The sequence below is a fragment of the Sus scrofa genome, chromosome 8 (genome assembly GCF_054392235.1).
Source record: "Sus scrofa isolate SSC_HxYL_T2T_F1_AM1 chromosome 8, Sscrofa_HxYL_maternal_Yorkshire_Landrace_v2.0, whole genome shotgun sequence".
In the NCBI taxonomy this organism is placed as follows: Eukaryota; Metazoa; Chordata; class Mammalia; order Artiodactyla; family Suidae; genus Sus; species Sus scrofa.
Window position 1 is genome coordinate 6,453,171 of NC_139390.1, and position 67,549 is coordinate 6,520,719.

The following is a 67,549-nucleotide window of genomic DNA, read 5'->3' on the forward strand; positions in this document are numbered from 1 at the left end:
TAAGCATATTAGCCCTCTTTTCACCTCCTCACTTTCTCATCATAGGATTTCCTTACGCAGGACATGAGCCACTTGAAAGGCCATGTGACTTTTCTGTGATACTACGCGATGTGTTTAAACATGGGCAACTTGGCCGTCTTCGTGTCTCACTTGTATAGATCAGAACTGTCTCTTAGGTGGATGCAAATGCTGACTGATCTCCAAAATGCACATCCCTGCACTAGTTACAAGGGAAACAAAAATGAAGACTAGAAAACCTCCAAGGTGCTCGCAAGCCTCGAATATGATTTTTTTCATACAGGGAACCCTTTCTTTCCATTATTTGAAGGTGTACATACATACCTACAGACCTCACAAGGTACTGACTATGCATGGTGTTATAGTTGTAGTCAAAATAGATTAAAGTAAAATCCAGAATAAAAATGTTAAGAAGGACAACTTTTATACTGGGAAAGTCTAATTCTGGATAAGATTCCTTACATCCTACCTGCTGCGACCGTCTTCTGCAGAGCGAGTGAGTGAAGGAACAGTCTGCCTTCCTACAGGCGTCCCAGGAGAGATGCTGGGTGGGGTCAGAGTCCTCTCCACAGGGAGTCCTGCTTTGGAGGGTTGTGGGGCAGGTGGGCAGGGGGTGTGGGATGAGCAGCCGTGTCTGGTGAGCCGCAAACCAGTCGGCAGCCAGGAGCATCCCCAGCTTCCTAAGGGACAGCCCTGGTGAAATTACCAACCTCCCATTGGGGATTTTATGCTGTCAAGGTCAACTCACTTTGGTTGATGGAAACCTAGGCATAGGAAGCAAGCCGGCCCCACAGCCAGGACCCTCCCAGTTGGAGAGTCTCAGGCCAGAGTTTGAAGTGCGTGTGCTCAGATACAGACTCCCTCCCTCCCGGCTTACCCTGAAGGAGCCTCAGTATCTCAGGCACACTTCACATGGGCCTCGATGCCATGCGACTTCTCTACCTGGTCTATTCCCTGCCAAAGTTACAATTTCATTGTTTTAAAGTACAGATGTTATCCTCTTTCTGCAGGTGGGATATGTCACAAAGCATGTGTGGGTGAAATGCCTGTCTCTTAAAATGGGGGTTCTGATGCTGTCTCAGCACCAACCACGTGCTTGAGAGGAAACGCCTCCCACCTTAGAAACTGCGGGTAAGCACGCGGTGTGGGATTCGGTACCAGGAGGCCGTCTGACCCCATTACCAATGGGTTCTTGGATGATAGTTCTCAAGGTGCTAGCGAGCTGTCCCAGGGGCCAGGAAAGAGCCTTCTCTGTGGGAAGAGGTGTGCGGTGTGGCTAAAGGGCGCTCAGCGATCGAGAAGGCAGAACGTTTCGTGTGGCTTCTGCCATCTTCCCAGCAGACTGTGGCTGGCGGGCGCCAGGGTTCGCTCCGCATTGGACTTGCTGAACCTGGACGCTCCAGGTCAGACTCCCCTTCAGCGGACCCTCCCCCTTTTCTCATTCCCTCAAAAAAACGCCCGCCCCCCCAGTCTCTGGCGGGGCCTCTCACAGGACCCAAGGTCAGCCATCAAGTACATCATGGTATGTGGGCACTGATTTGGCAAATGCATATTTTCCCTTATTAGAAGAATACATCCTAATGCCCACAAAGTGGACGATGTCGGGGGCTGGCAAGCTTTCTGCAAAGGTCCAGAGAGGGACTGCTAGGTTTTTCAGCTGTGCAGTCTGTCACAACTACTTAGCCACAGTCATTTTTACAAAGGTATTATCCACAGCGGCTTTTGCGTTGCCAGGTGGTTGTGCTTCAGTAAAACTTCACTAAAACACAAGCCAAGCCAGATTTGGCCTGTCGGCTGTACTGTACCAACACTCGAGCACCAGGATGTGTTTAGTTTCCATCTCAAGGGCTCTCCAATCCTCTGCTGGAATTGGAAGCGATCTGGACCAACTGGATGCCCCTCAGAGCGTCGCACTGACCTGTGAGCCGCAAGTGGCCAGTGCCTTGGTGGCCTTGAGAAAGTCTGCAGAGGTTCTCCACGTCAGTCACCCTAAAAAAGATCTGGCGGTCATGCTGTAATACTTCAGCTGGGCCATGTGTGTCCTCTGAGAAGCAACCACCAAAACAGTCTATAAGCACAAGAGAGGTATTGGGAGAAATGCCTGCGAAAGACGGGGTGTGGTGGCGAGGGAGGCAAGGAGCCTGTTCAGTCCTCTTGCGGGTATGACACCTGTGAGGGGAGGAGGGCGGATGGGGTGGGAAGAGCTCAGACTGCAGGCCAGCCCCATGGGGGATCCCCAAGCAGGCGTGTCCCAGGTGGGAGCTCCCCTGGTGGGCAGGAATGGGCTGGCATTAGGATCTCACTGAGCTGTCACTGGCTGGGAGCCGCTGGAGGAAAGTGTGGCCTCAGCAGGAAAGTGGTACCTGGGGCTGTCAGTCATGTTTCCTGCAGCAGCTCCTCTTCTGTGGCCACCACATCATCTAAAATAAACTGTTAGCTGCTTCACATCCATCACAAGGAAGTGCAATGACCTGTTGATCTCTTGGGCACTGGGGAGAGCTTATTACAAGTCTGGGACTACTGTCCCTACACAGATACTGGGTGAAATGAAAAGTTGCTTTCTGAGTGGAGCCCAGAGCAGGAACGGGCTCTGTAGCAGATCCAGGCTACGGTCCAAGCAGCTCCTCCTCAGGCTATATCCCATTGGTTCACTTAGCCGTTTGCTTTGCGAAGAAGTGGTCTGAGAATATATACAGCTTCCTGAGCCATGGCAGGTGGCCCAGAGAGAGAGATTAGAAGGTCAGGGACAAGCAAGTCTGCAGTGGACATAACAGGAGTTTTGACTCCACTGTTGGTGATGGGTGCTTTCTGGAGTTTGAACATAAAGTAGAAAAGAAAATTGAGGTCTCCTGTGGCATTGGCCAGTCCAGGGCAGGTAAGATGAGCACCGAACAAAGTGGCCCCAGTGACAGAGGTGGACTCTTTGAATGGATTCAACAACACAGGCTTCCACTGCCCAAGGCTGGTCTAGCAGCTGCTGCCACTGACTGTCCAACCTGCCAACGGGGGGGAATGACGCCGATCCCCCAACACGGCACCATTTCTCAAGGAAACCGATGCAGCGGTGGTAAGCTTACTGCACCGGTCCTTCATCCTAGAAGGTATGTATTCGCAGTGATGGGTGCCTAATTCTAAGTGGGGCTTTGCCTTTTTTGTCCCCCTCTGTGAGAGCCCCAGCAGCATCCCTAGTTTATGACATGCTGGTCCAAGGGCTTCTGGTATGTTGGACCTACAGAGACCAGACTGCACATGGCCTCGTGCATTCCATGAGACCAACCTCCAGCAAATGAGACGCAGGAGAGGATCCACTGATCAAGTCAGCAGTGTTGGGCTCACACTGCTTTTCTAATCTGTCAGATCAGATCCTTGATGAGCTTCTAGTGCCTGGGTCTTTGGCAAAATCCTCAGGGCAAAAGAGGATGTTTTCCGAGAATTTTTCTGAGGCCTCCCTGGACTTGTTAGGACCTGATGGGGGTCACCTTTTCTTCTTCCCTTCTTGGGGTGCTGGTACCAGAGAGAGGGGCAGCGGATACTGTTTTTTCCCAGTCTGTGTGTTTAGGTTGAGCTGATTCCGTTCAAGAATCCAGTCCTGGTCAATCAGGCCATCTTGGCTCCTGCTCATACCAATGGGCTTGGAGACGTGTGAGTGGGAAGGAAACGGTTCTGAGCAGCATGTCTGGAGCCTGGTATCTTCATTTCCTGGGCAGCACCTCTGCAGAAAAGGACGGGGATCTGCTCAAATCTTTGTAAACCTCCTCATGAGAGACTTCCTGGCGAGCCACCATTTTTTTTTTTTCTAGGTGATTCCCTACTGGTGGACTCTGTCTAGAATTGCTTATTCTAAATGAACTGGTAACTGTGGGGTATGGAGCATAAACATGTCATGGAGGCTGCATAAATATTGGAATATAGAAAAGACGTTTCGTGGTGAACAGCCCTCGCGCTGTAAGTTAGGGGGAGTGTCGTTTGAAGACCTTGCCTGTTCAATCTTGGCCGCAGAAGATCCTAACGTGGCAAGAGGGGACACTGGAGCGCTGACTCTCTGCCTGCGTCCTGCTTGGCTGGTGTCTCACGATTACTCTTATCCTCAAAATTGTTTGTTTTCGCTGTGTCTGCTGCGTGTGGAAGTGCCTGGGCCAGGGCTTGAACTTGAGCTACAGCAGTGACAATGCCAAGTCTTTAACCACTAGGCCACCAGGGAACTCCTATTATCCTTGAAATTGTTAATGCAGCTTGGTCTGGGGTAAGAGCTTCAATTCTCCCCCCACCCCCGGTCTTTTTAGGGCTGCACCCATGGCATATGGAGGTTCCCAGGCTAGGGGTTGAATCAGAGCTACAGCTGCCGGCCTCCACCACAGCCACAGCAACTCGGGATCTGAGCCCCATCTGCGACCTACACCACAGCTCATGGTAACGCCGGATCCTTAACCCACTGAGCGAGGGCAGGGATCACACCTGCATCCTCGTGGGTACTAGTCAGATTTGTTTCCACTGTGCCACGACAGGAACCCCAGAGCTTTGATTCTGAGACTGGATAGTCCCATCTTCTGAGATCCCAGTCACCGAAAGCCACAAAACTCGGGTCTTGCCAGACTTCTGGGCAGGGTGACTCTCAGTCGCCTGGGAATGAAGGGAGATTAAGACATAAGCCTGATCCTGCTGAAAGCCGCCTGGATGCCATTGAATGATTCTAGCTGACAGAGCAGCCGCTGAAAAAGGAGGCACAATACAGGGCGGCCAGTAGGGATTCCCTCTGATACCGTGGGTGTGGTCTGGCTTAAATAAGAAAATCATTAAGTCTTTCCCTTAAGTTAGATTTTCCTTCCCCGTCATCTACAAGCCCCCGAAGGAAGGTGCTCACTTTTCCAGCATTGTTGGAAGACAGATTTTCCCATGCAAGTACTGTGCATTCATATGGATTGTAATGAGGTATAAAATATAAAAATATACACCTAATAAGGTGAAACCACATGCTTTGTGAAACCAACTTATCTCACAATATGAAAGTGGTCAAGTCAGCCTCCTGCAGAAATACTTAGTAGAGTTGGAGCTGTGCATTGAGTTTTTGTAGGATAAGCAACTGGGAGGTGCCCTGTGATGAGGTGAAGGAGGAAGCACACACACAGCACTGTCTTCCAAGTAGTCTTACTGGAGATAGAGCCTGATCTGGGTCAAGCCTCTAGATTTAAGTACCTTTGACCAGAAGATAGAGACACGTTGGTGTCTTTCCTAGATCACATATACCTGCTTGCTGCTGGCGCCTTGGGTGATGAATGTTCGCTACAGCCCCTTTCCTCCAGAAAATTGCCTTTGGGCAAAAGCAACCTTGCCTTAAGGGGTTACTATGCCCACCTACTCGGGGAACCTTAGCCAGTTATTTTTTTTTAAATTGAAGTAGAGGTGATTTACAATATTATTTTCCAGGTGTACAGCCAAGTAATTCAGATATATATATACACTTCAAAAATTTTTTTTTCATTTTAAGTTATAAGGTATTGCATCTATGGTCCCTGTGCTACACAGTAAATCCTTGTTGTTCGTCTATTTTATGTATGGTAGTTTGTTAATCCTATACTCCTAATTTGTCCCTCCCTCCCTCTCCCTTTTGGTAACCATCAATTTCCTTTCTTTGTCTGCGAGTGCTTCTGTTTTGTATATAGGTTTATTTGTATTATTTTTAGATTGATTCTACATATAGGTGACATTTTTATAGTATTTGTCTTTCTCTCTGACTTACTTCACTAGGAATAATGTTCTCAAGGTCCATTCATGATGGTGCAAATGGCACTATTTCATTCTTCTCTATGGCTGAGTGATTTTGTATATATATACCCTGTCTTAAGGCAGTTATCTGTTGATGGGCATTTGGTTTGCTTCTGTGTTTTAGCTATTGTAAATAATGCTGCTATGAACATTGGGGTGAAGTATCTTTTCAAGTTAGTTTTTTCGAGACATATATCCAGGAGTGGAATTGCTGGATCATGTGGTAGTCCTATTTTTAGTTTTTTTGAGGCACCTCCATACTGTCTTCCACAGTGGCTGCACCAATTTACATTCCTACCAGCGCTGTCCAAGAGTTCTCTCTCCTCCACATCCTCTCTAACACTGATTTGTAGACTTTCTGAAGGTAGCCGTTCTGATCAATATGAGGTGGTGCTTCGCTGTAGTCTGGATTTGTTTCTCTAGCAACTATCAATGCTGGACACCTGTATGTCGTCTTTGGAGAAATGTCTGTTTAGGTCGTCTTCTGCCCATTTTTTGATTGGGTTGTTTTTTTTGATAGTTGTATGAGCCATCATTGGTTGCATCCTCTCAGTCCATAGGTTGTCTTTTCATTTTATTCATGGTTTCCTTTGTTGTGCAAAAGCTTTTAAGTTTGATGCTGCTCTCCAGGGAGAGAGTTTGATTTGTAGTGTTGGCCAATTGCCGTGGTATAAATGCTCCCACCTGGCTGATTTCAAGCTCCCAGGATGGCAGCACTGGATGCTGAGCTAGAGAGATGCACTTGATTGGCCATGGGCAGCCACAGCCAGCTCCACCGCAGTCCTTGTTAGAATAACATTTTTTTAAAAACTTTTTTCCCTATACCAGCAATTGATTAGATATTGCTTGAGTTCATAAAATCATATTCTGGGCATTTGCTACAAGCTCCTCTAGCAGGTCGAACAAGTAGTATCTATCCTACTATCATTTTTTTCCTGAGTTTTTTTTTTTTTTTCTTTCTTGTCTTTTTGCTATTTCTTGGGCCGATCCTGAAGCATATGGAGGTTCCCAGGCTAGGGGTCGAATCGGAGCTGCAGCCACCGGCCTACGCCAGAGCCACAGCAACGCAGGATCTGAGCCGCGTCTGCAACCTACACCATAGCTCACGGCAACACCGGATCATCAACCCACCGAACAAGGGCAGGGATCGATCAAACCCTCAACCTCATGGTTCCCAGTGGGATTCGTTAGCCACTGCGCCACGACGGGAACTCCTTTCCTGAGATTTGACAGCTTCAGCTACCTCCCCCTCCAACCAGCTCTCCCGGGTCCTCCTTTGCTTTGGTCACACAGCTCTGTGTGGATTCTGCGCTGAGCTTCCCACGCCTTGGGGAGCATCCGTTTCCATCGCGCACGCTTTCCCAGCTTTGGTGGCAGGTGTCGCTCCTTCTCAACGCCTCCTCTGCTCCTTTCAGGAATGGGTCCCTCAAGTGTGTTAACATCTTCACTCCATTCCTCTCCTCCTCCAGTGTGTGTGTGCCCAGAATGGCTGGCTGGAGCTGAGCCCAGTGCTTTATTGCTTTGGGACCGACCTAAAAGAAAAGAGTATGTGAGAGAGGAACACAATGCCTACGGCATCCACTGTTCAATTGCAAATCCCAGGGAAACATATTTCTCCAACTTCATTCCTTTTCTGATTTACTCGCCCTCTCTGCTCCACTGGACATGAGCGTTTTTTCCTTAGTTGCTAATTTAAGTGTGCCATGATAGAGACATAAATACACACATGCACACACATAGTCATAAGTCGTGTTTATAACACACTAACTTAATTTTCCTGAGTGCTTTGAATGCATCAAAACACACTTGGAAATAGTGCGATGGCTATGAAATGTTATTTCCTTTCTCTGAATTACTTCTTCAGAAATCTCCAGAAAATTAACTGATACTTCCTCTATTTTAGTAGTCTTGAGTTACCAAGGTCAACTAGGTATTTTAGGAAATAAATGTGAAGAACAATATAATCTCTGATGATAAGAATTTATCAGAAGTATAATGCGCTATCCTAGTTAAGTTTTAAGGTAAATGGAATAATTCTCAGAGCTACACAATTTGCAATATAGTATGAGTTTCCAAACGGTTTTTATTTCACGAACAAAACTTTACTAAATACTTTACACATATAAGCTTAAAGGTTAATGTAAGTAATACTAATCTAACCCACGAGGTAAGTTTTAAAAATAAATGTAGCAATTCATTGTTTACAAAAAAAGTCTTGCATGAAATCTAAAACTGTTTCCATTTTCTCTTCACACTGTGATAGAATCAAGGAGAAAACATTTAATTATGTTTTAAACTCAAATTCACAGAGCAGATTCTGCTATTCTGTGAAGTTGAATTAAAATGTAATTATTTTGATTCCTTTCACCTAGAAATGTTAAAGCCTTCTAAATCCGGGGTAGAATTCCTTAGAAACTTTTCAGGATCCTGAATACTGGGCCTGATGGTCATTTGCATATCTGTATCCTTCATCCAATAGCTCTGCGGGATGCTAAGGGGGTGAAGCTAAGTTAGGTCCTTCCTTTTCTCACACAGAAAGGAGAGTTAGAGAGTTTCAAAGCAATACCATTCACTGGCACCAAGAGGGGAGAAAGATATTTGAAATAATATTGTCACCAAGTGGAACACAGATCACACAAGTTGTATAGTTAAAATAGTGTTTAATTCTGGCCAGAGAGGGGCAAGAGTTAGAAATATAAAAATATATCTTCTATCAGATAGCGAAATGATTGTTAAATATGAATAAGTACACAGTCCATCGCATTCATTTCTTCTACTTTTCCTGTGTGTTGAAACGATTTACAAAACTAAGTTTGTAAGCACCAAGTTTTCCCACACATGGATGGACTCCTAAGTCTCTGGAAGTCATCTCATCTTAGCTGAAAAAGGAAATGGTTGTAACAGCCCCTCAGGAAACTGAGGGACAGAGGTACCTGGGAACCTTTTTTGTTTGTTTTGTTTGTAGGGCTGCGCCTGGGACATACAGAAGTTCCCAGGCTAGGGGTGGAATCGGAGCTGCAGCTACTGGCCTACACCACGGCCACAGCTAACGTAGGGAAGCCTCTTGCATCTGGAGGCCCTGTAATTCCTCCATGAAATTTGTAGGCTCTAATTAGGGCTGAGGGAGTACACACATGCCCACGCTGGAGAGGGATCATCTCCAGTGCCCCTGGGTGATTTTTGCGTCAATGTGACTGGGCTAAGCAGTGCCCCCATATCTGGTGAAGCGTGTTGTGAGGGTGTTTGTGGATGAGTTGAGCATTTGAATCAGACTGAGTTTAAAAAACCACCCTCATCAATATAGGCAGATGTCATTCAATCCGTGGAGGGCTTGAGTAGAAAAACACAGAGGCAGAGCCTGGGCAAGTTTGCTTTATGCTTGACCTGGCATCCATCCATCCGTTCCTGCCCTCAGATACCAGCATTGCTAGTCCTCAGGCCTTTGGACGGCTAGACTGAATTAAACCCCTGGCTTCCTTCGTTCTGTAGCTTGCAGATGTTGGGACTGCTTGGCCTCCATAATTAGGCAAGCCAGTGCCTATAATCTATATATCCACAGGTACCATTGGTTGAATTTGTTTCCCAGAGAAAAAGACCCAGCCACTCCTCTGGTCACCAGTCCAGGGAGCAGCCCAGATCCACGCTCTGAGGTCGAGAGGATCCAGTGGCTACCATGAAGTGTACACAGAACATGGATCTCCCACCTCCATCGCCAAGACTTCATGGAAGTTATATTCTACGCTTTGTCAACTGAAAAAGAACGCCCAAGCTGAGAGGTGTGAATTCTGTTTTATTTGGCGGACTTGCTGAGACCTTAAGTCTGGGAGGCAGCCTCTCAGGTGGCTCTGAGGGACTGACCCGAAGAGGAAAAGGAGGAGCCGGGATATATAGGGATTTTGCAACAAAACCCAGGTAGTCAGGACATCCATCAAAAAATTACTGTTACGGAAAAAGACATCATGTAATGAATTTAGTGCTTCTCAATGGGAAGATGCAAGAGCCCATTGAAGGTGTTCCTTTGACACGCACCTTAACTACCCAGGGCCAGTAACCCATTTTCTCCCTCCTGAGGCCCCTCAGGGTGCATGGTCTGGGTGGCCCAATGGCCACAACATCCTTTGTTTACTGATGATGGCAGATGACATTCTTTGTCTATACCATCTAAGTCTCTTTGGGAGAGTTGCAGGAAGAGGACAAACTTTATAAGAGATTTCACCTGAGTTGTCAAAGCAAAAACTGACTTAATTTAGGTAAGTCATCTGAGAGAAGCTGAGTGAGTATGCTAGGTGTTTTGTGGGTTTTTTTTTTTTTTTTTTTTTTTTTTGGCTGTTTAGGGCCACACCTGCAGCACATGGAAGTTCCCAGATGAGGGGTCGAATCAGAGCTTTTGGGCACAGCAGCGTGGGATCTAAGCCGTGTCTACGACCTACACCACACCTCATGGCAACCCTGGATTCTTAATCCCCCTGAGGCCAGGGATTGAACCTGCATCCTCGTGGATACTAGTCAGATTCATTTCTGCTGTGCCACAATGGGAACTCTCTAGCCAGATTCTTAACTCGCTGAGCCACGATGGGAACTCCTGCTAGGTTTTTTTGAATCCAGATTGCTCCCTTCTCTACGTGGTGGAGAGGGGAGCATTTGTTTTGGTTGGTTTAGTTTGGTCTTTTTCTGAGATTAGTCACTAAGGAGGTCTGTGGAAATGGCTATTGTCCACAGAATAATGAACTTGGTTCGAAGTAAAAAAAGAAAAAAAAATCCTGACCCCTTGACCCCAAGTCCATTGTAAAGCCTCCAGAGAAAAGGAAACCCCATATGAGCAGCTAGAGTGAGTAAGTGGGACTAAGAAAGAGCAATCAAAGTTTTAGAATGTGAAGAGTATTGAAGCGCCTTAGGAACTTACTTTTAGGATTACAGATACCTTTAGAGGGAGGCAATTACCTGCATGTTGGTTCCCTTGAAGTGGCCCCACAAAGACAGCAATTTGCACAGTCAACACTCTCAATTTGGGCTAAAACACTAACATGCAGGTCTAAGAAGTTCAGAAAACCCGAACTAAAATGAGAAATTGGTGACAATTTGCATCATTGTTCCCCATGTGTATTATACGTTTCTCTCTGTGTGTTTACAAAATTCTTTTTATCTGTGGGGATCAGTCGTCTAGGATATACCTAGCCATGGTTTTCATGAGTTCAAACTATAGAAAGCAAAAGATAAGGAAATAATGTCTAAATGTACTTAACTATCCACCTAGAATTCTGTATTGAGCAGAATTATTCCTCAAGGATGAACGTGAAATAAGGCATTTGTAGATGAAACTTCGTCAGCATTTTCCTACCACCACACTATAGGAAATGAATGCTAAGGCGAATTCTTTAGGTTGAAGAGAAACAAACGTGGAGGAGAATTTGACTCTTCGGGGAGGGAGGAATAAATCAAATCATCGGAAACAGTGAATATTTAAATATTTAAGGTTACTTTTTTCTAACTTTTGCTTTAAATGGGTGTATGATTTTAGAGAAACTCATTTTCTCAGGAAGTTTCTAATGCATATTTATATATGATTGATATAGAAAAGGATGGTGACAGACAAATGAACATATATATTTAGCATCAATATTGTACCACTTCACAAAATATGTAAAAACCTTGTAGAGTGTGGAAAGTCAAGGATGGATATTGTAACTCCCAGAGGAACAGTTTCAAATGCCAAAAGGGGGGGGGGCAGTTCCCATTGCGGCTCAGCAGCTTGAGAACCCAGCTGGTCTCTGTGAGGACTCAGGTTCCATCCCTGGCTTCGCTCAGTGGGTTAAGGATCCAGTGTTGCCATGAGTTGTGTAGGTCTCAGATGCACTCGGACCTGGCCTGGCAGTGGTGTAGGTTGGCAGCTGCAGCTCTGATTCAACCTCTGGCCTGGAAATTTCCATATGCCTCAGGTGCAGCTGTAAAAAAAAATTTTTAAAAATGAAAAAAAAAAAAAACCCCAAACTACTAAGACCAATAGATAGAATGGAGTCTGTTTCATAACAGGAGACCTAACACTCTCGAAAATAACTAGCATCACAGGACTTGACTTGTTTCTGGTCTTGTCTCTGGTGACAGTAGCTGGGCATCAAGAGAGGGGAAAAGCCCAGCAAAACCAGACTGCCTTCAGAACAGGTGCTTTGAGATACTTGAACAACTCAGGGTGGTGGTGGAGGAGGGGAGGGTGGGCTCATGGGCCAGACTTTCTGGTCTGAGAGGAAGACTGAAAGGAAAGGCTGTCTTTACTACTCAGTTTGTAAGCATGTGGGGATGGGGAGTCCCCAAAGAAAGACCAGGTATAACTTTCTGACATAAGTCACTTTAGGCCTAAGCCGTTTTGTCCTCTGTTACTGAGACCTGTTGGAGGCATTGTGGCCAGGCTTAAAGATCCATCTTAAGGACAATTTGGCTGTGACGATCGTTATACAAATGTAATTGTAATAAAATTCATTAAGTAATGAGATCTTAAGGGAGCAAGCAATAGCAAAGATGCTATACCACTTGTAAAGCCTCCTAGTTCTAGGAGTTCCTGCTGTGGCCTAGCAGGATGAGGACTTGACATGGTCTCCATGAGGATGCAGGTTCCCTCCCTGGCCTCACCAGTGGGTTAAAGATCTGGCAGGCATTGCTGCAACCGCAGTGTAGGTGGCAGATGTGGCTTGGATCTGGTGTTGCCTGGCTGGGGTGTAGGCCTGCAGCTGCAGCTGTGATTCTTCTTATGGCTGTACCTGCAGCATATGGAAGAAGAAAAAGAGTCCCGGTTCTGTTTTGAAGGTTAAGGTTAGCCTGAAAGCACTTTTGAGGCTGTTCTTCAGAATGTAACTCACTCCTCCCTCCTTCCACCTCGGCCCCCATGCATCCCAGCGCTCAGCCACCAGATCAGCAGAAACCTCCTGGATGATGAGGTTGACCTTTGCTGACCCTCGCGACGCCGTCGACCAAAGCTGGGACTCAGTTGATCCTTGCCCCAACTCTATGCTGAATTCTTCTCTGCTCGAGCCCTTTCATGAAGATGCATGTGCAGCTTAAAACTTTCCCAAAGTCATGGTCCCCAAGAGCAAAGTTGGGAAAGCCCCTTGGTGTTTTCCTTACTTGCTGCGAGTAGTGACCTTCCTTCCCCCGTCTTGGGCTTGGCTGGTTGTGTCTTTTGGCTGGACGCCCACCAAGAGGAGAATCCAGTTTTCCAGTTAACAACTTCAGACAAGTGAAGGTCGCAGTAGGAGCCAGAAGACCTGGGTTATGGTCTTAGGCCAGCCACTTATAGACCATGACTGCGTTTTTGTTTGTTTTTTGGTCTTTTTAGGGCCACCCTACGGCATATGGAGGTTTCCAGGCTAGGAGTCCAATCCGAGCTGTAGCCTCTGGCCTACGCCAGAGCCACAGCAACTCGGGATCCGAGCCACGTCTGTGACCTACACCACAGCTCATGTCAACGCAAGACCCTTAACCCACTGAGCGAGGCCAGGAATCAAACCTGCAACCTCATGGGTTGCAGTCGGGTTTGTTAACCGCCGAGCCACGACGAGTGCTCCTGGACCATGACTTTGCAATTGAACAGACCCTGGATGGGCCTCCTGGTCACTCCCGTGAACTTAATCCTCACTTCTGTAGCTCTCAGGGTTGCTACTACGTTCAGAATATAGTAGCGCCACTGACTGTGCCTTCAAGAAGCTCTGAAGGGCCGACCGGAGAGCGTTTAGAATTAGCTAACGCTTTTATTTTAGCAAGTCCTAGGCTAGGATTTTTCTTTTGACTAACTGAACACTGCCATCTGATGGGTGATTGCAGGAAATGGCGGAGATTGCACCCGCCCCCCCCCACCCCCAAAGGAAGGTCCTTTAAAACAGCAAAACCATTGTCTTTTAATTCTTGTCTCCTAAACCTCACTTTCCAAATGAAAGGACACAGGAAATCAAAGAAGAGGTCAAAACAGCCTTTCCTAGGCCACTAAGACGAACCTGAAAGGGTGGCCTTTGAATAGGCCTCTTGGTGAAAGGGAGGGGCCACCTGAGGGGCCAGTAGAGTCCTGGGAAGGCAGGGGATAGCTGGGGACAGAGCCTCAGGAGTCACTGAGGCTTTGTCCCTAGCTACACCTGGCCACTTCCCAGCTGGTGCCGAGGCTGGGTCCTCTCCTGAAGAAAAAATTGAGATAACAGTGGTACCGAGGCAGAGTCCTGACTCGGGTAGTCCGTGCAGGAGCGTGGGCATTCTTTGGTACCGCGATTGGTTAACGTTCGTCGTTTAAGGGCTCAGGGAGAGCGGTTCCCCACAGGCCTTGTTCACTCTGGGAAGTGGGCTTTCCCCCACATGGACCCTAATCTCTAACCCACTCCTCAACCAATAGAAAAGGAATGAGAGGAAGGGTGACTCAGTCTAAGGAAAGAGAAGGACAAATTGCAAAACTTAGGGATGGAAAGGTCCCAAAAGACCCCTACTGGGCAAGGACGCATACAGGTAACTGGGCAAGGCCCACAGGAGAAAACCACAGCTTTCTAGACCCCACATTGGTACCCTCCCCATCTTTATGGGATAAAAACCCCTACAGGACAATAGAGAAAGGGGCTCTTCTCTCCCGTCCCAGCAGCCCTGGGAGCTATTTGCTTTCCTGTGATAAAGACTTCGAACTCTGTTTGCCTGCTGCCTGTGTGTTCACGAAGTCTTTATTAAAGGAAACCCTTCTTTGCGTGAACAAGAACCTGGATTCCGGTAACATCTTTCTGCATCTGTACCAGCCTGTAATCCAACAACCTACATACTGTTAGTGCAACTCTGTCACAGAAAATACCAGCTCACATGCATGAGGTACTATTATTATTATTATTATTTTTTGCCCTTTAGGGGGTGTCTACTAAAAAACATATGCACAACCTAAAAGCAGAGAGGTCTGTTTTATTCAGTGGACAAAACTGAGGATAAAAGCCAGGAAGCAGCATCTCCAGTAACCCTGAGAAACCTGTCTGAGGCGGCCAAGAGGGAGCGAGGGTCTGTAGGAGTTTTGCAACAAAAGGCAGGGCGGCATAGGCACAAAAGATCGCTGTTAATAAAACCAGACATCTCGGTTAAGGAATTTAGCGCTTTTCTGTGTGCGGGAAGCTGCAAGAAGCTGGGCTCACGGAAGTCATTCCTTTGATATGCAACCTCAGCTGTCTGGGTCCAGTATCCTCTGTTTCCACATCCTCAGGGTGCGTGGTGGGGCAGGTGGCTGCAGTCTGATGGCTGCTAAATGGCAGGTGTTCTTGTTTCCTTCCTGAGTTCCCTCACTTGTAGGCGGCTGCCATCTCTGATGACTGTGGCATCCTTTGTTGACTGACATGGCAGGCAATATTTTCTCAGAAGTAGTTAATTAAAAATTCACCAGCACGGGGAGTTCCCATTGTGGTGCAGTGGAAACGAATCCAGCTAGGGTCCATGAGGATGTGGGTTCAATCTGTGGCCTTGCTCCGTGGGTTGGGGAGCCGGTGTTGCTGTGAGCTGCAGTGTAGGTTGCAGACACGGTTTAGATCGATCCTGAGTGGCTGTGGCTGTGGCATAGACTGCAGGTGCAAAAAAAACAACCAACCAATCAACCAAAAAAACAAACACACCAGTACCTTTGAAATCAACCTCCTGTTCACGCTATTCTCCTAAAGAGATTTGAGGCTAATGACAGGATTCCTCCAGATATGGCAGGATGGATGTAAACACAGAGAAAAGTTGTAAGAGCTACCACTTATTGAGAATTTAATATGCATGAGGTATGGATCTGTGTGTTACACATATTAACTCATTTAATCTTAAAAAAAGTACCTAGGAATTCCCGCCGTGGGGCAGTGGGTTAATGACCCGGCTGAGTCTCTGTGGCGTTGCTGGTTCGAGCCCCAGCCTGCAGCAGTGTGTTAAAGGATCCAGCGTGGCTGCAGCTGTGAGTATATCTCAACTGCGGCTGGGATTCGATCCTTCAGCCAGGAACTTCCATATGCCAGAGGTGCGGGGGGAGGGGGGGGAATCAACAATGGAGACTAGAACAAATGGATGAAAGTTTTGGGGATTATGTAAATATCCCACCAGTGTCTCCCCACAAATTGCCTATTAATTACAAAGGGGAAAATGGTAAGTTTAACGTTGAGAAATCTAACAGGTACTTCCTAACCAGTTGATCAGAACTAACATCACCAGTTTGGGGATAAAGCAACATCCTGTGTCTTCTGACGAGAGGCACCGAAAAAGACGAGACACCACTTTTTAGGGGTTCCTGCCGTGGGTAACTTGAATCAGGTCTTAGGTTTATTCTGACTTTGACAGATTCTCTACACGCACACACCCCAAAATGACCCTCACTCTTGGAAAATATCAAAGACTAAGGAGCTGTTCCACAAAAAATGAGCCCATTTAACATAGGATCCTTGTTGGATCCTGATAAACAGTACAGCAACTGAAGAACATTTAAGTGTGGGCTAAAAATTAGACAAATCCATATTACATTTTCTTACATAACCACAATTAAATTTAGGAAATGTGCCTGTCCTTAGGAAATAGCAAAATCCTTTACCCCTAAGTATGAATATGTATGTCTTCAACTTACTCTGAAACTGTAGAAAAAACATGTGTGTATCCATGAATATATCTTCTTACGCATCCACAGAAAACAAACGCAGGCGATGTAAGTAATAGGTGGATCTGGGTAAAACTCTATGGACTCCTTTGTGCTATTTTTGCAATGTTTCTGCAACTTTGAAATTATATCTACATAAGTTTTTAAAATTGCCAAAAAGGTGAGACTTTGCAAGGATGCAAGGCTATGACACAGGGTCTAGGAGCCAGCCCCTTCCCATTGCCCGCTACACGTTCCCACTGGGTCAAGTTCTGAGAGAGAGGAGAGACTGCCGTAACACAGAGGAGGAGGAGGAAACCAGAGCCAGGAGACAGTTTAAAAACTAACAGCATCAGCAACAAACTCGGTAGACCTCCCAGGGATGGACTGAGGCAATCTAACCCAATGGAGCATCAGCTCTCCTCAGCAGGAATCCTAATAGCGTCCCCCTGGGACTGCAGGGAACTTGAGGCAAGTCACAACATTTAATAGAATGATGTAGACACTGCAGAATCAACAAAAACGTGTTAGAACCACTAGGTTCAAGATGGCGGAAGACTCAATGTCCAGGGTAGCGCGAGCCTCCTTATCGGCTCAGGGTAACACATTAGCATCCAAACAACATGCCTGCAGGCATCCAATGATTAACAGGAAAGGTCAAAAAGTGGGCAGTGGCCCAATTCCTGGAAGTCTCCGCCCCTTCCCCAAAACAGCTGGAATAACCCTCCCACTTGTTAGCCTATGAAAATTACCCAGCCCATTAAAAGTAACCACACCCTATTTGGGGCATGCTCATCTTTGAGACCGCATTCTGTCTTGGGAAAGTGTACCTCTGCTTTCAATTTACATGGCTATTTTTTTTTTTCTTTTTTTTCTTTTTTTTTTTTTTTTCTTTTTAGGGCTGCTGCTGTGGTATGTGAAGGTTCCAGTCTAGGGGTTGAATCGGAGCTACAGCTGCCGGCCCACACCACAGCCACAGCAACGCAGGAACCAAGCCATGTCTGTAGCCTACACTGCAGCTCATGGCAACACTGGATCCCAGACCCACTGAGCAAGGCCAGGTTTTGAACCCACATCCTCATGGATTCTAGTCATTACTGCTGAGCCACAGTGGGAACTCCCATTAAGTCCCGAGATGAGTTGTGCAGTTCCAATTGGAAAATTGTGGGTTCGAGTCCCATCTGAGATGCAGTTTCAAAACCTCTTCCCAGAAGAGAAGCCCATTATACACACACGTAATTTTGTATTACATTCCAAGGGTTTCTAGATCCCACTGAAATCCACCCCTGGGTCCTTACAGGATGATTTCTAGTGGTCTTAGCTCTCTGTTCTGCATTTCTAGGTTTCCTCAAGTTTGTAACAGAACCACTTAATTAAGGACAGATAGCAGCAAATGTTTGAGTAAGTATAAATTCTTCTGAAGTGAGAGTGGTTGAAGCTGTTTTTAATTTTTTTTTTTTTTTTAAGAAAAGACATTGCTTACTGCCAAGAAGAAAGTGTAAAACTGGGAATATTTCACTTTTAAATGCACAAAGAGAAAACTTCTGGGAACAGCAAACATCCTTGGACCTCTGGGCCTCGGGTGGTCTTCTGTACTCTTGGTTGTGAGGCTCTAAAAGCCATTCTACCAGAAAAAGTTCCAACCCCAACTCCACAACCTGTGTTTGGCCACAGACATGACGTGACAAAGAGACGTGCTTAGCCTTACATCCTTCCTCTGTTAAAATAAAACAAATTCTACCTTCCTCATACCGTGGTAGTGGAAATTAAACAAGACAACGTTCATGCATTCCTCGGAACACGATTCTCCTCCTCTTCTGTTTTGGCTCTAGTTTGTGTTTCTCTCCCTGCCTTAAAGAGTGTTGTTCCCTGAGTTCTTTCGTCCTTGACCTAAGAGGTAGCTGCCCTCTCCTTGAGTTTGAACTCCATGTGCTGCCCAGTAAACTTCTAAGGGTTTACCTCCCACCTTGACCTCCTCTCCACATTCCTGACAATTATGCAACATGTTTTCCCATGGACTGGATCTCTGTGGCTTTGGTGTGTTCGTTGGACAAAACGCTTCTTCCTTCCAAGGGATTCTTTAACCCTGCCTCTCCCATCAGAGGGAAGGAGCCATAGTCCACTCAGCGATGACCCAGGGTTGATGGGTGGCCCAGGGGAAGGCTGCTTAGAACTCCTTTCCAAGGTGGGACGTCTTTCCAAGATGGGACATGGTTATTAAAAGATGATGGGTCGGGTCTCTTCAGCGGGGATGATGAGTGGATAGGTCAGCTTGGAGATGTCAGCCACTATCAAGACCATGGAGGAGGAGCCCAAGAGTGAAAGAACAGAACATCCATCAGAACTTATAATCTCTCTTTAGGTCTTTAACTTTGGTTGAGTCCCTGAATTCAGCTATAGAAATATAACCACGAAGCACTGCACAAACAATTCAAACTAGCCTACATAAAACAGCTTATATAATAAGCTAGGAGCCTAGACGCATGGTTTTCCAGCCATAAAGAAAACATGGTGACTCCTCCCCCTAGAAAGTTCTTTTTGTTTCTGTTGGAAACAACATCCCTTGAGTCTTTCCAGCTAAAGATCTGGAATCCACCTCAACCGCGCTGCCCCCTCATCCACTCACCCATTCGATCACCAGCCCTGCTGTTCTTGCTTCTCCAGCTGCTCCACTTCTCTCCAGCTCAGTCCCACCACTGAGCTGAAGCACTTCACCACCTTCTTCCTGGATTGTCATGAGTTTCCTGACTAGTCTCATGCTACTGAAGTGAGACCAAACAAAGACAATTTACTTAAAATGCATTTTAATTAACAGAACATGCATGGTAAATCTATGATAACAAACAATTAAATTAATTAAAAAATACATTTGACCACGGCATTTCTCTGTTTTAAAACTTTCAAGATCCTGTGATGCCAGGATAACATCCATCCAACCTCTTCACAGCTTATCTGAAATGTTTCGTGTAATATTTATTTAGCTATTCTCTGCTTCCCACGTGCCCGGAAACCGGGCCCTCTGCCTGTTCCACGGCAACGTGTTCATTTCTGTGCCGTTGCTCATCGTATTGGAAAGGGGGTTAAAATTGAAAACGAGACTTTGGAATGATGCTGGTCTGAGTTCGAATCCTGGTTCTGCTGTGTACTGACCCCTACTTGGAGAAGCTACTTACCTTCTCTGGCTTCAGTCGTCTTTTTGAAAAATAAGGATACTAAGAATAGCTGTTTCGTGAGCATGTTGCCAGGGGAATTTAAAGGTTCTGAACCCAATTCCAATATGTGTGTGTGGAAAAATCCCCTTAACACAAACAGCAATACTTGGGAGTTCCCGTCGTGGTGCATCAGAAATGAATCTGACTAGGAACCACGAGGTTGCGGGTTCAATCCGTGGCCTTGCTCAGTGGGTTAAGGATCCAATGTTGCCGTGAGCTGTGGTGTAGGTCACAGATGAGGCTCAGATCTGATGTGGTTGTGACTGTGGCGTAGGTTGGCAGCTACAGCTCCGAGTAGACCCCTAGCCTGGGAACCTCTGGCCCTAAAAAGACAAAAGCCAAAAAAAAAAAAAACAAAAAAAAAAACTGTAGGACACCCAGCCGATGCCCAGAGAATTTTTTTTTTTTTTTAAGTCAATTCTTACCCTTTTACACAGAGATGGCGTCAATTCCACAGTCCATTAAGACTGCCCCTCACCCCTAGCCACTTCAGACACCAATGCCAGGTCCAGGTTGTCCCCTGTGCTTCCTACCAACCACGCATAGGTTGAAAGTGCCAACAACCCCCCTCCTTGGGTTCTAATAATTCGCTAGAGCAGCTCACAGAACTTGGAGAAACATTTCACTTACTGGATCCCTGTTTTTTTTTGTAAAAGGATAGGACTCAGGAACAGCCAGAAAGAAGAGATGCTGAGGGCAAGGCCGAGGAGAGGGCACGGAGCTGCCATGTCCCCTCCAGGCATGCCGCCCTCCCAGCAGCGCCACATGCTCACCAGCCCAGAAGCTCTCGGAACCCCATCCTCTGGGGGGTTGATGGAGGCTTCATCCCCTAGGTACGATGGATTAAATCACTGGCCATTGAAGACTGAACTCAATCCTCAGGCCCTTGTCCTCTGCAGAGGTCAGGTAGGGGAGGGTGGGACTGAAAGTTCCAACCCTCTAATCACCTGGGTGGCCCCTCTGGCTAGCAGCCCTATCCTCAGGTGGGGTCTAAAAGTCACTTCGTTGCCATGATGGAAGACATCGCCATTGCTTTCATCACTTGGGAAACGACAAGAGTTTGAGAAGCTCTGAACCAGAAGTGAGGGTGAAGACCACGCGTGTGTTTCTTCTAATACCTCACAATGTCGCAGCATTCAGAGGTTCCATTAAAAGCAGGTAGCAGAGCACTGGAAAGTTACAAGGTTTGGCAGGTGTTAGAGATCACTTCCTCTGTCTAGAATTCTCTCCTGGAGTTTGTCTTCCTCCTCTCTTTGCTTGGCTCACACCTGCTCCACCTTTGTCTCAGTTCAGATATCATCCCTTTCAAAAGGCCCTCCGAGACCCCTCGGCTGGGAGGTGGAGCTGCTTCTGACTTGCTGGGGACCCCGCCATCCCCAGCCTGTATCATCAGAATCATCTGCTCGCCTGAACCCCTTGCGGGCTGAGATGGTGTCACTGTTTTGCGTCTCTAATCCCTAACAATTTTTGAGTTGAGTTGAATAGAAATGTTAGTCATTTTCCTCCTCAGCCTCTGACTGGGAGCATGAGAATCGAGCAACAACCATATTAATTTCCTTGGATCCTATTTCTTGCTATTTTCCGGCTGTTTCCCCAACACACACCCTTTAGAGCCACTCTACCTGTCTGTTTCCATCCTGTTAAGCGCGGCAGGTGACATATTGGGAGAGACAGGGCTTGTGAATAGGGAGGAATGGAATTAACTTGACAGACGCTCTCTTTCCTTCCAACAAAAGCCGCTCTTTTCTCCTTGTTCGTTGGCCTTGGAGTGATGGATTGTGCCCACGGAATCGGCATCGTCTTTTATTACAGCACACTTGCTAAGGCCCAGCCAAAGGTTCTAAATCTTTCTGCAAAAAAGCGAGTCTAGGGGAGTGTGAGGCTGGCTGGCAGGAGCCAGTGGTTCTCTGCCTCTGCCTCCCTCGCCGGCCCTCAGTGAATGGAGGGTCGCGCTTTTCCCAGGTAAGAACAATGTATAGGATTCCTGAGTGGGGAGTGCAATGCCCAGGGGAAAAGCCTTGTGAGCTTAACTTGTTTCATGCATCAGACCTCTGAAAGCTGCTTGGCTTTTGTAGCAAGGAAAGCGGCCAGTTTGGAAATGAGTTTGAATGCCTATCTCTTTTGTGGATGAATAAATCAGGACTTGGGCAGGTTACATAACCTTCCCATGGTCCCCCACCCAGTGAGTGTTTTTAATTTTTATTTCCCGTAAGGGCAGTTGGGAGGAGAAAGTGTATAACGTATATATAACATCAAGCAGGGGGCTGGTTCCCAGCAGCACCTGACACCTTTTTGCACACCTGGTAACTGGAAGGACTGGCCCTAAACTGTCCCTGAGCACGCCCTTTTCAGATTTTACATTTCCCCCAAAGTGGATGTCCTGTCACCTTACCCATGTCTCACATTCCCACGTGTAGAAGGAATTTTCTGCTCGCTCTATTCCCCGCAAGTGTATGAGGAGCCCTTCCGGCTCTCCCCATGACCTTCACCTTGCCCAGCGGGGGGAGAGAGGCAGTCCTGCCCTGTTTAGAGTAAGACCTGAGTGTGCTGGGTCCCCAGCTGGCTGCTGATTGACTTGCCCGCAGGACGCATGCCTTCTGCTTCCTCTTGTGGGGCGCTTACCGGGGCAGGCGGGTCGCATACAAGAAGAGCTTCATTCATCCAGTAGGTCAGGGACTGCGTGTCAGGTCCCTATATCCGGAGGCCCATTGTGACCACACATCTGAGTGCCATTCTCCAATCTAATTGTCGGTGGTGCAGTTGACGTGTGGCACACCATCCCTCTGACTTCTGTGTTGTCTTTCTGCTGGCTCCAGCTTTGGGAGGAGATCAAAGGATTTTAGGAAGGATGACTAATAACACTGAAATCTCAGTCCATTGGCAGAGACTTTGAGACACAAAATTCTGGTGGCTGGAAAGAAAATAAGAAGTGAGGTCAAAGCTTCGGGCTTGGCCAGGGGCTGGGACCTTGGATTTTCATGCAATAGCCCTTGGTGGGACCAAGAGCTTATTTCTCCACTGCTCCCAAGGGAGCTGCTGTTTTTATTTGACCAACTCTGCGCCTAGGGTTTGATCAGAGCCTGGTTCTTGAGTTGATAATGAGCATTCTTGCTAGATGGTACGCCACACGTGTGTCACAACTCATCGCTGGAGGCAATAAGCTTATCCTGTGTGACTCCACTGCGAGCAGACTCTTGGGAGCTTATGCCCTGTGTTCTCCAGAATTTGCCCCTTGGGACTGTCCCTTCTGCTGATTTTGCTTTGTATCTCTTACAGCAATACTCTTGACCGTGATTACAACTACATGCCAAACTATGTAAATATATATGTGTGTACTCTATATAGACGACTATCCGTAGATTGTTATAGATGTAGACAGAGGGACATACAGCTATGTAGACAGTTGCATGTGTGTATATAGGTACATTCACCTGTATGCCAGGGAACCTGGTGGTCAGAGACCCTGACATACAGACTTGAAACAGAACTGGGAAAGAGAAAAGGAGAATCAGGGGGAAAATGGATTTGGAAAAGCTAGGGGAAAAGAGTGTTTTAAGAAAACTGGAATGAAAAAAAAAAAAAGAAAAGAAAAGCAAAGCAAACAGGAGTTCCCGTCGTGGCTCAGCGGAAATGAATCTGACTAGGAACCTTGAAGTTGCCGATTCGATCCCTGGCCTCACTCAGTGGGTTAAGGATCCGGCGTTGCCGTGAGCTGTGGTGTAGGTCACAGACGTGGCTTGGATCCTGCATGGCTTTGGCTGTGGTGTAGGCCAGAGGCTACGGCTCCGATTAGACCCCTAGCCTGGGAACCTCCACATGCCACGGGTGCAGCCCTAAAAGACAGAAGACAAAACAAACAAACAAAAAAAAAAACAAACCCCCAAAAAACGACACTGGAATGATCAATTTTCAAATGCTCCTAAGCAACTCTAAAATTAAAATGCAGCTCTTAATGTCATTTACACAAAGCTAAAGACCACCTGGCCAGAGGGCTATAGGTCATGAACATTCCCAAATGTGGCGAACGGAGGTGAGGGGATAGTGCGTTTGTTTTAAAGCCCAGATTGCAGACTGAAATTTCAGGAAGAGATACCAGAGAAACCACACACATGCTGTGCACATGTGCACCCGGGATTGAATCGTGTCGCCCTTCAGAAGAAACGTTCCCTGAAAAGTATTTGGAAATAGGGTCTCTGCCGAGGCAATCAAGTCGAGATGCAGCCATGCTGGGTTAGGATGGGCCCCAAATCCATCTCAGCTGATGTCCTGATGAGAACGGGGACACAGAGACACAGACACAAAGGCCATGTGGAGACTGAGGCATAGTCGCTAGGCACGAATCTACGAGCCAAGGATCCGTGGAGACTGCCGGCAGCCACTAGCAGCTCCAAGGGACTGGAAGGGTTTTCCTCTGGTGCCTTTGGAGAGAGATTGGCCGACATCTGGATTCTGGATTTTTAACTTCCAGCCCCGGGAGGTGTTCAACTCAGTGAAGTCACTCGTCCTGCTTTCCTGAACTAGCGTGACTTTGTGTCCTATTGGCTGAAACCTAAACGAAGCCACTCTGTTTACGACACTTTGTTACGGCAGCCCTGAGACACTCAAGTACCTGATATGAATTTTATCTTTTTTTTTTTAATTTACTTTTTTTACTTTTTTATTTTTTTTGTCTTTTTGCCATTTCTTGGGCTGCTCCCACAGCATATAGAGGTTCCCAGGCTAGGGGTCGAATTGAAGCTGTAGCCACCGGCCTACGCCAGAGCCATGGCAATGCAGGATCTGAGCCACGTCTGCAACCTACACCACAGCTCATGGCAATGCCGGCTCCTTAACCCACTGAGCAAGGCCAGGGATCGAACCCACAACCTCATGGTTCCTAGTCGGATTCGTTAACCACTGTGCCACGACAGGAACTCCTGAATTTTATCTTTGATTTTTTTTTCTTTTTAGGGCTGCACCTGTGGCTAATGGAAGTTCCCAGGCCAGGGGCTGAATCAGAGATGCATCTGCAGCCTACACCATAGCCACAGTAATGCTGGATCTGGGCTGCATCTATGACCTATGATTATGTCGGGTTCTTAATCCACTGAGCCACAACAGGAACTCCACTTAATTTTTTTTTTTTAATGGGGCCCCGTGCACTGCATGTGGAAGTTCCCAGGCGAGGGGTTGAATTGGAGCTGCAGCCGCCAACCTATACCACAGCCACAGCAATGTGGGATCTGACCTGTGTCTGCGAGGACCTACACCACAGCTTACCGCAACACCAGATCTTTAATCCACTGAGCGAGGCCAGGGATCGAACCCACATCCTCATGGATACTAGTCCATTCATTTCTGCTTCACCGAAACGGGAACGCCTCCAATTAATTTTGTAAGTGCCCAATTTTTTTTTTCCAACTATGAAAGACTAGTAAGTCAAACAGAAGCATAAGCACTCAAAATGGGATTACAGTTTGAGCAAACTAACCATTAGGCAAAGAACTTGACTGCTGAGTGGACTAGATGGATGTAACTTATCTCTCCACTACAGCCCAAAGAGGCTGCTGGTCCCATTAGAGGGGACAGACCTGCCCCCGTTTGCAAGAGCCAAATGGAGGCTCAGGTGCACGTGTGCAGGTGCTTAAAAGTTATTTAATAATTTGTTAGCTTGATCGATGTGCTTGGCAAGTATCCCTTCGTGTTGCTGTGGCTCTGGCGTAGGCCGGTGGCTGCAGCTCCGATTGGACCCCTAGCCTGGGAACCTCCATATGCCTCGGGAGCGGCCCAAAGAAATAGCAAAAAGACAAAAACAAAACAAAACAAAACAAAAAAAACAAGGGGCTTTCAGACATGCTTAGAAGACACCTTGTTGGATATAGGCAATCTGTACATTTATTCCCGAACCCTCCATCTTCCACCTGATGCAGACTATGAACCAAGAGGCCGTAGAAAACCCAGTCTCCAGTTTGATAGTGGGCTCTTATCCACGAGAGAATGAAGTTAAAATGATGGCATTCATGTACCCAGCCCATTTTCTCAAACACCTTTTTCTCCTCCTGCTCACGAGTGTTCTGGACTCCTTGGCTCACAGGGGTACCTGAGAAGTGATGCTTGGACCACCCTAAGAGGCTAGACCACCCTACCTGAACTCCATCACCCAACGGCTTTCTCCAAGAGCAGCTTACCTATCTGGTTTGTTTTGGAACAACGAATTCTCCCCCCGTTTGCATTTCTTGGATTCATGGAGAAGAACAGGCAAGGAAAAATATCTTGGGGCTACAGGTAAAGGAAGGAGGTTTATCTTGGAATGCTGGCATCTCTCCCGTCACACTGGAGGGAAAGCGACATCTAGAGCTGGTGACCCCCGAGAAGATTCTGATTCTAATTCCTTCCTGGCAGCTGGGATGGCCATTAGCGTGAAACATACTTCAATATCAGTGTCTCTATGCATCAAGTATTTTCATCTCAAATGTTCTGACATTAAAATCTGGAAATAAGGCGTTCCCATCGTGGCTCAGCAGTAACGAACCCAACTAGTATCCAGGATTCCATACGAGTTCGATCCTGGCCCCGCTCAGTGGGTTAAGGATCCAGCATTGCTGTGAGCTGTGGTGTAGGTCATAGATGTGGCTTGGATCCTGCGTTGCTGTGGCTGGGCTGTAGGTCAGCAGCTGTAGCTCTGATTCGATCCCTAGCCTGGGAACTTCCATATGCTGTGGGTGCAGCACTAAAAAGAAAAGAAAAATCTGGAAATAAACACATGTGCTTTAAGACAGTGTTGATCCACCAAAAATGTTTATCAAAAGAATAAATCCATTCTATGGCAGCCTAGTAAGATACTGTCTCTTGGTCAAACATCTAGTCACTTTTCCACCAGTGGCCATTCTTCATCTGTTCCTTCTGTCTAGAATGTTTTCCACAATCTCTACCCTTTGTTAAAATTCATCTCAGCCTCTTGAAACATCTTCTCAATCCTTCATTCTCATTCCTGGGGAAACAGTTTCTGCATTTCTCTCCTCAAGCAGAGATGAGAAGAGGGAGGTCTCTCTTTCCCTGTGTCTTTTGATCAGGCCCCTTCCTGCAGCGACATAAATGCTGGCAAAAGCCTCAAGTTGCCTTCTTCTGAACTTGCACAGGGACATTCAAAATTTTGGTAAAAAAAAAAAAAAAAAGGAGTTCTGTCTCTAAGGACATTCAAAATTTTGTTAAAAAAAAAAAAAAAAAGGAGTTCCCATTGTGGCTCAGTGGTAACAAACCTGAATAGTATACATGAGGACTGGGGTTCCATCCCTGGCCTTACTCAGAGGGTTAAGGATCTGGCATTGTCGCGATTGCAGATGCAGCTCGGATCTGGTGTGGCTATGGCTGTGGTATAGGCCAGCAGCTGCAGCTCCGATTTATCTCCTAGCCTGAGAACTTCCATATGCCACAGGCATGACCCTAGGAAAGCAAAAAAATAAAATAAAAAAGATGACGAAGGAGTCCCCTTTGTGGAAACCTTGGATAAGTAGTGTTTGTTGAATGAATAAGTGAATCACCAACTCTCTGCCTCACAATTGTGTGGCAGCCACTGCCACTCTTTACCGAGGGCCTCTGCCTGCTGACCAACACACCTGGACCAGGTCCAAAGTACCAGGCTCAGGACTCAGCGCTTGTGCGGCCAGAGATGCACAGTGTGAGTCTGGGCCTGGATAGTGGAGAGAAGTGGACAGGAACAATGCATTTTCCTGTTGGTTGGAAAGGTCTCGTGAACTGTTAGAGGCTGCTTTTATTTAGCATTGCTCTTCCTGCGCTGCTTGAATCCCTCTGAGAATAGTAATTACTGAATACTTGAGGGCTTCCCAATCCACTTTCCCCTGCAAACTGAAAAGAGGAACAAAAACACAGCCCCAGGAGCAGACTACCCATGCGGCCACGACCTGGGTACCAAGAGCCTGGACAGATGGACCCCGAGTCACACAAGGGAACCACACGGAACATGTGAGCTGAGGGAACTACAAAGTGTGGAAATAGGCTAAAGGCGGAATGAAGCCTGGATCCGAGGATCTGGGAGACAAACTCCTCCAGCTGCCATGGTACCATGATACAGATGAAGTACCGAAGAGCAAGAACGGGGAAGGGCCTTGTCAAAGTCATCCAGCTGTTGGGATGAGAGCTGGGAAGGACACAATTGCCTCGGCTTTAGTTCCCCACGGGCACAGAGGCACTTACTAATCAGCCTCTGCAACACCAGTGACTCATCCGATTAACCCAGCCCAGAGGTTTGAAATGAAAGCCTTCAAGTGGCTGCTCAGCTAGCTGCACGGTCCGGGATGCGTGGTTAACTGCCCTGAGCGCCCGCTGTCTACTACGCTGTCGAGGGTGCCTTTACAGAACTGGGGTCTGGAGCCAGGGCCACCCTCTCAGTGAAATGTTTTCTTCTGCTCAAAAGGGAAAACCTCGCAGGTGGAAATTCCCAAGTTTCTTTTTCTTTCTTTCCTTTCTTTTTTTTTGGCTGCACCTGCAGCAGGCAGAAGTTCTCAGGGATCGAATCCGCCTGAGTCACAGCAGTGACAACCAGAACCTTAACCCGCCATGCCACCAGGGACCTCATACTCTAGCAGGTATGGGGCAATGGAAAAAAAATGTGATTCGTGAACAATACACCAAAGGATGCTCTTGGAAAGAAGAATAGAGGGTATCAGAGGCCCTCCCCGTTAGTGTATTCATTGCGCAGAGACAACTCACAGGATGCAAAGAACCAGCCTTGGGAGCCTCGCCCTTGCTGTTCCTGGGCTGGGCACGGTCTTGCTCTGGGCATCTGTGCACCTCATTTGCTTGCTCGCTTTCAGATCTCTGCCTCCGAGAGGCTTTCCCCGAACACTGTGTGTAAAAGAATTCACCCTCTTCTCCCGGATCCTCTACAAACACTGCCCTGTTCTGATTTGTCTATGAAGGATGCATTAAGTAAACAAATAAATGCAAGCATCGCCTGTATCCACCAGCAGCTGTAAGCACCACAAGGGTGTGGACTTCCCGTCTCCTCCTGCCCCTGGATCTTCAATGCCTAAAAATGCTGGGGCCTTGAGTGGGTGCTCAATAGGAGGTCTTGAATGGGAGTTCCCATGGTGGCTCAGCGGGCACGAGTCTGACCAGTATCCATGAGGACACCGGTTCGATCCCTGGCCTTGCTCTGTGGGTTAATGATCCGGCATTGCTGTGGCTGTGGCGTAGACCGGTAGCTGTAGCTCCGATTGGACTCCTAGCCTGGGAAATTCCATATGCCACGGGTGCGGCCCTAAAAAGACAAAAAAAAAAAAAAAAGTCTTGAATGAATGAATATGAATGAACACCGAAATGGTTCCTGGCATTTACAGACTTAACTGTGCCTCTCGGAGGCGTTTCTCACCTCTCCCCACGCTGGTCTCGCCTCTCGGTCCGCGACATCACTCCCTCCCGGCCTCCTTTCAAACATTGAAACAGGACGTGCTGTTTCTCAGCCTCCGTCACTGGCTCCTCTTCCTCACCCGCCTCTAATCCACGTGCCTTACAGACTTAGCCCCACTTACTATGAGATCCAAACTCCTGGAGTTCTGTAAACAGTGACCCTGCTTTCAGGTCCCTAACTAATCACCTGCAAGGGACCCGGTTGAGTTGTCTGAACGGTCTAAGCCTCAATGTCCCCAAACCATTCAGTGGCAGGCTAGGCCCAGGTTGTGACCGCTCTTGGGTCTTGGGGGGGACGAGTACCTGCCACGTTCTCACACAGGGCCGGGGTGTTGGCGCTGTGATGAGGGTGGACTCGGATTACAGCTGTCGGGCAGGGCGGGTGTCCTCAGGCCTTACCAAGCCCCTTCTAAGGGTGGGGGTGGCTAGCGATGTATTCCACCTGGTGAACTTTTCAAACGTCAGGTGTTGACCCCCCTTGGCTGAGATCTCTGTCTCTTTTACCAAGACTTTGTCTTCATCATATTCCCCGTCCTGTTGGGTGGAGTATTTTAGTTTTATTTTTATTTTCAGGACCACACATGCAGCAGAGTTTCCCAGGCGAGGGGTCAAATTGGAGCTACAGCTGCCGGCCTATGCCACAGCCAAAGCACAATGCCCGATCTAAGGCACGTCTTCAACCTGCACCTCAGCTCACGGCAATGCCGGATCCTTAGCCCACTGATGGAGGCCAGGGATCGAACCCACATCCTCATGGAGTCTAGCTGGGTTCTTAACCTGCTGAGCCCCAATAGGAACTCCCTAAAAATGTATTTTGCTCTTAAAATGTGTCCTATTAAAATATTTACTATGGTTAAGCTTTTTAAAAATAATTTGTAGCTTTCCTTCAAATCTTAGTACTAATTGGACTTGAACTTCTGGTTTTAGAGAAGACTGGTGTGAATTACCAGCAAGTATAACTGCCAACAAAGACCGTCTTTCATTTTATTTGAGAAACCTCTGAGTTCTAAATCGTAATTTCCTTTTATGGCTTCCTTAGGGAAATGTCTACCAAAATGAATAAAGACCAGAAAGCAGCACTTCCCTTTCCCTCTAAATAGAATGTTCCACGCTTTCAAAGACAGGGATTTGTATGCTCTTGAGCCTGGAAGAGTTGAAGGCACTTGTCAGGTTTTTGATTTCTCAAACAAAAGGTCAAGGTTAAATTGACTTTTTCCAAGGGTCCAATTGCTTCTGCTCCTCAAGAAACTTGAAGACAAAATGAAGAACATGCCAAGGAAGAAGGGGGCAGGGGATGATGACTCCGGTGCCTCCTGCTTGGCCTTGAAGCACCTACCAGGCTCCCTAAGCATTTTAAAAACCACGTATCATGGTTTTTTTTTCAAATGGGATCTTCAGAAGCACCCACCCACACAGTGCTGGTTCTCAGGGTCCATTATAAAGTATGATTCCAAACTCCTAGGTGAGACACAGCCCTCCTTCAAATTACCTGATTAGGAGCCTCCAGGACCCATATCCTTGCGGATGACAATGAAGGGAAGGGCTTTGGAGAGGTGACGCTCCCGAATCTTAGGAGCAGCCTTTTCTGTGTCGCTGAGAGGGTTGCCTGGGGGCCAGCTACTCCACAGTCCAATTCACTATTTGCCCTTTCGTTTTTGAGACAAAATCAAGGAACTTATGGTTGGATCTCTTCTGCTCAAAATGGTAAATTGCAGGAGTTCCCTTGTGGCGCAGCAGGCTAAAGACCCTTGTCACTGCAGCCACTCAGGTTGCTGCTGTGGTGCAGGTTTGATCCCTGCCCCGGCAACTTCTGCATGCTTGGGCCCAGCCAAAAACAAGCAAGCAAGCAAACCAACAAAACCCAGTAAACTGCAAAGGTAAGCATACAATTGCTTTCTGTATCAGTTCATAGAATAAATAAGAATGTTTGACTTGCCAGGCTCTCAAAGGCTTGACCCAACAGCTCTTGCTTGTTCTGGTTTTATAAAATAGAACTTTAAGATTTCAAATGTGGCCCCTGGAAGAGATCAGCCCCATTGGATGTACTGAATAAGATTCTGTATTTTAGGGCGATCCCTTGTGATATGTTTACACAGAAAAGCAAACTGTGGAGTTCAAATCACATGCTTACTGTGCACCAGACCCTGAGAAGTCTTGGCCCCTGTCCCAGCCACCCTGCAAACCAGCCATAAAACGACGGCACCGCAGGCAGGCGGTTGGCTTTCAAGAGCCGAGTCCAGGGAGTTCCCGTCGTGGCGCAGTGGTTAACGAATCCGACTAGGAACCATGAGGTTGCAGGTTCGGTCCCTGCCCTTGCTCAGTGGGTTAATGATCCGGCGTTGCCGTGAGCTGTGGTGTAGGTCGCAGACGCGGCTCGGATCCCGCGTTGCTGTGCCTCTGGCGTAGGCTGGCAGCTACAGCTCCGATTGGACCCCTAGCCTGGGAACCTCCATATGCCGCGGGAGCGGCCCAAAGAAATAGCAAAAAAAGACCCCCCCCAAAAAAAGAGCCGAGTTCCAGGGAAGCTCTTAACGGATTGGACCCCAGCAGCATCAGGGTGCACTTCTTTGCAACCTGGATTTCTCTCTGTGACTCAGGGCCCTGCTGGTCCAGCCTGAGGACACTCTCATTTAATTCCCCACTGTCTTCCTTCCTGCTGGCCCCTCCCTGCCCTTTGTCCCTGGTCCATATCACCATTAATTACAGCCTATGGTCCTGCATCTGCTGCTTTCTCTCTCTGATAATGCTGGACCATGAGCACCTCTCATTTTCTGAGAGCAACGGCAGTGCCATGACAATGCCTGCCTAATCCCTAACCTCGAGATGGGGGTGGGGTTGAGGAGGGAGTCAGAGCAGGTGTTCTTGAAAAAGGAAACAAAGAATTAGGCAGGTGAAAGGAGAAATGAAGGGGGAGTGTTCCAGCCCAGGGCTTCGCAAACTGTCATATGCATGAGTTGTCCAGGGACTTGCAGATGCTGATTCACGAGGTCAGGATGGTACCAGAGATTCTGTAGCTCTTACAAGTCACACGGATGCTACTGGTCCAAGAACCACAGTTTGAGTAGAAGGTTACAGGCAACATGAGAGCAAGGCTCTTGCTGTGGTATTTACTGTGATACCAGAATCACATGTGTCCATCCCAGAAAAGATGTTTATATGTTAATGAGTACATGCTCACTGAATTAAACATTTATATCTAAGACATCATGCTGGGTGCTTAAATTCTCATAACAATCCTGCAAGATATTCAATATGTTTAGTTTTGGCTGTAAAATGAGGGCTAATACTGTATGCACTGAAGCACAGAGAGGTTGAGTTCCTGGCTCAAAGCCACACAGCCACGGTGGTAAGCTGTGGCTTACCAAACATTCCATGCAATCCCCTCTGTTTTCTCATCTCCCTCGCAGTTGATCGATGCTGCTGAACTAATTCCAGCCCATGGACCACTGGGGACATGGCACGTGTCACCTGCTAGCTGATGCAATCAGGAGCCAGCCCTCTCTCCTCCTGCGCCCCTCCCATCTCTATTTTGTCCTTACTCTGCCATCTGAAACATAGGGCCCCGAGGCAAGGTCAGCAGAAATGCTGCCCAGTCCGCCGTGGACTTCACACGAGGAGACATACATCTTTGCTGAGGTTAAACTGCTACAAATTTGAGTTTGTTTTTCGATTATTCCTACTAATATGGGCCTAGTGTTGCAATCAGACACCTCTTTGTCTCATAGGCTTTTTGTCTGGGATGCTAGGTCCCCTAAGGCTGAGGAGATCCCTAATACAGTCTGGCTGGATCACACAGGACACAGTACTGCCCGTGGGCTGAGTTTGGATAATGTTAGGCAATGGGGCTGTGAAAAACGAATGACCGGCGGCCCGAGAGACATCTGGAGATGCGAAAGCTCTAAGGAGAGCAGCGCAGTGACTGTGTCCTCGACGACTTGGTGGAGGTCTGTCCCCTGACGAGCCCCACTTACTTTCTAGCTCTGTTGATTACCCGACGAAAGACATGCCTTTGAGCACGGCTGGGATGAGGAAGACCTTGCTTTTCAAGGTTTTACGTGCTCCATTCATGCACTGAATGGAATGTTGTGTTTTAGAAAAGGGCTGCACCCATGGTGTATGGAAGTTCCCAGGCCAGGAGTTATCCCAAAGCTGTAGCCGCCGGCTACACCACAGCTACAGCAATCTGGATCCTTAACCCATTGAGTGAGGCCAGGGATCCAACCCACATCCTCATGGATAGTAGTCGGGGTCGTAACCCACTGAGCCACAGTGGGAAGTCCCTGCTTTAGAACAATTAAATGCACACCTTCTCGAGTGACTGACTAGACAACCTCCATTAAATTGTCCAGTAAGCGGGGCTTGTCGTTGATGCACATGGATTTGTGTGTCCCACGCGAGGATACAGATGCGTCATTCCACTTGTGTGTGTGAACACATCAAAGGGACATGATCACGCTGTACGTGTTTTCCCGGGATGTGGAATTAAGCAGAAAGGAGTAGCATGTTGACAAGAAGATACAGAAAACCTGAGAGCGCACACAATCCTGACGGGACTCCCATCAGTCTGAGGCCGTTCCATCCTCCCCTCCCTCATCCACGGTCCCTGCTCTGCTAAAGATGCCTGTTTTTACTGCGAGGCAGCGGAACCCTTCAAGGAGGGCCAACTGATCTCTAGTCTCTGAAACAATCGGCAGCAAATGGAGAAACAGAGGAAGGGATGCAACCCATGCTATGGTGTAAAACTCTTAGATCTGTCAACCCAGCAGTATATACGGATACGTAGCACATGAGAAGTAAGATTTATCCCAGAAAGATGAGGAAGACTTAACACGAGAAAATGTTATTCACGTAATATGCTACATTAGGACTTTTAAAGAAAAAATTTAACTCCAACCTGTTCGATATATTTAGTTACGGAGAAAACCTAAGCGACTTCTGGATAGAAGGGAATTGATGGCCTTGAGCTGATAAAATGTGTCTTCCAAAATCCCACGGCAAAAATTATGCTTTAAATGGAAGGAGGAAACTCTAAGGAATTTTTGTCTCTTCCCATATTTCTTTCTTTCAAGCTCTCATCTATTGCTTACACAGAAAAGGCAAGGATGCCAATTTTTCAATTTATATAACATTGGGTAGGACTTTTCTTAGACTGCTGCTAGAAGAGGTGAGAACAGAATTCCCATCAGAGCCACTTCCATTGCTGACGTATAGGAATTTGATTGATTTTTAAGACATTCAATGTGCACTTGGCAATTTTGCTAACTGCAAAATTCCCCTTCTTTCTTCCCCCATTATGGTTTTATATAATTATGCAAACTATAGTCCCTATTGATACTGCAAATGAGATCTTTTCCCACAAGTGGAATAAATTATAAAACATTACTGTCTGGCATAACTTTTTTCTATTACATTTTCTTTTTCTTTTCTTTTTGTCTTTTTAGGGCCGTACCCACGGCATATGGAGGTTCCCAGGTTAGGGGTCCAATGGGAGCTGTAGCCACTGGCCGACAGCACTGCCACAGCAGCACCAGACCCGAGCCACGTCTGCCACCTACACCATGGCTCACAGCAACGCCAGATCCTTAACCCACTGAGCGAGGCCAGGGATTATTGATCCTTTGTCCTCATGGACGCTGGTCAGATTCCTTTCTGCTGAGCCATGATGGGAACTCCACTTAGATAACTTTTCTAATCCTTCTGCTCAGAAAGCAGGAATGGAATAGACAGGAACTCCCCTGTTACATTTTCAAATCAATAATCGGAATAAATGGGAGTCACCTGTTACCCACTGATGCCAGTTTTCCTCAAATGCATCTGTAAGTTCCAGGCTTTCCAATCAAAATTGCAGCAGGGACCAATGGGCTGATTTTAAGATGCATAGAAACAGCAAAGGGTAAAGAATAGCTAAGACCATTCCTGGAGCGTTAGAACACCTGCTGGGAAGAGCCTTCTCATTTGCATGTACTCCTCTCAACGGTAAACGTCTCATGAGAATTAACCTTGTGTCTTACACGGTTTATCATGGTTCCTCTTCGGAGACCCAGCCATAGAGCCGAACAGGGTGGACCCTGCATGTACGGAGTGTTACCTCAGGGGACCAGTGTAGACTCCTCAATAACAGATGTTAGGATAACTGAGTAATTCCCTTGGGACTGACTCTTCGGAGGCTCTGAATCTCAATGTGATTTAGGTATTGTTTCCTATTTAAAAAATGGACCCAGATCCTTTGGAAGAAGGTTTTTACAAAGCCGCTAATGGGCAGCTTGCGTTTATTATGTCCACTATTGTCGGGGAGTTTATTTTTAATATTAAATTTAGTGTGTAAGATTACCTTTTTGACCTCAAGGGAGGGGAGAACTTCTAAAATAAAGCACGAGAAGCACCAACCTCGAGGGAAGCGACTTTTCTTTAAGGATGTTTAAAGAAAAGTCTCTTCTTTTAAAAGTTTAAAATAAGTAGTTCAAAGGCACAGAGTACCAGCCTTTTATGCATGGAAAATTAAAATGTAAAAGTATACTATCTTACTAGGAGCTGGGGGAAACAGAATACATTGCTTCTTCAAGTTCTGATGTCGTCGAACAGAATGCGGGGTTCCTCTTTCTCCACCTCTTCCCTGACTCTGAGCCTCTCTCAGCAGCACGAGGGCAGGCTGCTTTCCACCGAGGCAGCTGCCATTCACGTGCCTCCAGCACTCACCCTGCGAGCAGCATCAGTAGCTAATGGACTCTTCTGCGCACACCGTGGAGCTACACAGCCCCTTTGGAAGGTTTGTGTGACCCCCTTCTGGGCAATGGGTTGTGAGTGGAAGGGCTGGGTGTTGTTCCCCACCCGCGCAAGACCCTCTCGCCCTGCTCTCGCTCTGCCACCGTGATGGAAAAGCCAGCCAAGTGGTTCACGGGTGCAGCTGAGAGAGGACCCACCAGCCGCCTAGGTTCCTGACAGACTGTGGACACAGCATGAATGAGAAACCAACATTTGTTTGGCTGACCAACTGAAGCTGCAAAACGAGTGACAAATCACCTCAAAAAGGCATGTGTGCAACCATTTCTTTAAAGGGTAGACAAACCTAGAACTAGAACAGCTTGATGGGCATCAATACAGAGCCTGGCACACAAGTGGCATTCCCTAAAGGTGAGTGAAACCGAGCCAGGGCTCCTCCGGTTTTAGAGTTACGCAGATAAATGAAATCCGCTCCTTCCCATCAAGAAGCCCAGACCAGTAAGCTAATGCCCACAATACGGTACTTTTTCCCTTGTCCTGTTCAATACACACTAGGCACATATGGGTCATGAACATGAAATATGACCAGGGTGACTGCAGAACTAAATTTTTAATTTAATCTTAAAAAAACAAAACAAAACAAAACAAAAAAAAAACAGAAGCAGGGGAAAGCCTTTCCACTGAACCCAACTTCCCAACTTGAGTGTTTTGGTAGGACTACATCTCATTTAACTGAAAATTTAGCATCAAAGTTGAAACATGCTTCAAGTTTAAAACAGCCACATTTCTGAACTCTTTAAAAAGGCCACATACTTCATCTAACATACACACACTGTTTATACACAGATGATATCTCAATAGATGTGATGCGGACTGAAAAATGCTTTAATATAGAATTCTAGAATATATTGGGTCAGATAAAGCACTTGATCTCGGCTGCTTGCGCTCTTCTGCATGTGGCTACTCGGGAGTGAAGGTTCACAGACCACTAGTTCCGGACGGCTCTGCTCTAGAGCAGTCCGTGTGGCTCTCCTCCCACTGACAGCCGACACAGGAGGCAGTTCATGCTGGGTGTGACCCACGACAACAGACGGCTCCACGTACGGTAAAGCAAAAAGCCTTACTGACGCAAGGGGCCTATCCATTATTTCATTTGCCACGCAAACCTAGTGAACCGGGCTATCCATCTTTATAAGCTAAAGTTTTCTTAATGATAAAAGGCAGATTAGACTGCCATCTTTTTTTTGGCTTTTTAGGGCCATACCTGCGGCACATGGATGCTCCCAGGCTAGGGGCTGAATCAATCAGAGCTGCAGCTACCAGCCTACGCCACAGGCACATTAGATCCAAGCCACATCTGTGACCCACACGGAAGCACATGGCAACGCTGGATCCTTAACCGATAGAGCAAGGCCAGGGATCGAACCCATGTCCTCATGGATGCTAGTCGGGTTCTTAGCCTTCTGAGCCACCATGGGAATTCCGCATCTCCGCACGTTTCGGCCATCAAGTTTCTGCCCCAGTTCCCTATTCCAGCCAGACTATGGCCACCCCTGATACAAAAGTCTTTAGGCTCCTGCTACCTTATCTCATCTCTACTCCCCTAAAAACAAAACCGTGCCAACTTATCAGACTAGAACGCTCGGATTACAGGGTGACTCAACTCAGATAATAAGCCAAATTGGTGAACTTCAGCAACTCACAGCTCTTCATTTTTTCCTGAGGGTTTGCCAGTATTCAACTCAGGTCTACTTCTCTTCTTTCTGACCCCCTGGGTGCTGGGATGAAATAAGGGAATGAGTTCCTTCTGCAAACATCCTCACAATCCTTCTTCCTAAATAGGTGTGGTGTTGGATGTCTATGACCCACTGTATTTGGACGGATGGCCCAGCAGGCTTGTGGGCTACCAGGGAACTCTCCCACCCAAGCCCCAGCCCTAGAGAGCCTACACATGGCGGGCAGGTCGTTTTCTGATGAGGACACTGACCACAGTACGAAAACTGCCACTGCTGCCCAAACCAGCATCTCTTGTGAACTTAAGCCAAAGCAAAACAGAACAGTAACTGGCCTCACTTCAGGGCACGCTTGGTTTACCAGCAGTGCACCCAATTCAATTTACACCCTCATGGAATTCAAAGCACCAGGGCTGTGCAGAAAGATGCCTTTATGTGGTTCAGAAATGCATCACCCAAGACAGGTGGTAGGATTCATAACCAACGTGCTTAACATGTGAAATGAAAGGACAGAGAAAATTTTATAGTTGCTTTATTTAACAAAATTTACGCCAACGTCTCTATCTATATACATACGTGTTTCAGAATCAGAGCAGCAGACACACAAACTGTTCACGCAGGACTTAGAATAATGCTTCTAACATTATGCAGTGTTTTCCGCTCATACTGACATTTACAGATTCAGAAATTATTCCCAAGGCTGAGCAGCATCACATCTTCATTTTCTGGGATGGCTTGTACAGTGTGTCCTAAAGAAAGAGGGATGGAACTTCGGAGGGTGAAAACGTTGTGTTTGGATTATTAGTTCACCAAAGAGCACTGGGCCTGTAAGAGGGGCTCCCAAAATGCTGTGGCCTGGGGATACAAATCTGAGTGAAACAGAATCCGAGTCTACCGTAAAAAAGATTGTTCACGCCGCCATACCGTAAGTATAACAAGATCGTCTCATTTCGGAGCCCCCAGAGGAAGAAAATCTACTTTAGAGAGTAAGTTGAAACGGATGTGAATAGTAAGTACTCTGAATGTGGGTAGAAGGCGTACAGATACTCAGGTCGGGTCTGCCCCCGCCTCCTCCCGTCTGGTTAGGAATGATGTGTTCGTTTCCTGACAGTAACCTACATGACACGCTCCTTTCTGAAGGTCTTTACAGATACAGGGAAGACGGATGGCCATTTTTGCCTTCTCGTGTTACGATTTCCAGGCGCCCTCAATTTCTTACAAGGTGCTGTGGGTCTGAAGATCTCCAAAAGCTCAGGTCCACAGCCTGTTCACGACATGTAGCTCTGCACAAGGACATGAGCCGAGTTTTGGGTAATACTTCAAAAAGAGTTGCTGCTGCTGCAAAGTGTAAATACGTCACTGGACACTCAACGCCGACCTGACTCTCGGTCACCTTTCCCGGCCCGACGGGAAAGCTGCTGCTGCGCAGTGAGGTAGAGAAGGAGGAGGAGAAAGCGTACACCTCAGCCCTTCCTCCTCCTCTCATCGGCTTAAGAGCCTTCTTTCATGCTGGGGCGGGGGGGGGGCAAGAGGTCTAGGGACAGACCTCGAGAATGCCCTCCTTTCCGTCGTGAGGCCGGGCACACGGCCCATTTCCCCGCAGCGCCAACCAGAACTGCACGGGGACTAAGCACGGTACTGCGACAACCCGCAGCGGCTCCTGCTCCCACTTCTTCCCGTAAATCAGACCCCTCGCTTACTGTGCTTTCATTTTCTAAAAATGAGATCAGACCATTATAAAAACGTACTTCCAAAATAAATTATTTCTAGAGTATAAAAATGTTTTATATTTTTCCACCCCACAATTACAAGTTCATTATAAAATAGGAAATCAGAAAATTAGCTACTGTAGTTTTCATAGGGTAAAAAATATTTATATGTGTACACACACATACACATATAAAAAACCCCCAAGTTTTACATTTCCGTAAGGACTAACGAAATGTTAACGGTGATGGGCTGAACTACACACAAGCCGTAGTGATGATCTGTAATGAGAACCAACCACACAGAATTACAAGCTGAAGAACCAGGATAATCTGACTTTCTCAAGTGGAAAAAAAAACAACAACGAAAAACCAGGAATTCTCCATCTGACTCCCCAACACAGCAGAGAAGCTCACGCGTGCCTTTTTCAGCTGCAACAACCCCCGGCTTCTTTCAGGGCACTCAGTTCTGAGGAAGCAGGCCTGACAAGGAGGAAAACACGAGAGGTGGGGCTGCCCCTGCTGGGTGGGCAGGTGAGGGGTAAGGTCCAGCCAGCCACCTGCCCGAGATGTCGCCGCGGGGCAGAGCGCCCGCTTTCTCTACTGCACACAGAGGAGTGGCTCCCCAGGCGGGGTGTGCGGCAGGCAGGGAAGCTGAGGCAGGCAGAGGCTGAGATCAACTAGTGGCTGAAAACCAGGGACTGCCTTCCTCTAGCCTGAACAAAGAGGGTGGGAGGGCTACACTTTGCTCATTCCTGCCTCTTTTTAGGATTCGCACAAGGGAACACTTTAAGGGGCCTCAAGCAAAGAAAAGGGATGGGTGAGAGGGGACGCTGTCATTCCACAGGAGGGAGCAGGACTCGACCTGGGGCCGAGTCTGTGATGCGCTGGGACGGAAGCGGGGTGAGCGGCCTCTGCCGCGTCTGGGTAGAGTCCCACGTGGAAGCTGGCAGGTGCGCTAGAGCCACAGCTGCTTCGCAATCCTAGCCTGAACTGCCTCCCTGGACTTGACCATGTAGTCAGAAGCCTGTCCAGTTCATCTTAAAACTGGCTACTTCCTTGGCTTTTGCGTGAGCGGTGGGGGCACATGGAGACAATTTTAGATATTTTCCCTCTGTGACCATTTTTTTCTTTCCCTTTTCCCTTTCTTTTTTAGGCAGCTTCCCTCCCCAACTGTCATAAATCAAGATACTTAAAAAGAAAGCAAAAGCTTGAAAATGTTCCTTTCTTCCCCTAACACCTGCTGTTGTAGTACATTCAGACCGACCTTGGGACTCCTTCTTTAAAAGGGTCAACGAAAGCACAACCCCCCGTGCTACAGAGAGCATGGAGGAACACCGAAGGGTGGGTGAAGGATTTGTAAAAAACGGCCCCTTTTTTATAATGAAATTTAAGATAACCAACAAAGTAGAAAATATTTCCATTATGTACCAAATATTCAAAAGATGAGTTATTGCCAAAAAGAAGTGGATGTGCTCACCAGGACATGGGTTTAATTCTCCAGGAGCATTTGGTTATATAAGGAGCATGTGTAAACTGCTCTAAACCTGCTCCTCTGGATGGATTAGAAAAGATGTTTATTTACTCAGAAAAAGGGCGCTGGTCAAAGAAAAGTCTCAGCTCCCCACCGAAAATCTGCTCAGAGTTCCACTCCCCCCAGAGAAAGGCATGTCCGTGAACTTGTGCGTCGTCCTCAGGGGCTCAGACTCCTTCAGGGGCCTGGTCTCCAGGCTCAGGTTCAGCCGCTGGGCTGTCGACCTTCCCAGGAGGGACCTGCAGGCGGAAGCGTCCCCCGATCTCCCAGGTTGTGTTGCTCCTACAGAGTCAGGAAACAAAACCAAACAACCCAAACCAGAATACCCTAAAAGTAAGAAAACCAGTTTGCTTCGAAGACCGAGGTTTCCACTTATTTGCCCTTGGAGGAAAGGGCGTCCCAACCTCTGGTGGCCTCTATCAGATGCCGCTGGCCGTGACTCATCCACTCCTCCTGGTCTTCGTAGAGCCGCCCACAAAACCAGCACTTAAATATGCACTGCGACGAGTCATCCGGCAAGGAATCCACCACCTGGTAGTTGTTTTTATGAACCTTTTTGAGTTTCATCTTCAGCATCATCTGCCTCTTCACTTGATTGGCCTCCTCCGCGTTCTGGTAGGTCAGCCGCACGTGATGGCGCCTGATGCCTAACTGACACCTGGTCCTCTCCGACAGGACCACCTTGAGGACGTTGCCCTTGTACTTGTTGATGACCTTCATCACGTTGGACACTTCCGGGGAGTCAACATCAGGATGGTTTAGCACGATGACCGGCTGGTTCCGGCGGGGGCATTTAATCAGCTGGTCCGGTTTGGCTGCGATCAGCCGCAGCTGCCTGGCGACCTGAAAGATGGAAGGATCCCTGAAGTAGCGGCTGGGATCGGCCTGCATTTTGCTTTTCTTCTTGGATGAGTTTACGTGCCTGGGCTTACTTTTACTCACAGGAAGGCTTCTGGAAAACAGTCTCCCCTGCTTACTCACTTCGCCGCTCCCCTGGGGTCCGTGCGGAGGTCCGGGTCTTCTAGGCGCGCTGCCACCGTCGGCGCTCTCTCGCCTTGGTTTAGGCCGGGGAGCGAGGTCCAGGCCGGGGCACGTGTCCGCCAGCCCGCTCTCCCCTGGCAGCGCCCGTGACTCTGCGTCCGTCTGCTTCCCGGGGCGGAAGGGAACGGGTCTGGCCACGTGCGTCTCGCTGCCCGAGAGGCTGACGGGCGCCTCGCACGTGGCCTCGATGACGCGGGAGTCCTCGGAGGAATTGAGAAACCTCAACACGGCCCCTTTGGGGAGGAGCACGGGAGGAGCCCCCTGGGGCTTCCTGGCCCCCCTGCCTTCAGCTCTGCCACTGCCGCCTTCCACCACCTGCGGGTACACCTGCCGCGGGGCCGGCTGTCCGTCGCCGCCGGCACCGCCCTCGCCCTGAGGTCTGGGGACGGCCCCCGTGGGGAAGCCGGGGCCGGCGAATGACACGCTGATTTCCCGAATCCCGTCCGCGGCAGCTGCGGCGGCGCCCTTGGCTGCCTTCCCTACGGAACGACGGTGAGCGCCGCTGGCAGCGGGCGGCGAGGGCTTCCCGCAGGACTCAATCAGCTGCGCGATCTTTCGGCGCAGGAGCTCAATGGACTTTATTTTGGACGTCGAGCTGTTCCACTTCACACCCTCGGGGACGTTTTCGGATCCAGAGCTCAGGGAAAACACCGATGAGATGACCGGGCCGTCGAAGGGGTCCTGAGTCCTTTCGGGGTTCTTTAGTTCCAAGGGCTTCTCCCCCGGCTGCGGAGGTCGGAGCCGCTCTTCCCCCGTTATGTTTATGTGTAAATACTCACCTTTGGGCTGAGGGGAAACCGGGCCCACGTCGGAAACGGCCCTGGGGTCCTGGGCCTGGTTCTCCCTCGGCTTCCTGTTCGGAGGAACCATTTTTACAGGAATACTGATCGCGCCTCGAGCCTCCAAGTCGTTCTTTCTTGCGGGGGGCAAGTCCTTTTCTCCAGAGAAGGAGATGGCCGCGGATGCCGCGGCCAGAGGGAACAGGTGCCGGGAGTCACCGCGCACCCTCCTCCCGGCGTCGGGGAACGACACGGCGGCTTTGTAGGGGAAGGCGCTCGCGGCAGCTCCGAGACCACTCAGGAGGCTGCTTCTGACGAGGGATGACGGAGAATGGCCTCTGAAGGCCGCGGACGGGAGAGCGGTTCTATGTGGATACATGTACCTCCTTTTCTGCAACTCCTCGACGCCGCCGGGGTTCAGAAGCAACTCCCCGGCACCGTGCGTGCTGGAGTTCGACATGAAGAAATCGTAAGACCGCACCCATTTCACATTTTTAAGCTGTTTCTGAACTGACGCGTGCAGCTCATCGATGCCTGCGAGTCTTCCAACATCCCCCGCGACCGTCAGTGACTTGGTCTGGTCTCCTCCAGAAACCATCTCGTCGTGCTCCTTCGAGCCTCTCTCTCTAGCGGCACGTTGACAAGGCCCGCCGTCACCCCCACCGGCGTCAAGGCGACTGTTTTCCTCCAGAGGGAAGAGCTTCAGGACAAGCTGCTGCGTGCCGTTGACCACCTTCACGTCTATCAGCTGGGCCAGACAGTTGGCGGGGACCACCAGCTCCGCGGGCGCCACCACCGTCAGGGGCATCCCGGGCTGGACAGGCTCCTTGGCGGGGGACAGCACCTCCACCTCCACGCTCTTGTTCTCCAGCAGGCCCACGTCACTCGGCCCCGACGGGGTCGCTCTGTTCGGGACGCACACGACGTCTTTTTGGGGCTCCTTCGACTCAGGCAGCAACATGATGTTGTGGGTTCTGTCTTTGTGTGCGTGGAGGGAGAACCTTGAGAGCTGATCTGACAGCTTGTTCTGGAACGCAGTCCTCGGACCGGGAGCTTTGAACAGCTCGGGGTGTGGCTTTGCCGCGCCGACCCTTTTTGGCTCCAGCTTGGTGACGGTTTTGGGCAGCCGCTTCCCACCCGCCTTCTCGTGGACTCTCTTCCTGTGCTTGACAATGTAATCGTTCCTAATAGCACCGTAGTCGCAATACTCACACTGATACGGGAAAATGCCCGTGTGTTTCACCAAGTGCCTCTGGAACTCCCCTTTCGTGTACGAAATGTAGCTGCAGTGGGAACAAATGAATTTAATCTCTTCGTGCTGAAGCGTGTGCTTTTTGTACTGCAGAGGGTCCTTCGTGGAAAAGCGGCATTTATCACAATAGTACTTGCCTGGCTTAAAGTTCCTAACCTTGAATTTGTTACCGACAGAACTTGAGACGCTTTCCGTTCTATCTCCTACGTGAGCAGCACCGCGATTACTGTTCAAGAAATGGAACTGGGGCGGGGCTGCGCCGAGGCTGCACTTGAAACAAATGTATTTGTCCTCCTTCTGGCTCTGCCCAGCACCCTTCTTCAGCTCCTGAAGCGGGATCTCGTGCACACTCCTGCACTTGGCGCAGGTGGCAACAGTCACGGCCGCAGCCTCTGCCTCCGAGCCTTGGTACAAAACAGTCGGAGCGTCCTGTCCATCTGGTCGAGTTGCTCGATTAGCATTCGGCTGTTTGGGCGACATGGTCAAGGAGGTACGTCCGTCACTCACTTGGGGAGAGTACAACTGCTGGCCGATATCCTTCATCTTCTTTATCTGCATTTCTAAAAAGAGGCCACTGAAATCCAGGAAGGCGTCACATGACAAAATCCTTGGGCGCGTCCTTTAGTGCACCTGGCGGCTGGCAGAGAAGCAGCTGCATCCTGGGAACATATGTAACTATTTCATAAACCACCACGGGAGGTCATGACCCCCAAACAGGACTGTTTCCAACTGTCTGATTCTCCAGGCAACACTGAAAGGAAAAAAAGAAATCATAAAACATGATTAATACATGAACTTAAGGTGCAGCTAACCTATGTCCAAACTCACCCTATATTTTAATGACCTAGACGATTTTATGCCAAATCTTGACCCATATTCTTGAGACACATGTGGACAGTAATCCGTAATTACAACAGAACTGGCAAATAACAAGCCTGAACTAAAAACATGTTCAAACTCAGCTTCCTGGAACTCGTGACTTTAAACCGACTGTAAAGAGAGACGTGCCAGGGGCAAGGCAGGCACAGCAGTCACTGGGAACAGCCCTTGGTGAGTGAAAGTTCTCTTTAGGTGTCACTGAGGCCATTCTAGCCACTCCACAGTATAATCTTCTATTAGCCTCATGAACACCTCGTACAGGAGGCCGTTATTTCAGTTTCTAAACGCGACTACCAAGTCGGGCTCCGGCTCAGGTGTCCACCTGCTGCTACATTACAGTTCATCGCCTGCTTGGACCCCAGCTCTCTCATGCTCCCCCTTCGCCGTCACCAGTGGCAAGAAGCCAGTGACGCCCTGACGGTGTCAGCAGATCCGAACTCCTTCAATATCCTACTGAGTATCTACCACGTGCTGGGCCCTGCTCGTGCTCCAGGGCAGTGACCAAGAGCAAGTCCGTCCCTTCTCTCACGAGGGTACAGAGGGGAGACAGAGTCTGTATCTGCCAGGTGGATGGGGGAAACAAAGCATAAAACAAGGCAAGGGAGAGAGGGGCCTAACTACACGATAAGGTCGTAGGGCTGGGGCTTCGGGGCCTGGAGAGTGAGAAAGGCCCTGGGAAGCCAGCGCTGGGGCAGAGAGCTGAGGCGGCCTGGCAGAGGAGGCAAAGGTCTGTGGGAGGCGGGCCTGGAGCCAGCGCCTGAGCAACAGCATGGAGGCTGAGGCTGGAGGGCAGGGGGCAAGGCTGGGAGGGGGAGGGGAGACGGTAAATGGGGGGGGGGCGTCAAGGAAAGAGCTCCAATGCAGTCTCAAAAGGACATGGAGAGACCACAGCAGGGCAGACCCTGGCAGGATCTTTCATATTCCAACCAGAGCCCCTGTGCTGCAGGCACAGGAGCCTGTGAGGGCGACAGGGTGGCAGCAGGGGGCACAGGGGAGAGAGGAGGGCGCCTCACACTAGAGCCTGTTTTCCAAAACAAGTACAGCCACAAGCGTGATGCGGTGACCGAGTTTTACACTGAAGACTTCATCATCTTTACACACGCACTCTTTTTTCAGAGAGCACAGAACAAGGAGCCAAACAAAACCATTCTAGTTTGGGATCTGCTAAAAGCCTTTCTTCATGCCCTGCAAAAAAACCCACTTTCAACCTTTTGAGCCTCCATTTTTTCATCTGGCAAGCAGAAGTCAGGGCCCTTGCCCAGCTTTTTCCACAGGGCTGCCACGCTGACTAAAACGCCAAAGACGAGACAGCACTTCCGAGAGTGGAAGGTGCTCCTCTGAGCGTCAGGAGGCACATAGAGGCCTCCGTAAGTGTTTGCTCAGTGGCAGGCAGCGGTCTGACCAGGAGTTGGCAGCTTCCTCCTGGCACCTGCTAACGGGCCAAGAGCCACGGGAATTAGGTCGGAAGGGCTGATTTCGGGGAGCAGAAGTTCTCTGTGTAGGGTCGAGAGAAACAATTACTGCCTACTGGGATCTAGCAAACAGCCTGCCTTTAAAGCATTTGGGGCAGCACCGTAAGAACAGCACACATTGATAACAAGCTCTTTTCCTATTTTGATGTTGCAAAAGACAGTTGCCCCCCTTTCCAAAACAACTGCCAGTACACAATCAAGCATCCAGGGACAGTCAGACTGGCCCTCCCCTGAGTGTGTGTCATACTCACACACCAGGCTGGCCTGGGGGCTTGCAAGGGGCTATCTGCCCCCTTGATGTCCAGACACACACCTGGACAAGGGGACCGTGCACAGGACTGGACACGCGGAGGCTGCAAACCACAAACCGATAGGCGTGGGCAAAGACAAGGACGTTCACTTTCCGCTGCACTCCTGGTACAGCGAGTGGAGCTTCCAGAGGAGTCACTAGGAGAAGCCGATTCACTTTATCTTCCAGATTTGTAAACTGGCTTAGTGAAGGGAGACAAGTGACCCAACAACTTTTGCCACTTACTGAGTGGCTGCAAGCAAGCCACCCATTAGTACCCACTCACTCGTCTGTGCTCACCTAGACAACGCTGAGCCCTTGTTATCTGCTAAGACTTGTTATCAGCTAAGAATGCCACTACTGCCAACAGGCTCAAGCTGGCGTTTCCATCCTGTTACAGGAAGCAATGGCTACAACCAGAGCCTGAGAAAACCACTGGCCCAAGGGATGCAGAGGCTGACGAGGGGCTTTAAGGGGTCCTGGTCCAGAGGCTCCTGAATCTGGAGAAGCCACAGAATTGCAGCTACATACACTCTGGGCTTCGTCCCAAAGCTTGTCAGTCCAAATCTCAGGGGGAGAGGGAAGAAGGAGAGACATTTGTGGTTTACAAGAGCACAATGTGCGATTCTGATGAAAAGCCAGAAATCACTGGTTGAAACTTCCAGCAACACTCCACTCCTTTCAAACATCGTCACCAGCTGGAACTACAGTTTAATCCCCAATGGACCAGCCACCAATCTGCTCGTCTCTCATCTAGTCTCAATTTTGTCCAAAAGATGTGTATCTCTGATATACCAGCCTCATAATTCTGAGAGAGAGAGACAAAGAAGAAGAAAAGGAAGAGGACAAGGAGAGGGAGGGAGGGAGAGAGAGAGGAGAGAAAAAGAGCAAAAGTGGGGGAGGAAAGAAAAGAAAGCACCTGACCCTCTGCCACACCCCGCTGACCACTCTTTCCACGAACACCTTACACGAGTATGCTAAGAAATTCTGCAATAAGCCATGTGACAAGCTATCTCTGAAGAAGCATCCAAACTAGGACTCCATTTGTGCATTTTCAATGTTCCAGTACCATCCCCGGCTTCCGAGACTCTTAAAAAAAGAATCACAAAAGGCAGTTTTGAAATTTTTTTCTCCAAGTCTCTTAGCAAGAAGCAGAGAGCACCCTGGTAGAGGAGTCTCCAGAGAACTAACCAAGGAACTAATCAAGGCTGAGCAACGCAGAGAACTCCTGGCACTGCTTCTGCAAAACCATCTTGGCCGTTACTCTGAATTAAGAATCCACAGAAGCGAGTTCCCGTCGTGGCTCAGTGGTTAACGAATCCCACTAGGAACCATGAGGTTTCGGGTTCGATCCCTGGCCTTGCTCAGTGGGTTAAGGATCTGGCATTGCCGTGAGCTGTGGTGTAGGTTGCAGACACGGCTCGGATCCCGAGTTGTTGTGTCTCTGGAGTAGGCCGGCGGCTGCAGCTCCGATTCGACCCCTAGCCTGGGAACCTCCATGTGCCATGGGTACAGCCCTAAAAGGACAAACAAACAAACAAACAAAAAGAATCCACAGAAGCAAGGGCCAACAAGAAGCGTGAGGCTGTGATGAGCAAATGCAGTTTAACGGGGAGGCAAGACACCTAGGCTGAGGCTCAATCATCTCACCCGTTCAAAAACGCCTTGACTTTGAAACCATTCTCAAATGTCCAGGTGACACAGATGTCAAGCTCTTCCACTGCAACTGGTGGAGCTAGACATGGGGGCAAAAGATCCCGAGTGCAGCAGCACCCCTAGACCGAGCTACATGGACTCACTGGAAGAAGCCAGAGGGCTTTGATGATGGCACTGACACTTGGGCACTCCTGAGGCTGCACCAAGCACACCTGAGTAAGGGGCTCTGAAGGCCCGTTCCCTCCAGGAAACTTTCCCCACAGGTTCACGTTCAGGAACAAGCACCTGAGAAGCTGGATCCGCTCGGCAGGTTACTGCCCAGCATGCCGATGACGCAGGGTTACATAACATGCTGCAGGTAAAGGGCTGTGTGCACGCCAGACGCCGAGAGGACGCGCATCAATCACCACTGACACCACCTGGATCCAGGCTGACCTGCCTTCCAAACCCACCACACCTGTTACGAAACCTCTGCATTTGACCTTGAGGATTAGAAACAAACATATTTTAAAAGATCATTTAGGAGGGTTCCCCAAACACACCAAACAGTATTATTAATTTTGAACACAATAAATAAAATAGCTATTTATTGTTAAGTTGCCTGTTTTTAAACTGCAAAAAGTGAGCTTTTTAATGCAGAATCGCCTACAGCATCTGACAAAGTGACTTCCACACACCAAAGAAGGGCACAGCGTGTGACAAATGTGCTTTCTCTCGTCTTCCTGAGCAAAAGCCTGGGGCAGCCTCTGCGGGTGGTGGGTTTTCCTACTGACTCTGAGCTCACCCGACCTGGTTTCTTAAAAATTTATTACTGGGACAGATGGAGAAAAATGTTGAATTTGTTAGAAACCAGTTCCGTGACATTGAGGGCTATAAAAACCATGAAGGTCGTGTAAGTCTTTGTTAAAAAGGAAGCATCTGACTTCTAAATGCTGGAAACGTCAAGTGTGCAACATAATTAGAAGAGCAATCAGCCACCAAAGAGTATTTAAAGCCAAAGATTCCAAAGTCAGATGAGAGGGTCCCAAGTCCTAGTCCCACCACTTCCGAGGGTCTGATGGGGCAAACTGTGGGACCCTCATCCGTAAAACCGACAGTGACAGCCCTACCTCACAGGGCTGTCGCAAGGATTAGATGTGACTTTCACTACAAGTGCTTAGATAAGTTACCCACACGGAACTGTTAAGAAATATGATTTTTCCTTTTTTATGAAGAAAACACAAGAAATGATGCCTAGCCACTCATAAACAGTCAAAGGGGCTAAAATACAGGCTACTTTGCTGTCTGGCAATACACTGAATCTTATCTTATAATTTTAATTAGGGTTGCCTGACTGTACAGTCTAAAAGATAATTTATCTCTGGGGCCAAACCATCCGGCCTGCCTTTGTGGCAAAGGGGCTAAAAGGTGCTTATAATCACCACGGAAAAGATGCTTGACCTACAAGCATGCTCATTACAACGTAGGTTTACACAGCACCTAGTTACTGACCTTCTCCTCTCCAGCCCAGATGAACTGTGAATTAGCCCTGTAGCAAATGAGTTCCGCGCCAGATGTTAGCATAGAAGGTAGGAAAGACAAACAGCGGCTAGGACACTCCACCATGTATGTGCATGCCACATGGTCATCATAGGATATTCAACCATGTATTGGATGCTACACGGTCATCATAGGACATTCAACCACACACATGCTACATGGATCATCATACTTTCTTGTTCATGAGAGGCCCATCAAACTCAGTTAAGTTTTAATTGGCTATACCCTTTCTGGACAGAGAAGTGCACTTAGGAAGCTCTTCTGGAAATCCCTTCCTTGTGGCCTCTGCCAGCTCCATGGCTCGGGCAGGAATGAGCTGCTCTGCCCATGAGCACAGGGCGTGCAGTGGGCAGGTGTGCAGTTCAAACTCTGATTCTGTTCCTTACTTGCTGGGCCCTTGAGTAAGTGCTTTCTCTTATTGTCGGGCAAGGGAGCAAGCTTTACTATCATCACACCCAAAGGGCAATTAGGAGGGAACCAGAGTGAGGTGGGCAGAGCACGCGGCCCCGGGGGCACACACACTCCAACCTTATTCATCTGTCCTCCTGTCTATTTGGTCCCAGCGAGCCCAGGAAGGCTCCCCTAACAAATGCCTCCCGATAACTCAAATTTTGAAACATTCTATCCACAAGGGCATGTAAAGTGGTAACACTTGATCAGGGAAGCAATCCAACGCTGGGTATGTAAACTGCCAACATTTCCCCAGTAAGTTAGTGTTTAACAAGAAACCGTCGCCTCCCTCTGCAAGAACTTTTGCAGACAACTACAGAGAATCAGAATTGAACTGAATGGTAAATCGATCTAAACATGGAAAAATATCAATGAAGTATTTTCTTTCGGCTGATCTATCTTGCACTTGAGACTGAACTGAAAAAGTACTTGCACATGTTGCTGAAAAGGTACACCTTTGGGACCTTAGATTTCCTTCTGAAACCCAGGGTATTGCTTGGAGTGCAGAACAAGGCCAGAGGGCTGCACAGGAGCCCCTGCTCGATTCCTCTGCTTTCTAGGTAGAAAGTGTGCCACAGCAGGAAGAGAAACGACCTTGGGGTATCAGGAACAAGATCGGAAACCCAGGCTCTGGACTTGGTAGCTGCTCTTCTGGGTTCGATAACCTCTCTGAGCCTGGGGAGGACTCCTGACCCGCACAGCTGGGGTGAGGAAACAGTGTGTGCAGACAGCAAGGAGCCTGACACCTGGCGAACTACATGCTCTGTTGAGAAAGAAGTCAACATGTTTCTGTTTAAGAGTCCTTCAAACCGACAAGAGTCCAGTAACCTCAGAGCAGCAAAATCTTAGTTTAACAAACACGCCTCAGGAGACAAAGGTCTCTGGCTGAAGGGAGACCAAACCACCCCCCCCCCCCCATCTACACAGGAGTTATCCTGGGCCAGATCCGATGCTGGTGAGCACATGAATTGAGAAACCACCAGAAGAGACAACATTTCTAAAGAAAGACTATGACTAGTGCTAAGGTTTTTAAGGTCTAAACTTAGAGTTCTATCTGTGGGAGGAACATGTTAAGAGGCAACTGTGTTCTTGCTAGTGTTTTAAAAAAGGTAAAAACAAGGTTAGTACTACAAGCGATCTTACAAAATTCCTTTACTAAACACACCTAGTGACTTCGGGTCTAAAGGTGATAAAATGAACAAATATATTTCTGTACTACCCCCTGTTTTTTGCCCTAAAATCAAAGTTTTGTTGACGAAAGGGAACAAAAGTTTAATAAAGACCAAGAATTCTCTCACTAAACCAGTGATTCCTAAACTCGGTTGCATTAGGATAATCAACTTGTCATAACATGGCCAGGATGTTAAATGTATTTAAAGAGGTTCCTGGGATGTTTCTGTTACCCTCCTGCACCCCAAGATTACCTGGGAGCTTCAAAAATAATGATGCCTGCCTGGGCCCCACTGTGTGTGTGTGTGTGTGTGTGTGTATTGGGGGCAGCCAGGGCGGGGGGGGGGGGGTAGGTGTGGGAGTTTTAAAAGCTTCCCAGGTGATTTTAACATGCAGGCAAGATTGAGAACCACGGGACATTACAGGGGCAGAGATGCATACAGTGGAATGGTGACAGTCATATCAACACCTCTATGCGATCTTTCATATGCCAGCCCACCCAGGGGTGCCTGGAGGTGGGGCAAGATCACTGCCTTCAACTGTAATGATGTCATCAGTCAGGTAGACTCTGGGTCTGACCCCGGCTTATTAGCCATTTGACCTTGGAAATTCATCACTGATGCTCTCTGTCAAGTGTGCAAGGACAGACAGTAACCACTGTGTAGACTCCTGGGAACTTAAATGTGCCCGGCACAGTGTGGGCACAATGAGCACAAACCAGGGCTGCGATCTTTAAGGAGTAAGTAAACAGATGGTTTCAGTAAACCGGCAAATGCTACACCAGTGATGTGACCGGGACGCTTGGTGACTGGCTACGTCGTCAATCTGGGGGCACCGTGGCCCAAATCGGGTGGAAGGGGTGTGTGAGGAGGTGGAATCCTAATTCCCTCCATGAGTCCTCAAAGTACACCCTCAATTACCTGCTTCTTCTCAGCTGTGGAGAAACTGGTCAAACCGTGGTCATGGGGTTGGTCAATGGGGGTCTAAACTCAACTCTGCGTTTTCTGCTTCCCTGCTGAACTGCAGTCTCGGTCAGCACCTGCTGCCTCTCGGGCACCGTTCTTACTTCCTGCCTGAAGCCATCGAGCTGCTGAGTGAGTCAAAAGCATGGTGTGTCCCATGGGTTCTTCCTTCTCTTCTCGGGCACCGAGTCCCATCCGACCTCAACCTCAGGCCCTGGCATAGGCGTCTACATGCAGAACCCTGGGAGGCAGCAACACACTGCACGAAGGGCCCTGCAAAAGAAGCCAGACACTTGCGTTTAAGTTCTGGGCCCCATGCAGCCTTGGTTTTTCCAGGCACTTTCCTTTTAGAAAATAGCCCCCCGAGTGCTTCTCAAGCAAGGGAGCTTAAACTAAAACAGAAAAAAAAAAAAAAAAAGAAAGAAAAAGAAAAAGAAAAAAGGCTTCCCAGGACTCAGGCAAATGAATGAATCAAATGTGGTTTAAAATCCTTGCTGGGTGTTTCTGACGCCTCCTCACTGCCCAACCTATGAGAATGCCTGGATCAGATGGTGTCTAGCCACTTCCACGCCAAGGATGGATCCTGGAGACTGCAGTTGGCTGAGTCTGTACACATGAACAAAGAAAACGCAGTCGATGCCAGGCAGCTTGAGAACAATCGAGACAGGGAAAACCGCACTGGTGAGGACCCTGCTTTTATCACAGCCAACAGCGCAGGGCTTGGTCACAGAAGGCACTCAATAGGTGCTGGCCGAATGAATGAGTCAATGAATGAAAGAAATGTCAGCCTCCCGGGCCACAATAATAGCAATGTTCTTTGTTCTTCATCTTCCTTGAAAACTGGCCCAGATCCCCTTACTTAAAAGCAAATAGACCAGGAAAGACAATGTGTTTTTTCTTTTTTCTTTTTTTAATGTGCTTTACTGGATTTTTAAAAATCTACATTAGTTTGGCATAATACATCAAGGAGGAGGCCCAATAAATAAAATAATGCCTTCCTTTGTCTGTTTTCAAAAATGCACTTGCCATGACTGTTTATCAGCACAAGGAAACTGGATACAAACAAGTGTTATTTTTTTAAGATGGATGAAACAATTTTTTTTTCTTAAATGCATCCAAGCTTAAAGAAAACATTGATACAATTAAAAAAGCCAAACATGTGTATTCTGCATAAACGGACCATAGGACATTGGGATATAGGTCTTTAAACAACCATCTGCTAGGCCAATATCTCCTGCTGTGTACATACATTCTCGGCTGGAATGAACTTTGCATACCTGACTCAGAGATAAAGAAATACATTCCTGTCCTCTCTCTCTCTCTGCTCTTCTACAGCAAAGTACTACATGCTTCTGGACACCACAGTTTTATCTTGGTAACTTCAATTCTAAGCTTAAGGGAGAATGTTTAAGGGTTCTAACATATCATCACAGTTTAGCTGTGTAGACATTTATTTCTCATCAGGACACGGTGCTCAATATTTCACTTTATACTTTTTAATGTTAGGTTGATAAATTGTTCATCATCCCAGTTTTTAAAACCGGGGGTATTTTAACGCGATACACTGAATAACCAACGTACATAAAAGGACATCAGTGTTTTCTTTCACTCTCTCTTTTGGTTTTCCCTTTCCGATTAGGGCATTTTCTTTCTCTTGCACCCTGCGCTGTTTCCTGGCCTTAAGCTGCCCAACGACCCCAAGGCAACAAAATAAAAGGGCAGCTGGGGTGGGAATGGTCCCGCAAAAAGTAACACCAGCATTTAGAACCAGTCAAACCTTCATCATCTACCCTTCCCTTACCCCCCTCCAGCAAAAGATGCACAGGTTCTCAATGGACAAGCCCATCCCCGAGCACATGCCCCAAAACTCCCAAGGAAAGACAATGCCAGACTGGTTTTCAAGTTTATTGTTGGCACACTCACATCGACGGTACACATCGTCCAAGGCGAGTCCACATCCCACAGCGCGCCTCCTAGAAAGGGAAGGCGCGGGTACAATGGGATTACATCTTTGTCTCCCGGGGGACGTCCGTGCCCCTTCGAGGGGTGGCAGGGCTTTCTTCTAACTACTGAAACCCAAACCACGTCAACGCTGACCGCCGAGGCCCGCAGGAGGCTTTAAAAATGGCCTCCTGACGACACTTCCTGCTCCGAGCCGACCGGTAGGAACTCTCCCAGGAGATGCATCATTTAAAACGCTGGGGGCGGGCGGAGGAGGCCAGGCTCGGCGGCTCCACGCCAGCCGCCCCGCAGCCCGGACGCCGCCGCCCAGGGTCGCGACCCGGCGCGTTCGGGGCGAGCCTGCGGGGTCGCGGTGGCAGCACAAAGGCAGGCGAGCACAGGGTGCCGGACGCGCGCCCCCCGCCACCCCCGGCCCCCGGGGCTGTGCTCCCCGGCCCCTGCCCCAGCCCGGCCCGAGCCCCCGGCCCCCGCCGCCCCCATCCCCCGCCCCGGCCCGCCGCCCCCTCCTCCCACCCCCAGCCCGCCGCCCCCTCCTCCGCACCCAGCCCGGAGCCTGCGACCGCGTCCCGTCTGCCCCGGGGCCTCCTGCCACCACGTCGACCGGCGGCTCGGGCACGCGGGGCCGAGGCCCGCACCCCCCGGCCCCGGCTACCGGCTCCGGCTGACCGCCCCGGTGCGGCCTCGTCGGGCGCGGCCCCGGGTCACCCCTCCGCACCCCCACCCCGCCCGCCTCGCGCCCGCGGCCCCGGCGCCCTCCTGCTCGCGCTCGCTCACTCACCCGGCGGGCCGGTCCAGGTCCCGGGAAGGGGCGTCTACACCGCCGGCCACAGGCCGCCGCCGCCGCCGCTGCCGCCGCGCCCGCTGTAGGTCCCTACTCCGGGGGCGGAGCCCGGCGTCGCCGCGCGTGCGCAGTGCGGCGTGGAGGCTCGGCCGGAGCGCGCCCGGCGCCCGAGGTCCCTAAGGCTGCGCCCGCCCCCGCCGGGTCTCCTCGATGCGCGGAGCCGAGGACCCAGCCGAGCCCGGTCGTGGGCTTAGAGCTCGACCCAGCGCATCCACGTCCGCTGCGTGCAGTGTCCATGCTAAGCCTGCGTGTCCGCAAGCCCCGGGAGCCTCCCTGCATAAGGAGACGTCATTCTGCTTCAGTCGCTGGCCAAGCAGGCCGGTGGTGGGGCCCAGCTGTGTGCCCCTGCTGGGTCCAGGCGGCGGGCGCCCTGGCTTCTTGCCCCCATGGAGCTTAAAGTCCAGGAGCAGAAAAGGAGCGCTCAACATCCAAACTCTTTTGAAAGCAGCAGTGAAGGACACGGCCTTGAAGGCCCAGGTTCGAATCCCGGCTTTCCTGACTCCTTTACAGCCTAGCTGCGGGACCTTGGGCGAGGAAGTCCCCTGACTTCTTGGAGTCTCAATATTTTCATGTCTAAAGGTGGGGAAGATCAGACTTGAAGCCCAGGGTCTCATTTATCACGTGGGTTGTTTCGAGGGCCAGATAAGACAGTGGCTGTGGGAGAGCCTGGAGATGGAGTGAGCTTACTTAATGCCAGTGTTTTCCCTGTTTCTTGGACTCCAGTCCTCTTTGGGGGGCAGGCTGTGGCGAGGGGGCAGCGTCACCGGGAGGCGAAGTGTCTCCGGGAATAGCAGCCGAAAAGATTATTGCCAAGTTCCAGTTCCGGAAGGAGCAAGGCTGGTTCCCAACACCTTCCTTTTGGAGGCCAGAGGTCAAGGTGCATGGACATTCGGCCAGCTGCAGGAAGGAGACGCAGGGTTGAGACAACTCTTCAACATGGAAAACTGGAGTTCGGGAAGACCGTGCCAGCCCTCGGACCAGCAGCCGGCCGAAATGCCCACTACTGAAATAGCAAGAGCTGGGCAGAGAGAATGCCAACCCACAGATGGACCACAACGGCCGGTCTAACCCCTGCTGTGTGCTGCTGTGTTCATTGTTGATAAGGGAGCCCTCCTGGTCCTCTCTCTCTCAGGCCATAGAGAAGCTAGTGGACGTCTTCACGGAAAAACACATTTATGTCTGGTTCACATCAGAGAGAATGGAGCAGAGAGTTCAAAGTCTCCCTCAACAGTTGGGGTGGGTTTGGGAAGGGCATTTAGAGTTTAAACTGGCTACTGCCTGGAAATCTCTGATGCCAAAAGGAGCCAAATTAGGAAAAACTGTTAATTCTAAGTATCTGAGAACTTTTCCTGCCATTTAGCCCAAACCATGAGTAACTTAAACTCATGCATTACAGTTCTCCCTTCCCTTATTCTTTTCTTTCTTTTCTTTTCTTTTCTGCCACACCCATGGCATGCAGAAGTTCCAGGGCCAGGGCTCGACCCTGCAACGACCAGAGCCACAGCAGAGACAACCCTGGATCCTTAACGTGCTGAGCTACCAGGGAACTCCCAACAGTTCTGCCTTCTTGAGTCACTTAGAACTGATGAAAGACTACCTCCGGGTTTCCTGGAAATTTCTCTGGAGTTAGAGCTGGTTATACATCTCGGGCTCACACAGGCTATGAGCCAGCTCCCTAACTTGTCTGAACCTGGGTTTCTCCGGTAAAATTCCATGAATAGGACCTACCTCACAATCACTGAACCGGGAGAGGGAGGGTCAAGGCTTATTTATCCTCATCCCTGACAGATTTATATTCCTCAGGAGCCCAAATTCAGTCAGTGAGATCAAATGCTTTAAGGAGAGGGTCTGGAAACAGCCCGGAAAAGGGCCAAGGAGGGGTAGAAACCCTTGAAGTGTTGCCCCCTAAAAGTCTTTTGATACAGCAGAGTTTACCCGGAAATGTTATTTCTGGACAGTCAGGCAGCTCACATTTCCCACCCTTAAGGCTGTCCGTTTTGTCTTCCTCCTTAGCCTCCAGCTAGCTTTGCCTAAATCTGTGTTCTGTGGATCACCTTTGTTATAAAGTGGTATGTACCCTCTAAGGACAATAAAGCCCAGTGAATGTGAATAGGAATTCACACCTGTGAATGCCACCTTATTTGGAATTAGGGTCTTTGCAGAGGGGGGTTAAGGTGTGGTCATAACGTGGGTCATAATCAATCCAATATGATTGGTGTATTTAAAAGAAGACGGAGAAGAGATTCGGCGAGAAGGCACAAGGAGAAGAGGACCATGTGAAGACGAGCCGAGACTGGGATGCTGCCGTCACAAGGCAAGGGAGGCCTTGGGCTCTCAGATGCTGAAACAAAGCAAGGAAGGATCTTCTGCTATAGATGTCATAGGGAGCATGGCCTTGCTGACTGCTAGCTTCCAGAACTGTGGTAGAAGAAATTTCTCTTTGCTCCAGCAGCCCAAAGAAACGAATTCAAACTCCCAGATAGGACTGCTTGACATATAGGCGAGCGGAGGGAAGACATGTGAACAAGACCAGGCATTGAGTGTAAGGGCTGGGAACTGATGGTCATTCGTTTACTTATTCATTCAACAAACCTGTGTTGAGTGCCTATTTAGTGCAGGTGCAGGCTAGATCTGAGGTTAGAATGAAGAAGGCAGTCAGGCTCTGCTCTCATTTTGCTGGGGGTTATGGATCTCAAACAACTAATGGAATAGAATATATAATTAATATCAGGGAGTGCTCAAGGCTGGGGGGAAAATAAAACTGGGTAGGGTGATGGGGAGGGCAGTGCAAAGCAAGCAAAATGATCTGAAAGGGTCAATGAAGGGGACCCTGAAATTGAAATCTAAGTCATGCATTAGAAGAGTTTTATACCGAGGGAAGACCGTGGACAAAGACTCTGCGATGGGTATGGGTTGGCCATGTTTGAGGAAGAAGGAAAGGCAGTGTAGATTTAGATCCTTCTAGGCACCCACAAACTTCATGGTCTTAGGGCCCCATTGATCAGATTCTGCCGTGAGGACTCTGGGGTTCAGAGGAAGGTACTAGACCCCTCTGTGCCTCGGAAAAGGGCCAGGTCCCTAACGGCCGGTCAGGAATTCGTGCTAATGTTTGGCGGGGGGTTGGGGTGTGGAGGAGCGGAGGTTGCCACCAAAGACATGTAAATCCCAGGCACTTCAAGGCCATGGATAAACAGGAGCCCCATAAGCAGGGGACCCAAGGAAGCTGCTTGGTTTTTGAACGTCGTGAAATATGTCAAAAAAATGTCTGGTTAAGGTTAGCCTTAGTTTTAGTTTGCTCAGCTATGAAAGGGAAAAAGGCCCCCTTGCCCTGGGTCCCCAAGCCTTGATACTCAAATTCCAGCGTATCCTCCCAATCCTAGGGCCCAGAGAGTGGAGGCTGCAGAGTCGGAACGGCCGTCCCATTACTCATCTATATCAGCTGTGTGGCCTTGGGCAAGTTACTGCCGGTCTCTGAGACGCTTTTCTCAACTGTAAGAAGGGAGTAACCTTTGGTGAAAGTCGTCAGGGAGGAAAAGGGCGCCCGGGGTTATATGCTAAGGCTCCAGACGCCCAGTTCCTCCCGGCGACACTGCCTACTTCTCCGGCGCTGCGGGCTCCGACACCCCTGCTCGGTCGCCTCCCGAGCCGCGGGACACTGCGCTGGGTCCGCCTAGTAGCCGCGAGCAGCGCATCGGGCATGCGCGGCCCTGTAGAGCCCAGGGAGGCCGCCTGGACGTCGCCCCCGCCCGGCCCGCGAGCGCCGCGCGCTGCACTACCGCGGGTGGCCTGTGGCGTCGCTGCGCGGCGGGCCCTGCGGCTCCGCCTGTGTAGAGCTCTACCCTGCGTCGGCGCCCGGCAGCCCCGCGCGCGCCAGGCCGTCGGGGCCGCCGCCCAGGCGCCCTTAGCCAGGGACCCGCCCTCCCTACGACCCGGCTTCTGCGACCATCGTGCTGTTCTGCTTTGCTTTTGTTTCTTTTGTGTCGGGGGAGCCGGAGCGTCGGGGGCTGGACTCGCAGCGCAGGAGAGATCTCTGAGGATACGGCGTAGCTCTGGGCGTCCGCCTCTGTAGCGCTCCTGACCAATGTTTGCAACATTTGCAACGTTTGCATTTAAACAAATGCAAATGTCGCCCGGGAAGATCCGGAAGGCTTTGGGGTTAAAAGCGTTCTCGTTGAGTTCACAGCCCCCTACTACTCTCACTTTGTTAGACTTGCAAATAAGTGTGCGCCGCCTCCTCCGGGCGGGAAGTCTCCCCTGGAGACGCGCGTCATGGATATTTTGCTTGTTGTTGAGGCGCCAGGATAATGCACAGTACCAGCTACAGGACAGGCCCGGCTTCCAACACTTAGCTGGTCCTAGGCTAGATCAGCGCTAGGCAAAGCGTGGTGCAGAGGGGGGCCGGACCCCCGAGGAATGGGTTGGGTACAGAAAGGGAGAGGAACGTTTATGAACTTTCAAAGCAGTCGGACAGAACTGCGGCGTCCGAGCTAGGGGTCCGCGGATCAGGGTAAAGCAATTCTGGTGGAGTGTGCTCCAACCCAGCGGACGGTCGCTCGTGGCTCGGGCTGCGTTCTAGCCAGGCGCGGTAGACGCCCTTTTCAAAAAGGATTAGGGTGGAGGATAAGTCTGTCCTTCGTGGTAGATAGCCCTTAGCCTGCTGCGGGAGCCTCCTGTCTCCCTTCCTGCCTTCACGCGCCAGCACCCCCCAATCGTACTGCAGCATCCAGGGTGCTGCTTCCATGAAGCAGATGGGGTCGAATCATTCCCCAGCTCAAGGGTCCTTCCAGGACGCTCCAGTGCTGCACAGTCACCAACAGCATCTCTTACCGGCTCCCCAGCCTCTGCACTCCGCCACACGCTCCCTCCCTCTGCACCGCAGATGCACCCGCTTCTCCCGACTCAAGACACTTGCCCTGTCTCCTCTGCCTGGGGCGTCTCTCGTCTCTCATTTCAACGCAAAAACCACCTTCTTTCTATTTCATCTCACAGGACTGTCACCTCCCCTCACTCTGCCACATCTCCATGTCGTGCGTTCTTCATAATGAACCGAAATTATTTTACATTCGTTAACCTAAGCATTTTCATTCTCCTCCTCTGCAAAATAAGTTATCGTCTTGTTCACCCTTGAATTCCCAGGGGCCAGGGAGGAGAGCCTGGCACTTAGCAGACACCCATGATAGTTATCATTTTCATTTATTTTTGTTTTAGGGCTGCACCCGCTGCATATGGAGGTTCCCAGGCTAGGGGTCTAATCACAGCTACAGCTGCCAGCCTGCGCCACAGCCACAGCAATGCCAGATCCAAGCCACAGCTGCGACCTGCAGCACAGCTCAGGGCAACGCCGGATCCTTATCCCACTGAGCGAGGCCAGGAATCGAACACACAACCTCAAACCTCATGGTTCCTAGTCGGATTCGTTTCAGCTGCGCCACTACGGGAACTCCAGTTGTCATTTATTAATGCAAGAAAAAAAAATACTAGTTTGAGTAACCAAAGTATGAAAGCAGACTTGAAATCCCCGAGTATTGACTTAACTATTAATCCACTCTTTCCTCTTTAAATTTTCTCATCTGGGAAAATGAGGGGAACAGAGGCATGTCCGTCCCTTCTTTTAAGAACACTTCTGGTTGTTCTGAGCTAATAATATTAGTTCTGCTTCATATGAGATGACTTAACTTTTATAAAAGACTTAGAATGATGCTCATATTGAAACACATAGAGGATGTGGCTATTGCATCAATTGGAATAAGCTAGGTTACACTCTAGTAATAACCCCGCAATCTCTGTGGCTTAAAAAGACAAAGGTTCATTTTTCACTTATACTATAAATATATGTATACATATGTGTGTGTGTGTGAAATATAAATCTTCAATTAGCTGACAACTTGCCTCCATGACATCTTTAGTCCAGAAACCAGGCCGGCCAACTGATGTGTTGTCAGTTGTCAAGGGTGGAGGAGAAGAGCTTGACTTCCTGAGCACTGACTCTTAAAATTTCCAACTGGAAGTGGCCAGTGACATTCATTCACATTTAATTGAACAAAGCAAGTCATGTGGGGGCCACACCTAACTGCAAGAGACAGAGAAGTGCTATTTTACCATGTGGCTCAGAGAACTGGAAATATTTCCTAGACAATAATGGCTATTGTTATTATTTGTTCTTAAAGTCTCTCTATGCTGTCTCTAAGGTCCATATGCGTTCTGAATGACAAAATTCTGGGAAGGCTCAGCTTACATCCACAAAGATTTTTTTTTTTTCTTGTTCTTGGACACAGCCCCAAACTCTTGCTCTGTGTTGAAGAAATGGGTTGGTGACTGGTCTCCTGAGATCCACTTGTTCGCAAAATCTGGATAGTACCAGGTGGGATGGAAAGACCCATGAGAACAAACATCATTTATACTGTGCTCACTGTGGAATAGTGAGAATACGAGTATGGAGAGTATGGCCCCCAGAATTTATCTTTTCAATTTACCTGGGAACCCTGTAGAGAAAAATTTGGATCGTTCATTTGTTTAGCAAGCAAGCAGATTGGAAACACGACTTCAAGGGCTGGAACTAGACATCCTCTTGAGGAAAAGCTGTCTTTGTTAGGGAAAACGAAATTCCAGACCTTGACCTTGGGGTCCTCACTTTCCATTACCTAAAGCGGAGAGTTGATTTCTCATGCAGAATGATGTGGATGCGAGATTCTGTGCAGATTGGAGATTCTGAAGACTTGAGAGAAAAGATCAGAGAAGAGAGAAGGGGTGAGGCTGGGGGGTTCATCTTGAGGTGAAAGGTGCCCTGTGGTCACTTCCCAAGAGTTGGGGGTCACCTATTTCTAAGATTACAATCAACCCTTTTTCACTGTTGCATAGAAACATTGTCTGTTGCCCTGACTCTTTAGGAAGAGTTTAAGACACACAATTTAGCTTTTTTTTCATGGTTATGTTGGAAGATGCCGGGTTTCTTCCAATGTCTGCTGTCCTCTTCTTCCTTACAAGAAGTCGATCTTGAACAAAGCATGTGGCCTTTTACAAGTTCCTTTCTGTAGGAGTATCTGTAAAATATTCATAGATGGCCCACTGGCACGTACATGGTTTAAGATGACAGTGGAAGAAGGGTTTTCTAGTTGTTCTCCCCCGCTTTTTTTCTCAGTAAATTTCTCTTCCAATTTCTTGCTGCTCAAAAGGCATTAAATTTTCAAGTCTTGCTTGTGGCTAGTGATCATGCCACTGAATTCTAGACAATAAAAAGTAAGCAGACCTAGAATATACCTAACACTTCGAAGTGTCCTCAAAGGAAGGGACATGCACTTCTTGGCCCCTTTTTACACTCTATTGGCTTGAATAAAGGGATGGAGAGGCAATGGCTGGAGCTCAAACAGCCATTATGGACCACAGAAGTGAGTAAAACTTGCTGAGGATGGTGGAGCAACAAGGTGGAAGGAGCCTGGGTTCCAGATCCATCACGGAGCGACCAAACCTGCCATTGACTGACTACCTCCCTGGAAGATTTCTCCTCTCACGTCTCCGAGGAACGGCATCCCTGGTTGTGTGAGATCAGGACCAGAGCTGGCTTCATGTACCAGTGACCAGGGTGTATAGTCACAGAGGACCCCATGGGCCCCAGGGTCTTACCCCTGGTGTAGTGCTCCACCTTCACCATTTCAAAATGTTGTGTAACTCTTGAATAACAAGACCCCGTTTTTATTTTGCACTGGACCCTGCAAATTCGGTAGCTTGCCCTCACCGGGACCGGCTCTTTGAACCTGAGAATAGAGCCACCCCTTGAAGGAAGTGACTGCATGTGGGAAGGTGGCTTCCTAACTATGACGACGACCACTTTCAGTAACGGTGTGACAGTGGGGCTTGGCGGGTTTGCACACAAGTGAGTTGACTGACAGCTCGGTTTTCAGTGTGAGTCATGATGCATGCAGAGCCTTAGTCAAGGGAAAGGATATGCTGGAGCTGGAGAAAGCCAGTGTGGGGGGCTGGGACTTCCTTCCAGAAGTGGCTGCCAGGGCTCTTCTGTGGTCACATAGGATGGTTTCATCTTCAGATTGTGAACCACCCAAATATATGCCCTATGCTCTGGCCTTGGGATCAATAACATTTGCATTAAATGTTACCCATGATTCTGGGGGGGGATGTCTGTCTAGAAGGGGGCAGAGCTTTCCTAGTTGTTCACCCTTGGCCATAAGCATGGAAGGAACCATAAATCGTAAGATCTGTACCAGGAATAATAAAATCTACCTCATAGGCACCGCCCCAGTTATCTTCAGAGAGTGAATAAGATGGCATTGTATCTTATTTATTGAGCAAATAAGATGATAAAGCCACTTATATGTAGGAGTTCCCTAGTGGTTCGGTGGGTTAAGGATCCAGCATTGTCATTGCTATGGCGTTGGTTCGATCCCTGTCCCCAGAACTATCACAGGCCATACCTGCGGCCAAAAACAAAACCAAAACCAAAAAATCCATTAGCATGTAACAAATGCTCACTCTGTGTTATTTTAATTTTTTTTTTTTTTTTTTTTTTTGCCATTTCTTTGGCCGCTCCCACGGCATATGGAGGTTCCCAGGCTAGGGGTCGAATCGGAGCTGTAGCTGCCAGCCTACGCCAGAGCCACAGCAACATAGGATCCGAGCCGAGTCTGCAACCTACACCACAGCTCACGGCAACGCCGGATCGTTAACCCACTGAGCAAGGGCAGGGACTGAACCCGCAAGCTCATGGTTCCTAGTCGGATTTGTTAACCACTGCGCCACGATGGGAACTCCTATTTTAATTTATTAAGATGAGTAATATTTGTTTTTCCACCTACAGACTTCAGTTTAAGCTATTATTTTAGATGTGGTTGTTTTCTTATAAGGAATTTGGACAATGCTTTCTAACTTCAGTTTCAAACTAAAGTCGAGTTTCTCCAAATTCATAATATTTACTCTTTAAAAATGCTTTAAAATGCCAAATATGTTACCAAAAGGGGAGAACCTAACAATTTAGGTTTCATAGTTTTCTTTTAAGAGAAGTTAAATTGGGGGATTTACATCGTATATAGACTTGAAAAGAGACTCAAGTGAAAACGGTGATTGCTTTTGCAAATATCATGAGAGAGTGCAGAGAGGTGTCAACTCTTAGTAAACCGAGAAAACACACAACACCGTTTTAGAGGGATGTGTCATGAGGCTTGGTGTCAAAGACTCACTTTTTTTTTTTTCTTTTTTGTAACCAATCAAGATAATGTTCCTATTTTTCCAGGCTCCCTTCTATTTAGTCTTGTCCACATATGTAGTTGTACACATTTGCTGTTATATTAACAGAATTTTCTAGTTTACTCTTTGTCTTGCCCAATACCAGAGTATCTTTTATGTTGTACAATCTTTTTCTTCCCTCATCTGTCTCAAAACCATCTCTCCTTTCTCAAACCTGTCCCTATCCTACCTCCAATGGATTTTAATAACCTAGTGCATTCTTATGTAACAGTAACATGAAAAATAGCCTGATACAAATTATGGATATAGTTGTTTTTAGAAACATAGAGTAATTCTATTTGTGTTTCTCTTCAAGGTGCTTTCATCACTTACAAGCCATAAGGAATATTCTCATAGGAAAACTGATGCAGTGCAGTGCTAAAGCATTTTTTTAAACAGTCGCATAGTATTTCATAACATGGATACCCTCTAGTTACTTTAACATTTTATTTTATTTTATTTATTTTATTCTAATTTGCTGCACCCATGGCATGCAGAGGCTCTCATGCCAGAGATCCAACTCACGCCACAGCAATGACCACAGCAGTAATAATGCCAGATCCTTAACCTGCTGAGCCCCCAGGGAACTCCCTAACCATCCTTTTATTAAAGAGTTTAATTTCTCTTTGCTTTATTACTTGGCAGACAATGTTTTAATTAGCACCCTTTATACATCCTGCTTCAGTAAATATACTTTTAATGCTATAGAATTTAATTCTATGGGATGACTTTCTAAAACTAGAATTGCTGAGTAGGATACACATATTTTTAACTTTTAAAGAGTTCGCCAAAGTAATTTTCAAAAAGCAGCAGTAATTCCAGACCCCATTGTTTATTTGTTTTTGTTTTTTGTCTTTTCAGGGCCACACCTGCAGCACATGGAGGTTCCCAGGCTAAGGGTCTAATCAGAGCTGTAACCACCAGCCTATACCAGAGACACAGCAATGCTGGATCCAAGCTGCTTCTGCGAGCTCACCGCAATGCCACTCCAGATCCTTAACTCACTGAGCGAGGCCAGGGATGGAACCCGCAAGCAACCTCATGGTTCCTAGTTGGATTCAGTTCCAATGCGCCCCGACAGGAACCCCCAGAGCCCACTGTTGGGAATGATGTACAGCCCCTCTGGCTTGCCCTTCCCATCCCCCTCATCTGCAAACCAGCACTGAGTATAACATTCTTTTGAACTCTTTGCCACCACTGGCAACTTGTTAACTCATTGCTACTTTGATTGGAATTTCCCTGCTGATTGTGAAGGTGAATTTCTTCTCCTGTGTCTCTGAGTATTAGGATTTCCCCACTTTTAAATTGACGGTTCTTACACTTTGACAATTTTTTCGTTGGGCTGTTTGTCCTTATGGGAGTTATTTATATAGCATACATACATACAGAGGGGAGTTTCTGCTGGGGCTCAGGGGTAACGAAGCCAACTAGTGACCATGAGGATGTGGGTTTGATTCCTGGCCTCACTCCGTGGGTTAGGGATCTGGTGTTGTCCTGAGCTGCAGTGTAGATCACAGATACAGCTGTGGCGTTGCTGTGACTGTGGTGTAGGCTGGCAGCTATAGCTCCTATTCGACCCCTGGCCTAGGAACTTCCATATGCTGGGTGCGGCCCTAAAAAGACCAAAAAAAAAAAAAAAAAAAAAAAAAAAAAGGAATACTTTATTTGAAATATGTGTTTTAAGAGTTTTCACAGTCTATTCTTTGTTTTCTGACTTTGCTTATTGTCTTTTTTGTCGTATTTTAAATATTTACACAGTCCAATGTTTCTTCATTTTCCTTCTTTTTTTGAGTTTCCTGTCTTGGGAAGCCCTCCTCCCCCAACACACATCACTGCCACACAAGCCAAGGGCATGCAAATGTTTTCATAGGCTTTCTTCTAAATGGTTATTGTTGTGTATTTTTATCTTTAAGTATTTCAAGCCTCATGGAAATTACTTATTTTTTTCTGTACGTGAAGGGAAGCATCCAGCTTTCCCTTCCTGTTTGACTGGCAATTGTTCCAGCAATCTTTATTTCAATGCACCACCCTTTTCCCACTGACTCGTATTTCGTATTTCCCTTTATCACATCCTAAGTTTCCTATTTGTGAATCTCTAGTATGTTTTAGCTCCAGTGGCTTAAAAAATGTTTTTAAAAAATCAGGTAAAGCAAGATTGCCTCCTCGCCTCCTCCCCACTATTTTTTTTCCCACTAGCGTTTTCTTAGATAGTGACATTTATCCTCCATATGAAATGTACTTTTTTCCCTTCACTGCTGGTCCTAAGGGGGATAGAATCGGACCAATTTGATCAAGCATCCTCTGTAATGACTGGAGCATTGTCATCATGATATTCTTCCCTGCACTGCCAGGGAATGTGCTTGTACAAGGTTGAAGCTATGAACGGGGCATTGGCACCTGCCGTCTGTCTCTACATGGATAGAATCCTGAGCCACTGCAACTGCGGAACCTCAACACCCCCTGAAAGAGCTCAGGGTGGAGATCAGGAGAGAGGCCCTTTGTGCTCTGGGAAAACCGGCAGAACAGGTCTCCAGAGAGTTAGATGTTTTCCGGAGAAGATTTGATGAGCCCAATTCTTACACCTCCTCGTATCTAGAAAAGCACTCAAATCCTTCATGGTGATGTCTGCTCCTCATGATCTGCAGCCCTCCGCAAGATGCTTGCTTGCATGTACTTCCCCGTCACCCAAACCACATATACACTGACACTTCCCTTGCCTCTCTGGAGCCGTAGTTCAGAGCTCTCTGAAATGCTGCCTCCCCGGCCATAGTCCTCCTGTGGCCCCAGTAAAACCTAACTCTCAACTTTCAGGTCGTGCATAGTTTTTAGGTGGACATGACACAAAAACTTCTGGGGCAGCAGGGAGGGCGTGGGGGTGAAATCTGGCCATGTTCTGACTTCTGATGGGTGTGTGTCACTAAGGGATCCTCTCTGAGTGGTGCCTCCCAATTCACACAAAATCTCCCCATCAGCAGCAGTGGCCAAAACTTCCAGAGAACAGAGCTCACGCTTCAGTTTAAGCTACGAGGCCCAGTGGGTGGCCCTCAGCTCTTGGTTTCTCAGCAAACTGCTTGGTTTCAGCAGCTGGGTTGGCTCTGGACTCCAGCTTCCTGCAATGAATCAGTTTCTCTCTTACCGGCTCTCCTCACCTTCAAAATAGATGACCACGTTTCCCCCCCGCCCCTTAGCTGCATCCTGGCTGGGACAGCAACCTTGCTGTGCAGGGTGTTTCGGTGGCCTCCTAGCCCTTCCCGAAGCTCTGCCCTCATCCTTCTCCTGTCCATTCCCAGCTCGGCAGCCAGAGTGATCCTTTTAAAACTTGAGTCTTGTCCACT

At 48.5% G+C, this 67,549-nt stretch overlaps 1 protein-coding gene across 2 annotated transcripts; it reads right to left on the reverse strand.

The window, feature by feature from the left end:
• Window positions 1–37,964: 37,964 nt before the first annotated feature.
• ZNF518B (zinc finger protein 518B) lies at window positions 37,965–54,981 on the reverse strand. Of its 2 annotated transcripts, XM_021101014.2 has the most exons (3): window positions 54,918–54,981; window positions 52,136–52,450; window positions 37,965–44,511 (listed from the first exon to the last, which is right to left on the reverse strand). In XM_021101014.2, exon 3 carries the CDS (start codon window positions 44,316–44,318, stop codon window positions 41,061–41,063), a length of 3,258 nt encoding a protein of 1,085 aa, XP_020956673.1. In that variant the 5' UTR covers window positions 44,319–44,511; window positions 52,136–52,450; window positions 54,918–54,981; the 3' UTR covers window positions 37,965–41,060. The 2 variants fall into 2 exon arrangements, with proteins under 2 accessions (XP_020956673.1, XP_020956672.1); XM_021101013.2 differs by lacking the exon at window positions 52,136–52,450.
• Between the last annotated feature and the right edge of the window lie 12,568 nt (window positions 54,982–67,549).

Excerpts from the sequence above, each read along its gene's own strand:
- ZNF518B (XM_021101013.2), bottom strand. The coding sequence starts at position 44,318 with ATGCAGATAAAGAAGATGAAGGATATCGGCCAGCAGTTGTACTCTCCC.